The sequence below is a fragment of the Ochotona curzoniae genome, unplaced genomic scaffold (genome assembly GCF_017591425.1).
Source record: "Ochotona curzoniae isolate NIBS_2020 unplaced genomic scaffold, NIBS_Ocur_1.0 contig_430, whole genome shotgun sequence".
NCBI lineage: Eukaryota > Metazoa > Chordata > Mammalia > Lagomorpha > Ochotonidae > Ochotona > Ochotona curzoniae.
Window position 1 is genome coordinate 13,498,854 of NW_024466219.1, and position 68,685 is coordinate 13,567,538.

General features: G+C 55.5%; 2 protein-coding genes and 1 pseudogene across 12 annotated transcripts; 1 reads left to right on the forward strand and 2 right to left on the reverse strand.

The window, feature by feature from the left end:
- The first annotated feature begins 9,572 nt into the window (after positions 1-9,572).
- Positions 9,573-41,393, forward strand: PPFIA4 (PTPRF interacting protein alpha 4). 11 transcript variants are annotated; one of them, XM_040985228.1, is made up of 29 exons: positions 9,573-9,903; positions 13,470-13,571; positions 13,909-14,073; positions 14,265-14,339; positions 14,557-14,646; positions 15,110-15,301; positions 15,516-15,662; positions 15,915-16,049; positions 17,678-17,761; positions 17,972-18,103; positions 18,250-18,312; positions 18,812-18,903; positions 20,717-20,828; positions 22,300-22,508; positions 23,776-24,016; positions 24,367-24,402; positions 24,588-24,721; positions 24,886-25,052; positions 26,761-26,854; positions 27,165-27,246; positions 27,709-27,909; positions 28,567-28,629; positions 29,080-29,106; positions 30,595-30,770; positions 34,299-34,396; positions 34,793-34,968; positions 37,182-37,250; positions 40,628-40,802; positions 41,273-41,393. In XM_040985228.1, exons 1-29 carry the CDS (start codon positions 9,670-9,672, stop codon positions 41,320-41,322), a joined length of 3,621 nt encoding a protein of 1,206 aa, XP_040841162.1. In that variant the 5' UTR covers positions 9,573-9,669; the 3' UTR covers positions 41,323-41,393. The 11 variants fall into 11 exon arrangements, with proteins under 11 accessions (XP_040841162.1, XP_040841164.1, XP_040841167.1 ...); XM_040985230.1 differs by having other exon boundaries at positions 15,927-16,049; XM_040985233.1 differs by lacking the exon at positions 37,182-37,250.
- Positions 41,394-47,195: 5,802 nt separating this feature from the next.
- Positions 47,196-48,930, reverse strand: MYOG (myogenin). The gene is made up of 3 exons (XM_040985240.1): positions 48,389-48,930; positions 47,758-47,839; positions 47,196-47,317 (listed from the first exon to the last, which is right to left on the reverse strand). Exons 1-3 carry the CDS (start codon positions 48,857-48,859, stop codon positions 47,196-47,198), a joined length of 675 nt encoding a protein of 224 aa, XP_040841174.1. The 5' UTR covers positions 48,860-48,930.
- A 13,013-nt stretch (positions 48,931-61,943) lies between these two features.
- On the reverse strand, positions 61,944-62,258 carry LOC121159833 (annotated as a pseudogene).
- Between the last annotated feature and the right edge of the window lie 6,427 nt (positions 62,259-68,685).

Below are 68,685 nucleotides of genomic sequence, written 5' to 3' on the forward strand. Positions count from 1 at the left end.
TCCAGGGAAGCGGCCTCAGTGACCAGGACAGCGGGGTCATTTCTCTTGGGCATGTCTTGAGGCCTGAGGACGCTTCCTGGTGTACATGGCATCAGCAAAGAGTAAGATGGTGAGTGGCAACACGTGACCATGCCTGGGAGCTGAGTGCTCTGGGCGGTGCACAGTGGGAAGAGGGGGTGGGAAGGTGGGTGCTGCTGAGGCCTGGCAGTGTGGCTGGAGGGGCAGAGCTGTGTGTGTATGTGTGTGTGCGTGCACGCGTGTGCCTTCTCTGAGTGGGGAAGAGTTTTTGGGGATTGTTGGGGGCCTTTTCTCAGCTGAGGACAATGGACTGGAGAGAGGGGTGAGGATAGAGTTGGGCAGCCATGGCAGAGGCAGGCCCAGGAAGTGCAGGGAACTGGCTGGCAGGGTGGCTTTGAGATGTGGATGAGCTGGCCTAGGTTTGCTGGCCTCTGCTCTGGGCTTTGGGCTCTGTTGCACACAGTTGGCAGTTTGGTGGTGTGGGGTTGTGTGCGTGTGTGCACCTGTGCATGCGAGCGTGCCTGTGCATGTTCTAGGGAGGAGTTGGTGAGGTGCAGAGAGGATACAGAGAGTGCAAGTCTGGATCGCAGGCCAGGAGGGGAGGGAGTGGGGTCAGAAGGATGGCAAGTGTGTATGGCAGCCACATGAAGTCACCATCTGTCCCCCCTCTGGCCTGCTAGCTCACTGACCTATAATTAGCTCCGGAGGGCACACGGGCTGGCTTGCAGGAGCCTGGCATTTTGGGTGGTGTCTTCCCAAGAGGGGCTGCTTCCAGGGAACTTGCTCTGCTGGGGTTAGTCTGAGGGAACTGAGATGGTTTGTGCGGTGGGGGGCAGGGCTGAAAGGGTAACAGCAATGGGGGACGGAGCTCTGAGTGACAACTTGGCGTCCGGCAGAGCCTAGGACTCTTCTGGCCCTCACCTGGCTGCCCACTGGGAGTACAGAGTTGCTGTGGCTGCAGGGAGCTGTGAGTGCTGTGGCCTCAGGACCTCCCTCAGTGTCTGCCTGTTCCCCCAGCAGTCAGCCCCAGTCTGGAGCACGCATATGTGCACATGGACACGGACACACGGGAAAGCAGGAAAGCAGGGCCTGTTGGGGCGGAGAGGCCTTGGCTGCGGCCATCTCCCTCTGAGGTAAACTGGAGGAGAAACCGCCACCGAGTACTTCTGGTCTTGGCTCTGAGTGTCACTGAGTGCTGACCCCAGGCTGTGCCAGGCTGGGGGTTTGGTCCCGGGCTGCTTGGTATTGCTCCCTGGAGCTTCAGTGCAGAGCTATGTCGGATTCTTGGAAAGTTATGACAACTTCTTGGATGGACACAATTGTCCCTTGGGTGTGATGAGGCACGACCTCGTTGCAACTAGAACTGCTTAACCTGGGACAGAGAAACTGTCCCTGCCACAGCAACACCCACATCTCTGCCCCTGGAGCAGCCACATGAAAATCCTCCAACTCTCCTGAAACCTGGTGTCTGGCTTCAAGTTTATAACCCCAGAGTAGAGGGTATGTTAGATGCCTTCTTTATTCATGGTACAGGTATAAAATGTACATGCTTTTTTTGCAATGAGTTAAAGAAGAGCATGTGATGTACCTGTCAGGTGAAGCAGCTGGTGCCCTTTTAGGGCCTTTTGTGGTATCATTGGCCTAGCCAGCAGGGCTAAATTCTTGCAAATGTAATGCATATTAGATGTGCCTTCAGACACATTTCCGAGGGGAGGCAGGTTTCTGTTTAATTGAAGGAAAGGTGTCCTTGGGCTAGTGGATGAACCCGTAGCTTTCTCCTCTGCCTGGCAGTGAGCTCCTGGGTCTTGAAGGCCAACCCAGGAGAAGCTGGACTGGCAGGGGTGCTATAGGTGGCTGGGTGCTAGGAGCCCTTGGCAGCTGCTTCAGACAGGAAGGCCTGGTACATGGGGCTGGCTCAGAGTCTGGCCTGGCTCTGGGCTGTTCCCTGAAGCCTGGCCGTTCTGGGCAATATCTCTCAAGGGCTTGGGAGAGCCTGCAGTGAACTGAATGGTGGCGCAAGTTGAGGATGGGCTGAACCCAGTCCATGACCTCAGCCTTCACTGCAGGCTGCAGGACCTGATGTTTGGGGTCCAGTTGGGGGTTGAGTACCCGGAACAAAGGTTTCATTCCGCCACTGTCATCCCTGCCACTCCTCTCTCATGCACACGCAGCCAAGTTCAAGACCATATTTGCACATACATTCTTCCATGTAACTTTTATTTTATTATTATTGTTTTTTGAGAGGCAGGGAGAGCCAGAGAGTGATCCCATCTCCTGGGTCATTCTTCAAGCCCCCAACCCACTCCTACCTCATCCAGCGGCTGGGGCCAGAGCCAGCAGGTGGGAACTCAGTTCCAACCCCCATGTGGACAGCAGAAACCCAGTTCCTGGAGCCATCACTGCTGCCTCTCTGGGTTTGTCTTGGCTAGAAGCTGCAGTCAGGGGTCAGAGTCAGGAACCGAGCCCAGACACTTGGATGTGGGGTGTGGGCATCTCAGTGGCTGGGGTAACCTCCCACTCCCATACGCTCTCATGATCACACTGTGCAGGCACATACACTCCTGGCCTCCCAGTGTTCCTGGGAACACACATGATTTCATGACTCCCACATGTATGTGCTTGTAGGGCCACACACCAATCATCATGATGCCCATATACTCACATATTGTCAAGACAACAATCACATACTGTTACGAGTCCAACAGGTGCTTACAACTACACACAACTATACATTCTCACAACAGTACACACCCACTCATTCTCACATTCCCAAGGCTTCATTTTTTTTTTAGATTTATTTGTTTATTTATTTGAAAGTCACAATGAAGAAAAGAGAGAGAAATCTATTTACTGGTTTATCCCCCAAGTGGCTGTAACAGCTGGGGCTGGACCAGGCTGAAGCCAGGAACCTGGAACTCCACCCCAGTTTCCCACATGGGCAGTAGGGACCCAAGCAGTGAGGCCGTCTCTCCCTGTTTTCCCAGGTGCATTAGCAGGGAGCTGGTTTGGAAGCAAAGAAGCCAGCCAGGACTTGAATCAGGCTCTGATATGGGATACTCACATCACAAATGGCAGCTCAATGTGCTGTGCCAGTGTTGGCTCCCGGCCTCCGTTCTTAGAACTACGCTTGCACTCATCTCCCCACTCCCCTTCATGACCACACATGTGTGTTCTCATGACCACATTCTTACATGTGTACAGCATGGTGGCAGTGTCCTCTCCCCCACACACTCTTTTTCATAACCACTCCCACCCCTCAAAAGCTTAGTGACCTCACACACATGCATCCTTCTTGTGATGCCTGCCTGTCTCTGGACATTCCTGTGCCTTGTGCCCTTCTTGGTCCTGTCCATCCTCTACCCCCAAGGATGGACAGCTATGACGTTATGAGCAGTTCTGGCTTCTGCTGTGTGACGTGCTCCTCATGAGGAAGGCTGATCTCCAATTGCAGGGATTCTGAGAAGAATTATTTTTCAAGGCCAGAGGACCTGGTTTAATCTTTTTGTCCCACATGGACAAATATTAAATAAATAAGATGTGTCACACTAACTTTGTTTCTTCTTTTGCATATGTAACTTGAGGATGTTTGTATGAGCAGAAGGTGGCTAAGGTATTTTTAAAAAAGATTTATTTGTTCTTATTGGAAAGGCAGATTTACAAAGAGAAGGAGAGACAGAGATCTTCCATCTGCTGGTTCATTCCCCAAGTGGCCGCAATGGCTGGAGCTGAGCCAATCCAAAGCCAGGAACCAGGAAGGAACTTCTTCCACGTCTCCCATGAGGGTGCAGTGTCCTAGGACTTTGAACCATCTTCTACTGCTTGCCCAGGCCACAGGCAGGGAGCTGGTTGGGAAGTGGAGCAGCTGGGACTTGAACTGACAACCATATGGGATCCCGGCATGTTTAAGGTGAGATTTAGCCAGTGAGCTATTGCGCCAGGCCTGCCAGGGGCACTTTTTCTGCTGAGGTCAGGGCAACAAGAGCTGTGTGTTGAGCAGTAGGGCCTGGAGTCGTGAAGTGGTGACTAGAGGATCGCCTATGGGTGCCAGTGACGGCTCCTGGCTCAGCCTTTCTGGTCACTGCTCACTGGCTGGTGTCGGCTTCTCTGTGCAGACACGAGTTGATTTCAGCAGAGGTCCTTTCGCGGCAACTCTTCAGCCTCTGGTTTTCTAACCTTATTTGTAGCCCTGAAACCCTTTCTTACAAGTGAGACCTTAATCAGATGCCTTGTAACATGGGCAGATCCAGAGTTGATAGCATTCAAGTAACAGAGTTCAGAGCCCTTGAAATATATCGCACCCCTTCACCCCTCTCACCCAACTTCCCCCAAGGCACTGTCGCAAAGCCCAGAGGATGTGGCTCCAGAATTGTGGCACAGTTAATAAGGCCACCACCTGTGGCACCTACATTCCATATGGGCATCAGTTCAATTCCTGGCTGTTCCACTTCTGTTCTAGCTCCCTGGTAATTCACCTAGGAAAGCAGCAGAAGGTGGCCCAAGTGCTTAGGCCCCTGCATCCATGTGGGAGATCCAAAAGAAGCTCCAGCCTCCTAGCTTCAGCCTGGCCCACCTCTGGCTGTTGCAGCCATCTGGGTAGTGAGCCAACAGATTAAAGATCTCTCTGTCTCTCTCTGTAGCTCTGACTTTCAATGAAATAAATATGTTCCAAGAAGAGGTAGCTGTGGGAGTGCAGTTTGGGTGCTGTAGAAGCAGAATGATTTGGGGGTATACAGGGCTTTTCCTTCCCCAATTCTCCTCTTTCCTGACACTCCTGGTCTTTGATGGCAGCCTGCTGGGTGACGACAGGGAGGGTGACCTGTTGGCCAGGTGTGTCTGTGACAACCCCAGAGGGGTTAGTTTTGGTGTCCGCCCTTACTCTCAGAAGGTCCTAGATCAAACAGTAAGCTGCTCACCCCAGTGCAGGCCATCTCTGGGGAGGTGCAAGGGGATCTGCAACTCCTGGGTAGTGGCGGGAGAGAAGGCTCCCAGACTCCGTGCTGAGGAACCAGTGGGATGAAGTGCCAGGCAGCATCTGCCACTGCTCAGAACTCGTTTTTGTCTGTTAGCTCCCTGGGAGGGGCTGGCACACGTGTACATGTGTGTCTGATTGTCCTGGTATGTACATGTATGTCCGTGTGTGCCCGTGTATGTGTGTACACGTGTGTGCACATGTGTATCTGTGCCTGTGTATGTGTGTACCAGTGTATGTGTATGTGTGTCTGTACATGTATGTATCTTTGTGTGCACATGTGTGCTTGTGTATAAGTGTGTGCACACACGTCTCTGCGTGTGTGTGTCTGTGTGTGCCGGTGTATATGTGTGTGCGTGTGTGTGTGTGTATATATGTGTGTGGTGATCTTCATCTCCAAGGTTTAGGAGCCAGCTCTTGGAGGTCATATCTCCCTGTGCCTCTTACAGGGGGTCCCAGAGAACTGGGTGCTGTGGAAGGGACCTGAGGCTGGCACAAGCAGCTCTGCGTGGAGCCGTCCCTTCGCCTTCTCTCTGGGAATGTCTCTGTTTTCCTGTTGTGTGGAGTGGGCCCTGCCTGGAGGCACTGTTGGAGCCCAGGGGGCTGAGTATGAGGTTCTGCTGATTGTACAGCCCTTGGTGTGGATGTCCCTTGCTCATCCTCCTGTCAGATGTCTCTGTGGAGACCGCCGTCCCCCCATTTCGCAGAGGGACAGCTGAGGCTCAGGGGAGCCCAGGTGAGCAGTCAGTGTACACAGCCATTGGCCCACTCCACGGTCTGCCTGGCAGGGCAGTGTGGGCCCTGTTCTACCTTCCATAGGCTCTAGTTTCTTCCTTTCTCCTTCTTCCTCCTTGTTTCTCTTTGTTTTTAGGATTTACTTATTTATTTGAAAGACAGGGTTACACACACAGAGAAAGAAAAACAGATCTTCCCTCCACTGTAACAGCCAAGGGTGAGCCAGGCTGAAGCCAGGAGCTAGGAGTTCCCTCCAGGTCCTCTGTGCGAGTGACAGGTGCCCAAGCACTTGGCCCATCTTCTGCTGCTTTCCTGGGTGCATTAGAAGGGAGCTGGACTTGAAATGGAGCAGCTGAGACTGGAGTTGGTGTCCATAGGAGCTGTAACCCTCTGTGCCACAGCCCCGGGCCCAGGAGCCATTGTTTCCAGAAGGTGAGGTAAGGAGGCTGTCCCCAGCTCTTCCTGTCTTGGAGGCTCTGCCCTTTTGCAGCTCATCAGTTGGGGATGGGCCTTTTTGAAGCCACTTGGTCACTTGCTCAGGTCTGTTTATGATGGGACCTTGTGTTAGGGCTTCTAGTAGTGTTCTACCTGCCTGGGGCTGGGGATGCAGAGTAAAGGGAGTGCCAGGAAATGAAGTACAGGTAAGGGGCAGCGCCCAGTCAACTGATGGACACATTTCACGGAGAAGGAGAGGTTCAAGATGAGTGCAGCAGGTGGGCTTGGGCCAGCCAGGGAGGAGGAGGGCCAGGCTTCTTAGGGTGGTTAGCTGGACAGGAGAGGGAAGGTGAGGTGGGCACTGCAGGCCGCAGAGGGTGCGGGCAGCTGCAGCATGAGCAGCGGTGACCTGGAAAGATGTCCGTTTCTGCACGTGAGAGCTGGGTGGTTGGTGTGGACAGTACAGAGACCTAAGGGATCAGCAGGGCTTGGGGCAGGAATGAGGCTGGGCAGTGGATGGGGCCTTGGAGGCAGGTCAGAGCTGGTGCGACAGGGGCTGCCTGGTGATGCTAGTGGCTGCTACAGAGCTCATCTCGCAGACATGGGAAGGAGTGGAGGAGGGAGTCCCAGGCAGGAGTCCTCGGGCCACAGAACCTGCTCGCTGGGGTTCCGGCCGGTCACCCTTGGGGTCAAACTGCTTGGAATCCCAGGTGTCTCAGCAGTGACGTGGAAAGGGTGACAGTTTCCTTGTGAGATGACAGTGAGGGCTGATCTGTCACTGACAGCATGGTGCCCTGCCACGGGGGAACCCACACATACCACACTGCTCTTGTTTTCCTGGATGGCCACCTCAGGTGTGACCTTGGCCCTTCTCTTTGGCCTCTTAGCTCTGCAGGGATGCCCTCCCCCCAGCACCCTCTTTGCCAGACTCATGGCCCCTCGGACTTGAGCATGGTTCCTGGCAGCCTTGCCGCGCCATCTCATGGTGGTGCCATCTGTCCGGGCAGAAGGAAGCCAGGCTGGGGCGTCAGACCTGAGTACCAGCCCCTGCTGTTTGCTAGGAAACCATGGGGGTGACTTTGGGCCGCCTCCCAGTTGGCCTCTGGTGTCTCCAGGCCCAGCCCCTTGTCACACGCCCACTCTCCTCCTGCCACAGCCTGCTATGGGGGCTGGCAGCTTTTGCTTGTGAGTCAGGACCTGCGAGTGCTAGAATGGTGCTTAGAGCTCGGGCAGCAGTCGGCAGCTACTGCGAAGCTGAGATGATAATGACACTATTTAAAGACTGCTTGGAGCCAGGAGGAGCCAGGGGTGGTGGCCACCAACAGCACGGCTCCCTGCACTCTCCGGGCTGTGTAGTGGCCAGGGACACACCAGGAGCCCAGGGCTGTCCTGGAGCTGCTCCCTAGTCGTCCCTCCTTTGGCTCCTCTTGGCCAGAGGGAGCTGCCTGGTACCCTGGGAAGAGGCTGAAGCCAGCTTATGTCCCTGTTGCCAGAATGATCAGCAATATTGGGGGAGACCACGTTGGACCCAGTAGCTAGTACCTCCCAGCAGGCAGCCTGGGGTCCGCTCACTGGCATCTTTCCCATTGGGGCTTTCAAAGCCAGCCGAGGCCTGCCGCCTTTGCCCGCACGCAGGTCTTGGTATTCCCCTGCTGTCCCACGGCACTTTCAGCTTCCCAGATCTCTGCTCAACCATAATCTCACCCCTGTAAGGTAGGGGAGATAGGGCTTCCTCTAGGCCTCTTGGGCTATCACAAGGTCAGCCAGCCAGCCTGTGGCAGAATCATAACCCAGATGCCCCAGATGGCCCACGGCCCAGCCCTGGACTGCCTCCTGGTACTGCCCTGCAAGCAACCTGGGCGTCTTAGGGGCTGGGGCCCTTCTCGGGCTGCCTGAGCTCCTGAGCAAACCAGACTCTTCTGTGAGGGCAGGCCTGTTCCCGGGGGCTCCCCAGTCAGCCTCTCCCCCTTTTCTCTGTACATGTATGGACAATTGCCACTGGGAGGTAATACGGGTCCAGCAGTAGGTGAGCTTAGAGAGCTGTGGTGGGGCCATGCTGCCCAGTGGGGGCGTGGGGAAGAGGTGGAGGGAGGCCCCCCATCCACTGCCCCAGCCCCTGAAGCCCAGGGAAGTAGAGCACAGGCCCTTAGGTGTCTGCTTCCCACTGCAGTGGTCGCTCAGGGCCCTGCCCTCCACAGTACGTGTCCAACGTGGAGGATCCCCTTTGGCCAGGGTTTGTGTCAGGGGATGTGTGATTGGCCACACACATGTCCATCCCAGGTCCACCCCAGGCCATCACATTCCTGAGTCTGCCCTTGTGCATGTGCTTGAATCTGAACTCCCCTGGTCTCCAGCAGTGGCTTCTGGAATTTTCCAGCTGGTGCACTCTCACCTGATCCTCAGCACCCCCTTCCAGCCTACATCATTTGTGCTCTAGAGGTGGGGTAAGAAAGGGTCAGACAGGGGCCTGGCCTTCTCTGGGTTCAGCCCTGTCGCAAGCCATCCGTATCTGGCCTGTCACCTCAGCTCCTGGGCCTGAGGCCTCCCATGTGTCCACCACAGTAGGACGTGTCCATTGTGCCTGGCTGTGTGCGGGACACTTCATGCCCCCTCCATGACTGGCCGCTGGGAAGTGACGGGCCAGGGCTGCCTCCCTGGGTTGTAGTAGCAGGTCAGGGCCTTTGGTCTGTCGCTGTGCCCAGCCTGTGCCTCTCCCAGGGCCGGGCCAGTTACCTTGGTCCTGCATTTCCCAGGACAAGGGACTCATCCCTCCTCCCTTCCTTGCTTCTGCCCCCACCCCTAAAGCACCGGCCTTGAGTGTGGGGGAGAAGCAGAGACCCTGAGGCCTCCCATTGCACCCCCAGGTCCCCCGAGGGCTCGGTGCTGCTGACTGAATCATTTCTATATTTGGCCGCTGAGCCACGTGGGCGGGGGAACCGCGGCGGCGGGCCGTGCGCTGGCAGCTGCCGGGGCGGCAGGGGCCGGTGGCGCCCCGGGACGCGCCCATCGGGAAGGGCCCTGAGCCAACGCCGCCGGCTGCCCTTGCCGGCGATCTCTCTCTCTCTGTGCCGGGTGGGTCCCGCTTTCCCTCTGCACGTTTCTACCTCAGCCCCGCCGGTCCTCACCGCCGTCTCTCCTCCGCCAGGCCGCAACGCCTTCCAGAAGCCATGGAGGTCGCTAGACCCGACGTCCGGGGCTCGTTCTGAGAGAAGAGGGGTCTTCCAGCGCTGCTGCCCCTGTCTGTCATGGCCACACTGCGCTGCTGCCCGCTGGTCCAGGGATACCGGGCACCCAGCCCCAACCCTGAGAGGAGAGGTCAGGCTTTCCAGCTCCGGTCCCCAGGGGCGCTCCCGCTCCCAGGTCCCGCTCAGAGCTGGAGCAACTGATTGCCATGGCCGAAGCCCCTGCCCAGCTGCCCACTCGTCTGGCGCTGCCCGCTCTGAGCCTCGGGCCCTGGGTCCTCCCAGAAGCGCCCCTCTAAGCCCCTTCCCCGTCCACTGTCCGCCCTCACCATGTGTGAGGTGATGCCCACAATCAACGAGGGGGACCCCCTGGGCCCCCCACACGGCGCCGAGGCGGACGCCAACTTCGAGCAGCTGATGGTGAACATGCTGGACGAGCGGGAGCGGCTGCTGGAGTCCCTGCGGGAGAGCCAGGAGACCCTGGCCGCCACGCAGGGCCGGCTGCAGGACGCACTGCACGAGCGGGACCAGCTGCAGCGCCACCTGAACTCCGCGCTGCCCCAGGTAAGGCCTGAGGGGTCTGCATCCGCCCTTGGCCGGGCTCTGGGCTCCTCTGCATCCGTTTGCATATCAGCCGTGAGAATTCACGCTCCAGTTTCCTTTGCCCTCACTCCAACCCTTGATTTCCCAAGCTCCTCAGTCTGGAAGTGGCCTTTCCCGGCAGGATCGGCTGGGATTTTGGTGCGGGAGGGAAAACTCAGCCCTAATTGTCAGCTGTAGTGAGCCCGGGACGCCAGTAGGTGGCACCCTAGACCGGAAAGAAACAGCCCTTGTTTGCTGTTCATTGCTTCCCCATTGGAGGTGGCTTTGGGGAGCATGGCGAGGGGAGGCAGCCCTAGTTAGCATGGGGTCCAGCTTCCTTATTGCACAGATGGAAAAAGGAAGAGACCTCACATAGAGAGTTGGCAGGCAGAGCTGGGCCTCTAAGCCAGAAATCCTGATTCCCCTCTATTTTTCAAGGTTTACTTATTTGAAAGGCAGAGTTACAGGGAGAGGAGAAACAGAGAGAGAGATCTTCCACCTGCTGGGTCACTCCACTGATGGCCACAAAGAGCCAGTGCTGGACCAGGACGAAGCTAGGAGCCAGGAACTGTATCCAGGTTGTCTGTGGAGATGGCAGGGGCCCAAGCTCTTGGATCATCTTCCTTTGGTTTTCCCAGCCACATTAGCAGGGAGCTAGATGGGAAGTGGAGCAGCTGGGATACGTATGTGCCCGCATGGGATGCCAGCGTCACAGGCAGTGGCTTTATGGGCTACGCTGCAGAACCAGCCCTGAATTATCTTTGTCAAGTTCTATAAAACCCTTGCCCCTACCGCAAGGCAGCCACCCCTGTTTGTGTGCTTTTTGTGTACTTAATGCTTTGGATGGTCTTGCCAGCTTCGCACAACCCAGATGTGGGTGCTGTCTCCACCATCATTCCATTTCACAGAAGAGCGCTCCTGGTTGAGTCATCCAGGTAGCAGGTGGCAGAGGTCTGAAGATGGGAAGCCAAGCTCCCTTCCCCTGTGTCCTGTGTCCCCTCCCCACACTGGCCCTGGAGTTCTGGCTGCCTCCTGCCCACTGCCCCCCTCGGCTTCCCCTGTTGAGATGTGTGCTCTTAGCGGGTCCTGGACCATGTGTCTGCTGCTAGTCGGAAAGGCTGTGAGCTCAGCCTGGTAGCCAGGCCCTAGGTGCACTGAGACTCCCATGTTGAGCCCAGGGCATTTCAGTGCCCGTGTGCCTATGCTGCCCTCTGCATCTCAGGGGAAACAGAGAGATAAATATTGAAACCTGGTGCTGCATGCATGGCATAAGTTGCCCTGAGCCCGTGGGGAGGGTTCCAGGGTTGCAGGAGGGAAGGAGACATAGCTGCAGGCCTGCGCCTAGCATCCCACCCTGCTAAGAGTGATGGCAGTCGGCACTGCACTGTATTACGGGTGAGGATGGGAAGCCCCTGGGGTGGGTGTGGTGGTGCAGAGGGCTAGCTCACTGCTTGTATCACCAGCTTGGTTTGAGTTCCAGCTGTTCTACTTCCACTCCAGCTTTCTGCTCCTGTGTCCTGAGTGGTGGGGAGGGTAGCAGATGATGGCTCAAGGACCTGGGCCAAGGCCGTCCATGCTGAAAACCTTGAGTGCAGTTCTGAGTTCCTGAACTGGGCTGCCCCAGCCCAGGATGTTGCTGGCATTTGGGGAGTGAACCAACAGGTGGAAGATCTCTCTCTCTCTCTATTGCTGTACCTTTCATGTGGAGAAATAAACAAATAAATAAGCATTTAAGATAAAAAGTGAGTCATGTGGTATCCTGGTGAGGAGCAGGGGTGGGTTGGGGCTCCACCTGCCTCACCCTGCCCAAGGTCACGTGGGGACAGGCACAGCTGAGTTGTACTCTGGCCTACCTGACTTCAAGCCCTGCTGAGGGCATCACATGACAGTTGGACCCTTCCTATCTCTGTGTCCCCAGCCCAGGACCTGGTTCCCTCCCACATTTGTGGCTGAGCAATAGTTCCCAAGCTGCTGCTTTTAACCCCGGCTTCAAACATTTAACCCAGGGAGGCCACTGGCTTTGAGACGGGCTTGGAAAGATGAACCTTTCCTTGGTGGCCACGGAGGGTGGGTGGGTGGGAGGACTGTCAGGTGAAGGAACCCGGCTGAGTATGGACCAGCATTAGGAGAGGATCCAAGACCCCTGGGCCTGGGGTGGGCAGAAGGGCTCTGTGAAGGAGGAATGTGTAGCATTATGCTCTGGGAGATTGTCCTGGTGGCCGTGCGTCAGAGAGGGAACAGAGGAGACAGCTGATTTTGTGTGAGGAGAGCACCAGATCTGTGGTATGGATCACATGTGTGTAAGTGCAAGCATACCTGCACGTGTGTTTATGTGTGTCCATCATACACACGCATGAGCATACACATGTACACCTGTGTCCATGGGTGTATAGGTGCATGTACATTTGTGTTCCAGAGCATAGGTGTGTGTTTGTGTCTATAATACATGTGTGTTTATACATATGTTTATTTGTGTATGTATCCATGAGTGCATGCCTGTCTGTGTGTGCATGCATGTGTTCCTGAGTGGGTGTGTGTTGCTGTACACCTGCCTGTGTGTGGCCAGGAAGGGAAGCAGCATCAAGTCCAGGAGGTGTGCAATGCTGGACCCTGAGTTCCCTGGCTGTGGCCTAGGATAACCAGGAGTAGGATCAGGGCTGCGGCACCCTGGCCCATTTTCCCTCCTCACTCTTGTCTCCCTGCCCCCTTGCCTGTCCTGGAGCTGTGAGCAGGAGCTGCTCTGGGGCATCTTGTTGTGGTGCTTGGTCCTTGGTGTACAAGGGAGGCTACGGTGTGGGGTGGCCTCACTGACAACTGTTCACTTGCTCCTGAGACAGCCACAAAGGGTGGACCAAGCACCTGAAGCCTTTTCTGGAGGGCACTGATGTCTGGGAAATGGGATTCCTTGGGCCTGGGACTGTGGGGCCAGTCGCTTCCCTTCTGTTCCACCTCCAAGGGCCTCACATGCAGCAGAGGGTACCCTGTGAGGGTACCCTGAGATGTGTGGGGTGCAGCCAGGGCAGGGCAATTGTCTTGGCCTCAGGTGCCTGAGAGGCAGCTCTGGCTTGAGTGGACAGGGCCTCCCGGAAGCCAGAGCTGAAGCACGGGGTGGACTTGTGGGGCAGTTGTCCTCAATGCCTCTTCTTTCACCGCCCACCTGCAGCTTGCAGAGCCCTAGGACATCCAGCTCCAATGCCATCTTCAAAATTCCCTTCTCTTCTGGCCCCAACACCCAGTAACTTCTGTTTAGATCTCATTCCCCTAAGCCAGAGGGAAGAACTATCCTTGGTCACTTACTTCAGTGAAGTGTCATTGAGCTGAAGGAGAAAGGGGAAGGCCACTCTAAGCATGCCCAGTGCCTCTCTCACCCTTGTGCTTGACAGTGCTTAGACTGCACGGAAGACTCAGACGCACAGCCCTCTGGGGACACTTATGCTGGCGTTACAATGCCCTGTAGGGGAGAAATAGTTGAGAGAGGTGGGTGGGAGGAGCTCTGACCCTGCACAGGAGCCACATCCCCAGGCACTGAGGGGCCTTGATGTTTGCAGGAATTTGCCACCCTGACCCGGGAGCTGAGCATGTGTAGGGAGCAGCTTCTGGAGCGGGAGGAAGAGATCTCAGAGCTGAAAGCAGAGAGGAATAACACCAGGGTGAGTGGGCGTGGCCCGGGATGAGTGGGCGTGGCTAGTGTAAATATGGGAGGGCTGAGGCATGACCAAAGGGCAGGCAAGAAGAGCACCTGGGGGTGGTCATCAGTCCATTTATCCACAGTGCTGGTTTCCTTGGGGAGAGGCCAGGGCAGCTGGGTGGGGGTGGGTGCATCACTGGAGCCATAGCTCTTGTGCGGTCCAAAAGACGTCTATATTGCAGTGGTGCCTGGTTGACCATCGTGTGCACTGGGTGAGCAGGTGGGCCCTGAGTACAACCCCCAGGGCCCAGGCTCCCAACACTCACTCCTCTCCCTCACTCACTCTTGCTCCTTGCCAGCTGCTTCTGGAGCACCTGGAGTGCCTGGTGTCCCGCCACGAGCGGTCCCTGAGGATGACGGTGGTGAAGCGCCAGGCACAGTCGCCCTCGGGCGTGTCCAGCGAGGTGGAGGTGCTCAAGGCCCTCAAGTCTCTGTTTGAGCACCACAAGGCCTTGGATGAGAAGGTACCATCTCCATGGCCACTCCAGCTGGGGTCCCCTGCAGAGGCTTCAGAGCCTGTTCCTTCCCACCTCTGGCCCAAGCTCAAGGTTGTTTGTGAGGTTCCCTCTAGGCAATTGGAGGCCCCTGATCTTCCTGCCTGATGGCCATAGAACAGGCCCCCATCTCTTCCTCCATTTCCTCTTTCCTTGAGCAGGTGCGAGAGCGGCTCCGGGCAGCGCTGGAGCGGGTTACTACCCTGGAAGAGCAACTAGCAGGAGCCCACCAGCAGGTAGGTGGCACGGGGCCCCGGGCCAGCCTGTGCCCTGCAGTTCCCAGAAGCCCAGGCTGCCCTGATCCTTGCCTCTGGTCCGCCTCAGACTCTCCATGCAGTGTCTGAGGACAAATGGCCCAGGCTCGGACTGGCAGCTCTTTTTAGGAGCTGGGGCACACAGAAAGATTTGGAATATGTGAAAAGGGTCTCATGTCTTCTACTCATGTGCCCACAGGTGTCCGCCTTGCAGCAGGGGTCCGGGGTCCGGGATGGAGCAGCAGAAGAGGAGGGGACGACGGACATGGGGCCAAAACGCCTGTGGAAGGTGGGTGCTGGAAAATGCCCCAAAGGTACCCACTCACCCCAAGAATGCAGAGCACAGGCCATGTGCTGCCTGGGTTGAAGCAAACTTGAGGCTTTCTGCAATAGTCCCACTTCTTTATTCCTCCCACTTCATCTACAAAGGAATCTGGAGTTTTGTTCAGGCACCCACCTGCTGGGCTTATACCGTTGTCTTTCCTCACTGTGAGAGGCCAGCTCCCTTGAGCTGGCAGAAGGCGAGGTCCCCTCTTGTTCTGAGACTTTGCTCCGCCTTTACAGGTGACAGGAAGTAAATGAGATAGCGGGCAAGACTGGAAACTGGAGAGCAAGGGTGTTGGGTCATGGCCCATGAGCTCTAGTGCTGGGGAGGGGTGAGGAGGAGGCTTGGGCAGATCTCTGATCTGATCCAGGGCAGGAGCATAGGGGTCCCTGGCTCCTCAGAGACTGATAGCTCCCTGTGCCCGGAGGATGGCGCGGGCCGGGCAGAAGAGCTGCAGGAACTCCTGGAGAAGCAGAACTTTGAGTTGAGCCAGGCCCGGGAGCGACTGGTCACCCTGACAGCAGCTGTAGCTGAACTGGAAGAGGACCTGGGCACAGCCCGCCGGGACCTCATCAAGTCGGAGGAGCTTAGTAGCAAGCACCAGCGGGACCTGCGGGAGGTGAGCGTGGGGCTCGTGTCACTGCAGGTTTTATGGGGAGGGGAGGGTGTGGCAGGAGGGCCAGGCAAGGGCTAGGGTGGGTTCAGCATCAGGAGGAAGGACAGGAAGGCGGTCACAGTCAGGCCAGCTGCTATTGATGGGCAGTCAGGCCAGCTGCTATTGATGGGCAGGTGCCAGCCAGGGCCTTCTCCTTGTCCCCCTTGCTTCCACCCAGGCTCTGGCCCAGAAAGAGGACATGGAGGAGCGAATCACCACGTTGGAGAAACGCTACTTGGCTGCTCAGCGGGAGGCCACATCCATCCACGACCTCAATGACAAATTGGAGAACGAGCTGGCTAACAAGGAGTCGCTGCACCGCCAGGTTACTCCTTCGCAGGGGGCGGGAGTGGGCATTGGACTTGACCCTCAAGCCCCTGGGGGGTCTGTCTAGACCCTTCCTTTGGTGGCCCAGGAGCCCCTGAGATCCAATAGGTGACCTCAGAGTCTGGGAAGTCAGGCATCAGGGCAGCTAAGAACCAGTAGTGTCCCTTGTTGCTTCTGACCTGTCCCGTGCTCGCTGCTGGGGCTGGTAGGGCCTGGTGCTCCCTTTTGAATCATACCCCCACCCTGCCAGTGTGAGGAGAAGGCCCGGCACCTGCAAGAGCTGCTGGAGGTGGCCGAGCAGAAGCTTCAGCAGACGATGCGCAAGGCAGAGACGCTGCCCGAGGTGGAGGCTGAACTGGCCCAAAGGATCGCAGCCCTCACCAAGGCAAGTGAGCCTGAAGCTGGGTGTCCCAAATGGGCAGGGAAGGAGGGAGATGGAGGCGCCTTGGGTCGGGATCTCGACACCCACTTGCCACGCTGCCTGCATCTGGCAGTGGGAAGAGTAATCCTATCCTTGTCACCCCACAGTGATGCAACTGACCCCAAGAAGGAGTGCCAAAGCACTGTGAGGAGAAAGGATGGAGCCATTGTAGTCCCCCTGCTGTGGCCAGGTCCTCCTTTGGTGTGGGGCTGCAGGGAACAGAGGAAGACTCCTGTCTCTGGAAAGATGAATGACTCCCCATCCATGGAGAGGGGGGGCGGTTGGGGTACAGGGTGAGCACATTCACTCAACTGAAGCCTTGTAAGCTACAGACCATCCTGGTGGCGCCAGGGCTCCAGCTGCAGGAGGACTGAAAGCCAGCAGGATTTTAGTGAATGGGGAGCCAGCTTTCCCTGCTAAGAATTCTACAAAGTGAGCAGGCTGCAAAGACATGGGCACCAAGAACGCGAGGAAAGCCCTGGGCATAGTCAGGCCCATGTTCATCAGAACTTGGCAGTGTCTTTCAGCAGGTTGGGTTCTGATGCAGGGTCGCTATACCCTGAGCCCTGGACAGAAGGAAGCACTGGGCCTGGAGGCTGTGCAGGATGAAGGCTGGCCCGAATGCCCTGTGGCAGTTCAGGGGCTCTGCAGCCCAGGGTCTGCTGCGTCTCGGTCTCAGCAGGACTGAGTACTCCTGCCCTTGACTGGCTTCATGGCCTGGTGGGGGGGGGGGGTGTCACCATTCCCTAACTACACTCAGTGTCTTCTTCTTGGGAATGCTGGTCTTGGTCTAGGTGGGGGGCGCTGCTGAGGTCTTTGCAGCCCCTGGAAGGGAGGGCTGCAGGGGCTCTGTGTGTGTGTATGTGTGTGTGTGTTTGCACATTCCCAAAGACTGTCAGCAGAGGATGGGCTGAGGGGGTCGTCTGTCCTGGGGTCCTGGTGGGGTTTGCTGACCATGAAACTGTGTGACCTTTTAGGACATCTTGTGAGCAGAGGCAGTGGGCACCCTGCCTCAGCAGCCAAGAGGAAACAAAGGGAGGCGCCTCTGTCTGGGCTGTTAGTGACCATGGCCATGGCTGCAGTGGCTCTGCTCCAAGCACCTGCCCTGGGTTGTCTCTCATTGCCCTTGCAGTGGCCCAAGTGGGCACAGAGGTTGCTTTTCCCTGTTTTGTAGCTGAGGAAGCTAAAGTCATGTGTGCAGCTGGCAAGGGTTTGGACCAGGGCCAGCCATCCCCCGTCCCTGTTCATAATTGCTTCTGAGAAGCAGTAAGAAGGTTGTGGTCCCTTGTGCTACCAGCTGGAGCTGTTTCTAGAAGCCTAGGGAAGTCTTGCAGCTTCTTGAGCTGCTGGCTCCAGGAGTGTTTTAAGGCTGGTTGTCAGTGGGAAAATGGTGGGGATGGGGGAAGTTGGCAGGCATCTGTGTGTGGGGGAAGAGAGGCAGTGGTGAGGGCAGGTTGCTCTGGGCTGGCTGGTGGTGGAATGAGCTTCACTGAGACCTGGATGCTCAGGCCACCTGGCAACAGCTGCTTGAGAGATGGGACTGAGGGGGCCAGAGAGGACTCCAGCATTTGGTGACCTGTCCCTGCCCCTAGGCTGAAGAACGGCATGGCAACATTGAGGAGCACCTGCGGCAACTCGAAGGGCAGCTGGAGGAGAAGAACCAGGAGCTGGCTCGGGTGAGGGCCCTGGGCTGGGCTCTAAGCCCCGCCCATTCCTCTCCAGGTCTCCTCCCCTCCCCACAATTGTGGTGGTCTGTACAAGGGCCAGGGAGGAAGGGCCTGGCCAGGAATGTGTCATAGAGAGTGGTCAGGAGCGTTGGAGTGGTGGGCCCCCCGGGAGGGCTGTGGGGCTTCCGGGTGGCTGGTGCAGATGTGTTGGCTATACAGGTGCGCCAGAGGGAGAAGATGAATGAGGACCACAATAAGCGACTGTCGGACACCGTGGACCGGCTGCTGAGCGAGTCCAACGAGCGCCTGCAGCTGCACCTCAAGGAGCGCATGGCAGCCTTGGAAGAGAAGGTGCCTTAGACCCAGGGGCCTGGGTGGGCATGGCCGTCGGGAGGAAGGGGGCAGATGAGGGTGTGGGTGGAATCTGAGGGCGTGGAGTCCACACAGGCTCAGCTCTGGGCCTGGGGAGTCCTTGGCTCACAGTTGCTCTCCACCAGAACACGCTGATCCAGGAGTTGGAGAGCTCCCAGCGGCAGATCGAGGAGCAGCACCACCACAAGGTAGCCGTTGGTGGCTGGCCCAACACACACTGTATTAGTGTGCATGTCAGCCCCAGTACACACCTTGCTGTGTTATTCTGCATCATAGCGCATGGCAGGGGACACACCACTCTTCACAGGTACAGGACTGAGGGCAGAAGCACAGACATAGGGCAGGCAGACAGACCCCAGGGTTTGGTGGGGCTTCCCACTCCCAGCTTAAGGGCAGGAGTCAGCAATGGCCATGCAGTCTGGGGTGGGGGCAACTGGCAGCCCCTTGCTGCCCCAGGAGAGAGTTTCTACAGACAGACTCTGCCAGTCCCGGTCCCCTGCCCAGCACTCTGCTCACTTTGCAGCCCCACTTCTCTTTGGTGTTGTCCCTGGGCCTAGTCTGAGGGCCCTGGCCTTGACCTTGGCAGTGCATCCTTCTGCTTCTTTCCAACTCTGCTGTTCTCTGTCCCTGACTCTCCCCTGTCTTTCCCTCTGCGGCCCACCCCCTCTCTGGTTGTGCCTGGCACAGGGCCGCCTGTCTGAAGAGATTGAGAAGCTGCGCCAAGAGGTGGACCAGCTGAAGGGTCGAGGGGGGCCATTTGTGGATGGCATCCATTCCAGGTACTGGAGCGTGGGAAGCTGGATATGTGTTGTCAGGGGTCCCAGATGGGCCCCACCCCTACCCTTCCACCAAAGGACCGCATAGAACCTCAGAGTCCTGGGCACTGGGGTGGGTGCTGAGGCTTAGGGGACTCGATCATGTGGGCAGGTTAGAGGAGGGAGGCCTGGCCAGGGGTCATGTGATGCCCCTTCCCCATGGCCTTGGCACCTGCACACTGGCTCTTGGCACAGGCTCTGCAGAGCGCTGGGTGCTATGTTCCACCAGGTCACTGCAGGGAGTGCTGCTGCAGCTGTGTTTGCGCTGTCTTCACAGTTGCTGGTTGAGCATTGAGGACCGGCTAGGTTCAGGTGGCTGACAGGTGTTAGGTGGCAGCTGGGAGTGCTGAAGGTTGAGTTGCCTTGTTGCTCAGCTGCTCACAGTTCCCTGTTCCTGAGAGCACCGTGAAATACCGTGGAGCCTTCTACCTCATGTCTGAATCCAGCCCACGTGTTGGGGCACTAGATTTTCCTCCCCATTTTGTGGAATGGTTGGCACTGAGCTCGGACCTCAAGCCTGCTCTCCGTTCTCTACCTGTGGCAGCAGGTGAAGTCTGTGAGAAGGATGCCATTCCAGGTTCACACCTCTGGGCTGAGTTCTCAGCATGCTAGTCTGTAGACAGATCCCTGTGGTCTTGGGCGGTGGGACCAGCTTCCAGGAGGGAAGCCCTATCCGTGAATAAGGCATGGCCTGGAGTACAGCAAGCCACGTGCTTTCCTAATGCTGGGTTCTTGGCTTTAGTTGTAGACTCACCGGACCCATCGTGGAGCTGCATCTGAACTCCCCTCCCCTTGCAGCTGCCTCACCCTGCTCTACTGCTCTGGGTCTCTCCAGTGAAGAAATATTGCCAGAGCGGCTTCCAGTGTGTTATTATGCAGATCCTGCAGTCTCAGGGTTGGGATAGACCCTGGGGCAGGCAAAGGGTCTTTAAGATTTGTATTTGTCTTTAATAGTGATTTATTTGCAAGGGAGAGAGAGATGAAAGAGAAAGATCTTCCATCTGCTGGTTTGCTCTCCAAATGGCTACAACAGTTAGAGTTGGACCAGGCCAAAGCCAGAGGCTGGGAGCTTCTTCCAGGTCTCCCATGTAGCCGTAGGGACTCAAGCACTTGGGCTATCTCCGACTGCTTTCCCAGGCCCATTAGCAGAGGGTTGGATTGGAAGTGGGCAGCTGGGACGCAAACCAGTGATCCTATGGGGTGTCAGCGTGGCAGGCTGTGGCTTCACCCACTGAGTCACAATGGTGATCCCTATCCTGTACCTTGGAATAGCACCAGGAGCCTCCCACTGCTTCCTGGGGAAGGGGGGTGCCTGGTGGGAATTTGAGCCAAAGACTCTGTTCCAATTATGGGGAGCCCTGAGGGAAGTTGCTGGGGGAAGGATCAAGAAGCAAAGACCCCCAGAGTTATAGGAACTTTTAGGTGTCCTCCCTTCCAACCTGCCCCAGAACCCTTGTCCTCCTCCTAACTGTCCCGGTCAGGTGGCCTGGAAGCCTATGTGTTGGGGGCTCAGCTTCGTGAAGCCACCAGTGGCATCATGAGCCAACTGTTGCTGTTAGAAACGCCTTCTTGAGGGCCAGCCGGGAAGCTGTGCCTAAGAGCCTTCTCCCCTGGTTGTTTCTGACCCCCAGAACACCAAAAATGAACCTGATCTCCCACTCTCCCAGCACTTTCTGTAGCTCAGGGTCCTGCCAAAGCTTCTCCTGCCTGAGCCGAGGATCCCTTGGGGCCCTCAGTCCTCATGGCTGTCTTTCTCTGTCTGTTGTGGCTGCTCAAGGTCGCACGTGGGCAGTGCAGCGGACGTGCGGTTCTCCCTGACCACAGCCCCCCATGCACCCCCGGGGCTGCATCGCCGCTACAAATCATCAATGAGGGAGGAGTCGGCCAAGGTGAGGGGGTGAACAGGGCAGTGGGGGGAGTCTCCCTGGGGAGTGTGGGGGTCAGTCCTGCCGCGTGCCTGGCTCTAGTTACACAGATGGCTGGCGTGTGCTGCAGAGGCCCCCCGCCCCCACTGGTCACGACAGCTGCAGCCCTGGGGTTGGGCCATCGTCAGCTGCAACAGCTGTGTCCAGCCGCCCCACCTCGGCCTCCTGGTGGGCCAGAGTAGGGTTTGGCAGGCATCCAGTCAGTCCCAGAGGCCCCAGCAAAGCGTGTGTGCGTGTGCCTGGGTGTGCAAGGCGTGTGTTTCTCGTGGCCACGGTGGAGTGGGGGTGGGCAGAAGAAATTGGCAAGGCTTCTGGAACAAAAGCTGCAGTTTCTGGGAGCAAGGAGGGAGGGATGAGGAGGGAAGTGGGCCTGGGGATGGCCCCTGGGGTGTTCTGAGTTGTGACTGGGGGCTCTTGCTGTCTGCAGGGGCAGCAGGGAAGCTACGCCAGGGAGGGCTGACTTCCATGGGTGGTCTGAGACACGCCTGGTCCTGTAACTAGTAGCTGTGCTCTGTCCTGAGCCCCAGGGCACTGGAAGACAGACTGAGCATGAGGGAGCTAAGTCTTTGTGTGATGGGGGCAGACTCGCTTGCTCTTTGAAACCCCCAGTCTGATGATCCAGTCCAGTCTGAAGGCAGCTCTTGTTTTTTCTTTATTTCTTTTTTTCCCCCTCTTCCCTTTGCTGCTTTCCTCCTGTTTGTCAGAAGCCAGTGGCCGCCCAGGAGGTGAGCCAGCCGCCAGCAGCAGCTGGGACAGAGCCTGAGGGGGAAGTGAGGGCCTGAGGTGAGGCAGAGCAAGGCTGGCAGAGCCCCTCTCTGGCCCTAGCCTCTGTGCCCCATGTGCCGCTTTCTGGCTTTCCCAGCCCAGACTCATGCCCGCTCCTCTGCTGGTGCTGCTGCATAGCTCCATGGCAGAGGTTTAGAGGATGGATTCTGAGAAGTGTTCCCCTGACCCCAGGGGCCTTCCCTTGCTCTCTGGTCTGGTTGTCCTCGGGAAGTCTGGGTAAAGAGATCCAGAGAGCCTGTGCAGTACTTTTGTCAGGCTGTGCCAAGGGAGTCTGTGTAGCATCTTGTGCCAGGCTGTGCCAAGGACTTTTCTCACTTGGTCCTTGTGGGGACCTGAGCAGGAGGTACTCCTCCCACTCCCATTTCACAGATTAGGAAACTGAGGCCCAGAGGGCTATAGAGTTGAGATTCAAACCCTTGCTGGCTCCCCGGTTTCTTTGGGGACAGCAGAAATATTTTAGCTGTAAGTGTGCCAAAAGCAAAGCAAACAAACAAAACAACTCCACCCATCCGGAAGTCTTGCTGAGATGTAGGCTATGAATTCCTAGGTCTGGGGTTTGGGGGTGGGGCGGGGTCCAAGCTGTGGTGGGGGCCGCACCTCCTCTACCTGGGGTGTCTCATTGCGACTCCTTTACTCTTCCCTTGCTAAGGACTGGGAGCCGTCTTCACTGCCTGGGGTGCTGGCCCCCACGGCCACTCCTGCCTTTGACAGTGACCCTGAGATCTCTGACGTGGATGAGGAGGAGCCAGGGGGTCTGGTGGGCTCCATGGACGTTGTCTCTCCCAGCGGCCACTCAGACGCCCAGACTTTGGCCATGATGCTGCAAGAGCAGCTGGACGCCATCAACGCGGAAATCAGGTGAGGGCAGGGCTGCGCCTGGCGGGTGCCTGGGGGCACAGGGGCCTGTGCTACCTGCTACCACTCTGGGGGCCTCAGGCAGGGTTCTGGCCCAGTTCTGGCCTGAGAAGGGTAGGCCCCAGGTAGACTCTTGGGCTTCTTGCTCTTCCCAGGCTGGCCAAGTGGCTGGGCTGGCAGAGAGGCACTCCTGCTAGGAACCCTTCACTCATTATGTAGCTCCTGTCCACAGAGGTGCACCCAGAGCTGTGTGAATGTCACTGTCATGCTGAGGTTGTCCCACCATGCTGAGGTTGGCAGTTCTGTAAGGGAACAGGACTTCAGGTTAAGTGACTTGCCCCATGTCACACAGAAAGTGGCAGAGCCACAATCCAACCAATTATACTGTGCTGCATCTGCTGTCCCAGCGAGACAGGCAACAGTGGCAAGGGGAGTTGGCCAACCTTTGCTTTCTCTTGCCTTTTTAGTGAGTTCATGGGTGCTAATTACAAGCAGCAGGGATAAATCTAGACTGTGCTGGAGGTTTCTGGCTATGGAGCTTGTCTGGGTCAATGATTTGCAGACTGGGATTTCACAAATCAGTTCTGAAAAACATAGCACACGTGCACACATCCACACCCAAGGCACATACATGCGAGTGTACACCCATAAACACATAATGCACACACGTACACACCACATGGCGCACCTGCTGCACGCACATGTACACAAACAGATACTGGTGTAAGACTCCCAGCGTTTCGTATTTAAACTAACTTGGATTAAGAATACATAAATAAACAAACTAACTTGGATTTGCTCTCATGATTAACATTGCTGGAGCACAGGTGAGCTCCCAGGGTAGGGGCAGGTCGTCCCCGGGCCTCTTGGCATCATGTAAATGCTCTTTGCTGAGGACTGCCTGTGCCCACACCCTCCTCCCAACACACACCCCGGTCCTCCCCACCCCCCGACACACACCCCAGCTAGCATTCTCTTTCTCATTTTCCTGGGACCCAATGAACTCTCAGTGTTCCAGTTATCAGTCCTGCACTTGGAACCTGCCAACTTAGACCCCTGCCATCATTTCATGGCTCAGAGAACAATGTGCTTAGCTCAAGGCCACTTTTAGGTTGGGGTAGCTCAGGAATTCTGACTCCAGGGCAGTTTGTTTTACATTGTCCAGATTGCTGTCTTGTCACTGCACACACCCTCAGTGTGTGGTCCTAGGGTACTGCTTCCAGTGGGACGTGCTGGGCAGGGGGTGAGGGCCATATTGCTCTCCTCGTAGGATGATCCAGGAGGAGAAGGAGTCCACAGAACTCCGAGCCGAGGAGATTGAGACACGTGTGACCAGCGGCAGCATGGAGGCCCTGAATCTGACGCAGCTGCGCAAGCGTGGTTCCATCCCCACCTCTCTGACTGCCCTGTCCCTGGCCAGCGCATCCCCGCCACTCAGTGGCCGCTCCACACCCAAGCTCACTTCCCGCAGCACCGCTCAGGACCTGGACCGCATGGGGGTCATGACCCTGGTGAGAGCTGCCATGGGCTGTGACCAGTGGGGGTGTGACCGGTGGGGGGCAGGACACAGGACTCCCTTTACTTCTGCTGGGCCTTGGCATCTCTCTCCTGTGACAATGTGCTGGCCCTGGTGTGGCCGGCCATCCAATGTGTCTGTGCCTTCTCTGCTGGGCTCTCGTCCAGCCTGCAAGGTCCTCTTCTGGGGGCTCTCAGGCTTGTGGGTCCCCGAGCCTCTTCTTGCTCTCCAGGACTGTGGAAGACACTGGACCCTGTCTTAATCCCAAGACTACAGGGCTGCCCTGGGCTGGGCATAAGGGCAGCCAGAGCATGCATCTGAGTGTACCTTGCCTCTCTCTTGCAGCCCAGTGACTTAAGAAAGCATAGGAGGAAGCTGCTGGTGAGTGCTGCCTAAGGACCCAGGTACTAGTGGGTGACCCGCTCCCAGGCCTGGCCCTTTGGGCTTCTCCACTACGGAGGCCCTGGGGTCTGAGCTCAGGCCTCCCCGCTTCTGCCTCATCTGGGCTGGGTAGGCAGGTCCCGCATCACTCCCTCTGCCCCCTGACGGCCCCACTGTCTGTTCAGTCGCCAGTGTCTCGGGAAGAGAACCGAGAGGATAAAGCCACCATAAAATGTGAGACTTCTCCTCCTTCCTCACCCAGGACGCTGCGGCTGGAGAAGCTGGGCTACCCCGCCCTGAGCCAGGAAGAAGGCAAGAGGTAGGTGGGACCAGCCTTGGCTGGGCCTGGCTCACCATTCACCTGCTCTGACCCCAGCACCAACTCAATCTTGGTTCTCCCTGCAGTGTCACTCCCCTGCCCCTACTGTGATGTAAGCCTATGTCTTCTTGTCTTCCCTCTCACCTCCGGTTGTAACCCCACAGCGCCTTGGAGGACCAGGGCAGCAACCCCAGCAGCAGCAACAGCAGCCAGGACTCCTTGCACAAGGGTGCCAAGCGCAAGGGCATCAAGTCATCCATTGGCCGCCTGTTTGGGAAGAAGGAGAAGGGCAGGCTGATTCAGCTGAGCCGGGATGGAGCCACAGGCCATGGTCTCTGCCCCCCTCCTGGCAGCGCGGAGTCTGGGTGGGCATGGGAGAGGTAGAGCCAGGGTGCATAGCTGATCTGGCTTGTGGGAGGAAGCTTCCGGGCAGACGAGCCTCAGGCCTGAAAGGGTTGAGGTTCTGTTTACACTGTGGCCTGGTGGTCTGCGTTGGCACCACCAGGTGGGGAGTCCTGGCCTCTGCTCCCTCCAGGCCCTGTCTGGGTGGCCGTTTATTTCCCCTGCTGGTTCCTGTAGAAGGTGAGACTCCACACCCAAAGGAGAGTTGGTTCTTGATGCGAGCTGATTTCTGCTGCATCTGGCCCCCCAGGACTCAAAATGTTACAACACCTGCTGGTGGCTATATGCATCTGAAATGCAGGAAAGTGCTTGGGCCAAGGCTCGCATTATTGTCAGCTCCGTGAGAATAGCCAGGTCGAGGGGTGGTAGGGATTGGGGTGACATTCGCTTTCTTCCTCCTTCCGCTCCTCCTCTTCCCATCATTGGCTTGGTCAGCCAAGGAGTCAGCTGTTGAGTGCTCCAGTACGGTGTTGGAGTGGGAGTACCTGCTTCCCAGCAGCTCCAAGTGTGAAGAGAGGGACAAAGGAGGGACTCAGTCATCAGACCATGGGATGCCCAAGATGGGTGCTTTGGAGCCAGGACTTCAGAGTGGGGTGGTGGTGGGTTGGGGTTGGGAGACAGGAATGGCTTCCTCTACTCCCAGGCCCCGGGCTGAGTGGGAGGCAAGTGGGGGCCCAATGAGAGAGGAGGAGGCAGAGGAAGCAGGGAGCTGTGAGGCCATTTTGATGGCTCGAGGGTAGGAGGAATAGGGGCTGGGCCCAGCCAGCTCACCCCTGCAGACTACGAGGTGACATGGAGGTCCCCTGAACCCGTTGGAGCACGGTTTCTTGGATGGAGAGGGGGGTGTGGGGACTGATCAACAAGAAAGGAACCTTTGAACCCCAGCACACGATCAGACCTTCCCACACCTCAGAGAGGTGTGAATCAGAGCATAGCTCTTGGCAGATGAGGAGGAGGAGGGAGAGGAAGGAGCAGGGGGAGCAGGCCCTCTGCACAGGATGGGGGAGCTACAGCCAAGAATAAGATGGAGGACCCCCATTGCCAGCTCACAGGGTGGGGAAGCCGAGGGGTTTGACAGGTGGGAGAAATGACTGGCGTGAAGCCTTAGGGCTTCTGTGTGCCCTGCCTTGTGTTGCTTGGCTACCAATCTTACAGTTTGAGGCAATTGATGGTGAAAGGATGAGCCACACACCTCCCCTCTCCTGCAAGTGCAAGTGAGAGGCTGAGAGGACCTTTCTCTGCCCATTGCCGGCCCCCACACCCCCAAGTCAGGCTGTCGGAGTCCCTGAGGTTGCCCATGCCTGGTTCTGAGGTTTTCTTTTGCTCTGTGGCTTGGAAGAGAGTTTCTGTCTAACAGCTAGGGTGGCACAGATGTGGCTGGAACATGCCACCAGGGCTGAAACTGTGAGCAGGGGGTACCCAATGCCACTTGGGGCTGCTTGGATGCAGGGATGCATGCAGGGGTGTAGCGTGGTTCCATCCCCACCTCTCTGACAGCCCTGTCCCTGGCTAGCACCTCCCCACAGCTCAGCAGCTGAGGGAAGGCTCCTGCAGTGTTGGGGGGCCCTCGGACCTTTTTGACTGTTTCTCGTTGTGCAGCTGTCTAATGACTCGCCTCCTCCTCCTCTCACCCACAGTGCTGCTCACAGACTCCGAGCTCAGCATGCAGGAGCCCCTGGTGCCTGCCAAGCTGGGCACCCAGGCAGAGAAGGATCGACGGCTGAAGAAAAAGTAAGAGCCCCACAGGCTCTGCCTGGGTCTCAGCCCTCACTTGATCTCCTTTTCATGGGCCACCTGACAGCAGGGACTGAGAGGGGGAGGACCTGGGGCTCCCTGGTGGGGCAGGCTGGTCAGGGTGAGGCAGTGCAGAGGCTACACAGCCTGGAGGTTGCCCACCCCACTTCTGGGCATGACGTTGCCCAAGGTAGGAGCAGGGACTGTGGGAGTCCTAGCCTTGGCACCAGCCCTGGCCTCTGGCAGAGGTGTGATTGTGAGAGAAGGAGAGGAAGAGCCAGTGAGTGTGTTGTTCTTCTGCCACAAGGCACCAGCTGCTTGAAGATGCCCGCAGAAAAGGAATGCCCTTTGCCCAGTGGGATGGCCCCACCGTGGTCTCCTGGCTAGAGGTGAGCCTGGGCACAAGGTCCAGTCGTGTCTGGAAGGAGGGCTGTGAGGGAGGCAGGGGACATGTCCTAGAACTTCCCCACTGTGTTGCTCACTTGACAAGCACATGTGTGACCTCCCTTGGTGACAGCCCTGGTGCTCCTTACCAGTGCACTGCAGGTTGGGGGAGCGGCCTGGACTTTCCCAGGCCACTGGATCCTGCTTATGCATGCCCCCCAGGGGGTAGCCCACCATGCAATGCCAAGACAGTCCTGTCCCCTTCCCAGGCTGAGGTTCTAGTCTGTAAGGTGGGAAGAGGATTCGGTGAGGCCAGCTCCATACCTCCCAGTTCCTGGGCTCTGTGTGCCCCATGGAAGTTGTGGGTGAAGTCGGGTCCTGACCCATGATGTGTTGGGGACTCAGGTCTTGGGGGAAGGAGCTGAGCCCCGATCCCTCTTCCCCCACCTCATGTCCTGTGTCTGCAGCTCTGGGTGGGAATGCCTGCCTGGTATGTGGCAGCCTGCCGGGCCAACGTCAAGAGTGGTGCCATCATGTCAGCCTTGTCGGACACGGAGATCCAGCGGGAGATCGGGATCAGCAATGCCCTGCACCGGCTCAAGCTCCGGTTGGCCATCCAGGAGATGGTGTCCCTGACCAGCCCCTCTGCGCCGCCCACCTCCAGGACGGTGAGCAGCCTCCCCCTTGGCCAGGACTTCCCAGAGGGCCTGGCACAGCGTCTGGTACCTCTGCTCCCTACATTGGTGTTGGGGGGCTGAGAGCTCTGAACCCTCCTCCTGTGTCCCCATCCCACTGGGCATTCAGGTCCTGCCTCTTCAAGGAGCATGACCTGCCTTCTAGAGGCCTGGGTGCCGTGTTGTCCTCATCCCTTGGGGCACCCACCAGCCTGGGCTCCGTGTCTTCCTCTACCCCACCGTGTGAGATCCATACAGTTTCCAGGATGGAGATTTGGGCATACTGTGTGTTCTCCCAGGTTGGGGAAAACAGAAGGAGTAGGGCACCTGTGGGCTCTGTCCTAGTCCGGGACGCAGGACAGCAGGCTGCTCTGAAAACCCCAGGGTCAATCCATGGGCCCTGAGCTCTGAGAATTGGGTCAGCTGCAGGTCCCAATAAGTGCCCTGTGTTCACCTTCAGCCATGCAGTTTTATTTCCTGAGTTCTGCTGTGTGTGGGGCACTTCCCTAGGCCAAGGGAGTCTAGTATGAGTCTCCTACTGTCAGGCCTCCTGGGGCTGGACCAAGGGAGCACGTGGGAGGGGCTTTATCCTTGTCCCTCTGGGCTGCTGGCCTGATGTGGAGACCAGCTGGATTTGCTCTCTACCTGCAGTCTTCCGGGAATGTCTGGGTCACCCATGAAGAGATGGAAACTCTGGCAACATCCCCTAAAACAGTGAGTCTAGCCCCAGGCCCTGGGCCTAGGATTTGGACAGTGGCTCCTGTGAGGAGGAGGGGAGCTATGGGTGATGGGGGTGCCAAGGCCATCCTGCCTGTAGTGGGTCTCCTGCTGTGTGGGGACGGAGCTGCCATTGGGAGCTGCTGGGATGGGAGTGGGAGTTCCTGGGCCGGTTCTGCTTGCAGGGAGTGGGAGGTGGCGGCCAGTCCCTGACCTTGGGCTTGATCCGAGGTGGAGGATCATGGAGCATGGAGGAGTGCCTGCCTGGGCCTGGCGCCTGTGGAGCCTGGCAGGCGCGGATCTGTGCTTTTGCCCCACACACATGCTTGTAAACATCCGTGATCCAAGTCAGCTGCACCCTGGCAGCTGCGGCGCGGTCCCCTCCCTCTTCTCGGTGGGTTTCCTGACTTTATCTGTTTTCCCCAATGCTGCGTTGATTCCTGCTAGGACAGTGAGGAGGGCAGCTGGGCCCAGGTAAGGCTCAGGCTCACCACGGGCTGCTTCCCTTGGGGTCGTTCCTCTGGGACCCCGGGTGCTGTGTGCATTTGTCCCCTGCACACAGCCGGACGTCAGGACACAGCTTCTCTCCTCCCACCTGCTCGACCCCCAGTACCCTGGGGCCCCTTGCTCCAGCTCCTGGTTTCTCAGGGTGTCAGGAAGGAGCCCCCTTACGTTTGTCTCTCCTTGTAGGAATCATGAGATTTAGGTGGGTGTTTGTCTTCTTCTCCCTGCCTGTGCTTGGGAGCTTGTGGTGCAGGACAATGGACGCTTTCAGCATTCCTTCAGTGAGCGTGTTTGCACAGAGACGCGAAGCAGCCAAGCTGTCTGGTGGTGGTCCCGAAATCCAGGGGTGCTCTCCGTCACGAGGGGCACATGAGGCCAAGTGCAGCATGGAGTACACTCTGATTACAGGGGATGATGCAGGCCCGTCACAGGAGCCTTCCAATCATTCGTGAAAATGGAGTTTAGAAATGTTTTATCATGTGTTTCCTTATTTTTTGCCTGGCACACACCTGCCATGAACTTTTTACACAGTGGAATACTACTGAGAGGAGAAAGCGTAGGGGTTTGAGAAACAGGAAATGGAAGAGAAAAATTCCCCAGGAGTCTTAGAATCTGATACTAAAACTCACAAGCAAGCAAAATGAGTAAATTTGCTGTGGAGAACAATGCACAGTGAGAAAACTGTGAGACACTTTTTCGAAGCAAGGGCATGGTGCAGCTCAACCTAGTGTTCACCTCTTGGAGCTGGGAGCTGGGTGGGCAAGGAGGAGGGAAGGGTGGATGTGGCCAAGTGGACAGTGATAGGGTTCTGAACTTGAGCGGCATCCACAGAGGTTAGCAGCGTTTGTTTGCTTGCTAAGGAACTTGGGTTACATGTACTTGTGTGTGTACCAACTGTTTGATTTGGAAAGATAGCAGGACAGAGTTTAATCTTAAAAACATCATAAAGAAGGAGTGATGCAGGGTGCCTATTAAGCTGCAGCACTGGGTGGACAGGAAGCACCTGCTCTGGGAAGGAGGCCTCTCAGAAGTGGGCAGGGGTGCCTGGGGAAGGCTGCAGGAGGGGCCAGGCCTCAGTGCATGGAGTGTGGCCTGTCCACTGCCATTGGCCAGCCTTGCCCTTCCTTGAGGGTCTCTCAGAGCAGAGCTTCTCTCGGGTTCTCCTCTGGGCATGGTGGGGAGTGGCGCTGGCTGAGAACCAGGAGGTCAGGGCTGCTTGCAGAGCGCACATATGCTTCACTACAGGAAAGGTTTCACATGGTTGCTTCTGCTCATTAGTGTAGATGGCCAATCTGGATGGTCAGACTCTCTTTGGCAATGTCCCGACTGGTGGCCCTTGCAGGGAGAGAAGACCTGACATTGTATTGAGTTCATGAATCTGGGAGGTTCTTTTCTTCTAACTAGAAAAATCATCTGAGCCTTTTGCTCACTCAGAGACTTTTCTTCCTATTCCCCTAGACCCTGGCTTACGGAGACATGAACCATGAGTGGATTGGGAATGAATGGCTGCCAAGCCTGGGGCTCCCCCAGTACCGCAGCTACTTCATGGAGTGCCTGGTGGATGCCCGCATGCTGGACCACCTCACCAAGAAGGACCTGCGGGTCCACCTGAAGATGGTGGACAGTTTCCACCGGTGAGCCAGGCTCGTGCTGGGCCCCGCCTTGTGGGGCTCCCTCAGTGCTCCGGATCTTACCCAGACCAGAGGCGTCTCCTGTGCTCTCCTCCCCTCCCCTCCTTTTCTATCTCCTTGCCTTTGCATCTTCCCTCCCTTCCTCTCCTCTCACCTCTTTTCCCCCTCCCCTCCCCTTCCCTCCCCTTCCCTCCCCTCCCCTCCGCTCCCCTCCTCTCCTCTCCCCTCCTCTCCTCTCCTCTCCTCTCCTCTCCTCTCCTCTCCTCTCCTCTCCTCTCCTCTCCTCTCCTCTCCTCTCCTCTCCTCTCCTCTCCTCTCCTCTCTCTTCATGAGGTGGACGCTGTGGGTCTGGTGGTGAACATTGGTTCGGGTCCTTCCCACCATCAGGGTCCAATGCAAAGGCCACCTTGTGAACCCAAAGTGAACCCTTGTGAACCCAGCTTCTGGGACCCCCATAAGAGGCTGAGCTGCAAGGATGGCCTGAGTCCCCCCCCTCCCCTGACACCCTGCCTCCCCAGGGAGGCTGAGGGAGATGGCCATATTCCCTTTCTAGAGGCTGCCAGGCCCAGCTGCACCTGTCCCTGCTCAGTGATAGATGGCGGGGAATGGCTCTTCCCTGCCCAGTGGGATGTGCATGGCTTTTAGAGGATTTGTCTGTGGAAATCCTTCCCAAGACCCTTCTGCCTGGGCCCGGGAGAGTGCCGGCCTGCCTGCAAGGCCAGAGGTTGTCAGAGCACTGGACATTTCCATGGCCTCAGCCACAGAGCCGCTGCTTGGAGCCATGTTGCTCCTCGTAAGCGTGTTCTGTGTTTTTGAAATGTCTTTCAATCATGATTTTTTTTAAGATTTGTTTATTTTTATTGGATAGGCGGATATACAGAGAGGAGGAGAGACAGAGAGAAGATCTTCGTCCAATGGTTCACTTCCCAAGCAGCCACAACTGCCGGAGCTGAGCCAATCTGAAGCCAGGAGCTCTTCCGGGTCTTTCACGCAAGTGCAGGGTCCCAAGGCCTTGGGCCATCCTCGACTGCTTTCCCAGGCCACAAGCAGGGAGCTGGATGGGAAGTGGGGCTGCCAGGATTAGAACCAGTGCCCACATGGGAAACTGGCACGTTCAAGGCGAGGACTTTAACCACAACACTATTGCCCTGGGCCCCAATCACGATTTTTTTTTTAAAGATTTATTTTATTTTTATTGGAAAGGCGGATATACAGAGAGGAGAGACAGAGAGGAAGATCTTCGTCCAATGGTTCACTTCCCAAGTGAGTGCAACAGCCGATGCTATGCCAATCCGAAGCCAGGAGCCTCTTCAGGGTCTCCCACGCGGGTGCAGGGTCCCAAAGCTTTGGGCCGTCCTCGACTGCTTTCCTGGGCCACAGGCAGGGAGCTGGAAGGGAAGCGGGGCTGCCGGGATTAGAACCAGCGCCCATATGGGATCCTGGGCGTGCAAGGCAGGACCTTTAACCAGTGTGCCATCATGCCAGGCCCCCGGTCATGATTTTTAAACAAGATTTATTTATTTACTTGAAAGACCGTGTGTGTGTGTGTGTGTGTGAGTGTGTGTGTGAGTGTGTGTGTGTGTGTGAGAAAGAGAGAGAGGACACACACAACAGAGATCTTCCTTGACTGTTTCATTCCCCAGATGGCCACAGTGACCAGGCTGAGCCAGTCCAAAGCCAGGAGCCAGGAGCTTCTTCCATGTGGACGCAGGCACTCAAGTGCTTCAGCCATCCTCCAGTATTTTCCTAGGCCATTAGCAGGGAACTGTATCAGAGCTGGAGCAGCCAGGACTCTAACCAGTGCTCTTACATGCTGCTGGCACCTCAGGTGGAGGCCTTAGTTGCTATGCCACAGCACTGACCCCTCCAAAATTATGATTTTCATGACAAGAAAGCAGCACTCTAGATGGAGGCAAGTGGTCAGCAGGTGCTTGTGGAATGGGCTGACCTTCCTTTGGCACCCGAGGCAGAGCTGATTTACCTTGGAGCGCAGTGTTCTAAGCAGGGGGTGGAGCAAACACGCACATTGGTGAGAGCTGCCAGTCTAATGGGGGGTGCCATCCCGGGAGGCCGAGGCTGCTTCGTACTACCTTTAGTCTTTGATTTCACCTGAAGAGTCTTGCCTCTTTGCCACAAGCCACAGCTTTGGAAGTCACAGAAAGTGCAGTGAGAATGACGGCAAGGTTGAAAGTTGACAGAAGGCATCTGCAGTCATATTCCCTGCTGAGGCGAGGGATGGAGGGTGGGGGCAGGGACTGGGCCCAGAAGAGGCTGTTCCAGGCCCAAGGGCTTTCTCAGTAAGATGGAGGAGGGCCATCTGTGTGACACAGTCTCCCAAAGCAGTGGCCTCAATCACGGAGCCAGAAGCAGGGGTGAGGGAGGGCCCTTCTGCTCTGTGTCCATAGACGGAGAAGGCTGGCAAAGCCCAAGCACAGACATGGTGTGCTGCTACTATGCACCTGATGAGTCTCTGTCCCCTGGCGCTGGCCACCAGCTCTGAGGGAGCCTGGGGAAGTGACTCCTGCCTCAGGCGAGAACTTGGACCAGTGGCAGCGGACTCTGTCAGCCTTAGGCTGCCTCAGTTAATCATTACTTATTCATTTCTATTTAAAGATTTTTTTATTTTATTTGAAGGGCAGATTTACAGAGAGAGAGAGATCTTCTGTCCACTGGTTCACTCCCCAAATGGCCATAATGACTGGAGCTGGGCTCGTCCAAAAAAGGGAGCTTTTTCTGGGTTTCCCATGTGGGTGCAGGGGCCTAAAGTCTTGGGTCATCTTCTACTGCCATCTTTAGGCCATAAGCAGAGCTGGATGGGAAGTGGAGCAACCAGGACTTGAACTGGTGCCCATATGAGATGCCAGCACTTCAGGCAGAGGCTTAACTTACTATGCCATGACACTAACCCCAGTTACTATTTGTTAAGTGTTTACTGAGCACCTGGGATAGGCTGAGTGCTCTGAGCCACATCTTGCGTGATGCACTAAGGGCTTTGTGCAGGCCTTTGAGCACAAGGTCCCCTGTGTTTGTGGTCCTTATGTGGCAATTGGGACAGGTAGGCAGCAGTGACAATGTGGTTGTGTCAATAGATTAAAATATGTTAGGGGAAAAAAAATAAACCTTGGCAGGTGGACGAGGAGACATGGGCGGGGCGGTGGCAGGTGTTGCAGATTTCAGCCTGATGAACCGGGAGCCCCAGGAATTGTATTGAGAAGGTGGCATTGGAAGTGGTGATTTTTGCAGAGACCGGGGGGGGGGGGGTTCGGGGGGTGTTCTAGGCTGAGAGAGAAGCCAGTGCAAAGGTCTGAGAGATGTGGGCCTGGTGCACCTGCTATGTTGGGGGAATGGTGGGGTGCTCAGATGGCTAAGGACACAGGTCCTGTGGCTTCCTGGAGCCCAACCCAAGAAGGACTCCGAGTGAATGGGGAGGCTAAGGAGCAGTGAGTCCCGGGGCTAGGGAGGCTGTGGACTTGGACTTGTGGGACTCAGGGCATCAAGATCCCCTAGCTCAGCGGGGCTGTGTACCTGCAGAACCAGTCTTCAGTACGGCATCATGTGTCTCAAGAGGCTCAACTATGACCGCAAGGAGTTGGAGAGGAGAAGGGAGGAAAGCCAGCACGAAATCAAGGGTACGTTCTGAGAGGTGTGAGAGCCTGTGTGGTGAGGGAGGATGCAGTCCAGCCCCGGGTGCTCCCAGGCTGCGGAAGGAGACTTGGCCCGGGTACAGTCACCACAAGCCCCCTACCCCACACACAGGACAAATGCAAGGGACCCCTCAGGACAGTGCTCCTGGAGCTGGGTGAGCTAGGCAGGGTTGGGCTGGCAGCAGAGGCAGCATCCAAAGCCTGGGCCAGGGCTTAGGGGATTAAGCTGGGGATCTGTGGACCTGCCGACTGGCAGGGCTAAAATGAAAGGGGCCTGCTCCCCCATGAGCCTAGAGGATGTACAAGGGCAGGAGTGGGAGCCAGAGAGAAGAGGCTAGCCCTGCTGGACCACACCTCTCTCCTTGTGCCCTTGTCCTCCAGACGTGCTGGTCTGGACCAATGACCAGGTGCTCCACTGGGTCCAGTCCATCGGCCTGCGGGACTACGCGGGGAACCTGCACGAGAGTGGCGTACACGGCGCGCTGCTGGCCCTGGACGAGAACTTCGACCACAACACGCTGGCCCTGGTCCTCCAGATCCCCACGCAGAACACTCAGGTGGGCGCCGTGCAGTCAGTCACTCTGTCTCTTCCTACCTGCTTGCATTCACTCTGCTTGTCTTGCACACAGAACACAGGCCTGTGTGTATGTGCACACGCGCACGTGCTTAAAGGTTTGTTTAATTATTTGAAAGGTAGAGTAATAGAAGGAGGGAGAGACTAAGAAAAAGAAAGTTTGGTTTACTCCCCAAATGACTGCAACAGCTGGGGCTGGGCCAGGCTGAAGCCAGGAGCCAGGAACTCTATCCAGGTCTCCCATGTGCGTGGCAGGGACCACAGCACTTGCACCATCTTCCGCTGCCTTCCCAGGTGCGTTAACAGAGAGCTGGGTTGGGGCAGAGCAGCCAGGACTTGAACTGGTTCTCTGATAGTTGATGTCACAAAGAGTAGTTTAACCCACGATGCCACAATGCCAGCTACTGCACAGGCTTTCTGTCTCTCTGTTTTCCTCTCACTTGTACACAGGCTTAGGCATCTGTGGGTGGCTTTCCTGGGGCTTGTCCCAGGTGAGACTGCAATGTCATCAGATCTCCAGGTTCCCTGCCCCAGGCCTGCATGCCTGGCACAGCCCTGGAGTGGGGTGCACCCAGCTTGTGCCCATGCCCACTGCTGCAGGTCCCCTTCTCCTCCCAATCAGCCTGCTCCTCTAGCCCAACTGGCAGGGAACTAGCCCCAGGGAAGTTAGATGGCAAATAGCCCAACACAGAGCCTCTCCACGCCAGGCCCTGGCTGCTGGCACCAGCTCCAGAGATGGTACTGCTCCTTCAGGGATGTTCTGCACCTTAGGGCGCTGTCATCCAGGGTGTCTAAGCTCTCTGGAACCTGTCTGGTGGGGGCATGAATATCTGCTGTCACTCTCTGTCTTCAGCCTGCCCCGTCAGCTGCTGAGCTTTGTAGTGGAGCAGTTCTCACCTCTCCTGTGACTCTCATAAGCCCTGATTGAATTGCTTCCGGGCCACAGCCCCTGTCCCTTGCAGACAGAATGGTCCTAATTCTTTTAGACTCGCCTCTGCACCCTGATCATGTTAGCTGCTGTTGTCTGGATGGTTTGCAGCTGTCGGGTGCTGTGAAATGCAGCCCCCAGGGCTATTCCAGGAACAGACACGTTTTGGCTTGAGTGAGGGTGGGGCTGTGTGGCTCCGTGACTCTGAGTGGTGCTGGCCTTCTGGGGGTGTCGGCTGCAGCAAGTGCCCTTTCAAGCTGGTCACCCCAGGATGTACAGAGAGCTTCATGCTGCCCCCTGGGCAGTGAGAGCCCAGGGCTGCAGTCATTTGGTCTGCAGGCTCATTGTTAGGGTGATGATCTTGCCCACCACAGAGCGATCTTCCTAGCATGGCTTTCAGATGCGGACCCTCGTCACACGTGTGGATTTAACCCACACACTGCCCCACTCCTCCTAGAGGGCAGGCAGATGCTAGTGAGTGTGTGTGTGTTTTCTAGTATTGAACACAGCAATCCTACTCCTAAAATCAATTACATTATCCTGTTATTAGCATAAAAAACTGATTTTGTGCATTTTATAGGTGCGGTTCTGAGAAGACAACCCCACTTCCCTCACTCCTCTAACTCCCTGCCAAGGCCTGTTCCCTTCTTCCCCTTTCTTTATCCCTTCTTGCCAAAAAACAATTTTAATCCATTCTGTTCACAGGCTTAATTTGCTATATATCTTTGAATAAGTAGAAAGTAGGAAGACCGAAGTCCTATGGGATTATAACCAAGGGCTAATCATGACACTATATCCTCAAATGACAATTTCATCCCTATCCATTTTTGGTGTTCTGTCTTAACTGCCAGAGCAAACATGGATATTGGTGTTTTTGAGACTAGATTATTTCCTAAGTATCATGGTTTCCATTGTACAAAATGTGGAATGTGTCCCTTGCTGGCAAGTCATCCTCACACAGGGTCATGCAGGTCATCTTTGCGCTGCTCCAGTGTTAGTGCACGTTGCTGCAGCAAGCTCACACTGCAGCTTTCTGATTTGCACCACTTCAAGGAATCCCAATGTGTGCAGTTCTGTTACTGAGAAGACACTGAGGTTAGCTTGAAGGAGCATCCTCAGAAGACTGGTGGGGTGTGCTGGGGCTCTGATGGGTTGAGAGCACTGAACCACCCGTCTCTGCCCTTGAACCCCAAGCAAAGGTGAAAGGTGACAGAAAAGTCATTTGCTATCCCCCCTCACCTTTCTGTCTCTTGCTTCATGAACTCCAGGCTCGCCAGGTGATGGAGAGGGAATTCAACAACCTGCTGGCCTTGGGAACAGACCGGAAGCTGGATGAAGTGAGTGCTTGGCCATGGGTTAGGGTCCCTGGGGATTTGGTTGGAAGCTGGTGTGTGGACTGAAGTTTGTGGATCCTGATGATGGGTGGGCTGGAGATGACATCAGGATTGGGGGATAGGCCAGCCACGGCAAGACTTGTATTTGAACTCTGAGATCCTTTGTAGAAAGGTTGAAAGTGTAGGTATGTTACACCTGTAGCATCTTCTGACTAGCTGTGTGCCCGAGTCCTGAGCACAGAAGACAAGGGTCTGCCCCAAGTTCATATTTTCGGGGTTATACCCTTCTCCTCCCCTCTCAGCCCCTTCTGTCCAGTGTGGTCCATCCTGCCTGTTGTGGGGTGAGTGCTGGGAGCTGTTAGGTGACAGGACAGGCTTGTATTGCCTTGCCTCCACATACTGACAGCTAGACGGGTGACCCAGGCTGTGACAGCTAGACGGGTGACCCAGGCTGTGATCCTCCCAGATGTCACTTGAGCCTCACTCTTGAGTCTGCTTCCCGTGGCCAGTCACTGAAGGAACAGTCCCTCTCACTACATGTTTAGGGTGGACTGTGACATCTTCACCCATCAGGCACCCCTCCCGTGGGCACCCCAGCTCCTGAGGACACAGCCCTGCTGCCTCCTCCTCCACACTGTGCACTCTCCTTTCCCCAGTCCACCTGCCCTTGCCTGTCAGGTCGGCCTTAGTTGATTTGGCCCCAAGCAACTTAAAGTGGTGTCTAGACGCTGTTTATTTTTAACTTCCATCAGATTGTTGTCTCTTGGTTGGGTTTAACGGACTGAAACCCACTTTTATAGACCAGTTGCTCTGCTTCAGTGGAGGGGCACACCTGGGAATTGCCAGAGTTTGGGGAGGTTAGACTTTCTGCGCAGAAAGCTCAGAGAGAGAGGTACCTTGAACTTGGGGGCTATATATATATACATACATACATACATACATATGTATACATATATCACACATACATATGTATGTGTAAACACATATACACAACACAGATATGCTTACACACATATAATTTACCTCTCTATATGTATCAAAATATTGATGGAAAGTGTGTATTACAAAACTTCAAAGATTTTTTTGCACCAGAAGTCTTATCTTTTAATTATATTTTCCCAGGGATGTTTTTAGATGTTTTTAGAAAGATTTATTTGGAAGGCAGAGGAACAGAGAAAGAAGGAGATAGAGAGGGAGAGAGAGCTTCTCCATCTGCTGGTTCACTCCCCAGATGCCAAAGAGCCAGGGCTGGGCCAGCGGAAGCCAGGAATTCCATCCCGGTCTCCCATGTGAGTGGCAGGGGCCCAGGTACTCGCCCAGCATTGGCGTCTTGCCAGGTGCCTAAGCAGGGAGTCTGATGGGGAGCACAGAGTAGCCTGGACTAGAGGTAGCACTCCGCTGTGGGGTGAGGGTGTTCCCACCCCTCTGTATATCTCAGACTAGGAGAGAAGCTTCCAGACCTTCCTCCCTACTGTGCCAACCACAGAGAGCATACCTTCTCAGTGCCCCTGTGTCAGCACCCCACCTATACAGTCCCCAGACACCTAGGGTCTCAGCTTTCCTTGTTGCTGTCTGGAATAATATTTTTCTCACTCACTAACTCACTCACTCACTAACTCACACATCTATGCTAATTCAGAAGTTGTTTAGTCCTTATAAAGCACTCTTTGCTTCCTCTCTGGCAGCCAGAGGGGTCACCCTCTGCAAACAGGTCAGGGAGTTGAAGCTCAAAACATGTAACATCCCTGTGGTCAGAGCTGGTGGGGTGCTAGACAGGATATGAGCAGATGTCCTGTCCCTGTGTCCTTTCTCCCCTCTCTGACCCCTGGGGGCTTGGAACACAGGGGTGTGGGGCCAGCATTACTGAGCCAGCAGTGTCCTTGGGCAGCACTGCAGCATCCCTGGGCCTGGAGATCCCTGGCTCTGGCAGGGAGCTTAAAGCAAGTAGCTAGGTCCTGGAGTGAATGGGAGAGTTGGTGAGCAGTGGGATGAAGGATAGCCCCAGGTGCAAGGGACAAGAAGGGGAGAGGAGCAAAAAGAAGCGGGGCTCTGATGGGGCCCGAAGCAGTACAGAAGTGAGGCCTGGGGGAGGCAGCGGAAGGTGAAGGTGAGAAAGGTGAGGACCATGTGATGAGAAAGGGCTGAGAAGCAATCAGGAGCCAAGGCAGGAGTGGTCCCAGGGGTCACTCCGGGCAGGGCAGGCATTGGTTGGAACAAGGAAGATCATGGCTTCCACCCCCACAGGGCACTGAATGTGGGGGAGGTGAGGGAGAATGGGAGAGGGTAGGGGAAGCATTTGGCCTACATGAGGCCCTAGCAGCCGATCTGAAGGGGTACAGCTTGGTGGGTTCAGGTGAGAACAGGTCTCCCACAGCTGTGAGAACTTGGGGGTGGAGGGGGACTGGCCCTGGCCCTGAAGCAGTGCCAGGTGGACTCTGCAGGTGGGTGTAGGGAGGGCCTGTGCTGGGGTGTCCTCTGGCAGAGATGGTTCCTCTTTTAAGATTCATTTTATTTACCTGAAAGGTAAAATTACAAAGATGGATAAAGAAAGAGTGAGTGATCCAGGCTGAAGCCAGGAGCTTCTTCTGGGTCTCCCGAGTAGATGCAAGGTCTCAAATACTTGGGCCATCTCCACAGCTTTCCGAGGCCATAAGTAGGGAGCTGAATCAAGAGTGGAGGAGCCAGTACTCTAACTGGTGCCCATGCAGGATGCCAGGCTCACAGGCAGTGAGTGGCTTGACTTACCACACCATGGTACCAGTCCCACAGATGGTTCCTTACGAGGCTGGGCTGAGGGGGCAGGTGGTGGAGCTGTTCCAGGTCCTCAGTGACATGTACCCTACCCGTGGCATCACAGGGCTCTGACATCTGACTCCAGTGGATGGTTGGCTGAGCAGCACGGTGGCTAGATGTGCTGTTTCCATTGTTCAGATGGAGTCTGTTGCTCAGGGAGGCCTCCAACTTGATCCACTAAAATGCCAGAGTGGGGGTGGGGGCGAGGGCGGCCAGGCAGGTCTTGACCTTGCCGCGGTGTTCTCCCAATCATCCCATGGTCTGGCAAGAGCGTGAGGTCACAGGAGAGGGGGGGCCTTGAATGGCCCTGGGGGGGGGGTGCGGGGAGAGGTGAGGGGCACCCAGGCCGGTCGCACAATATTGGAGAGGAAGAGGGTGTTGCACAGGGTCAGCTGAAGGGCCGCACTGTCCTCGCTGGAGCCGCTCAGTGGGGGGCAGCCAGAGTCTCTACAAGGCATCCTCCACAGCCCCATCCTTCAGGGCTGGGAAGAGCTGAGGCGTGCCTTTGCCCTGCCTCTCCAAAAGGTTGAGCGTGGGGCCCCCAGAAAGCGCCACCCCGGCCTCACTGTGTGTGCCTCGCGGTACAGGGGGACGACAAAGTGTTCCGCCGCGCACCCTCCTGGAGGAAACGCTTCAGGCCGCGGGACCACCACGGCGGCGTGCTCAGCGCCTCGGCCGAGACCCTCCCAGCGGGTTTCCGCGTGTCCACGCTGGGGCCCTTGCAGCCCCCACCGGCGCCACCGAAGAAAATCATGCCGGAAGGTGAGTGGCCGGCCGGTTTGAGGCGTGCGCGCTGCGTGCGCCCCGCCCCGGCCTGGCGGTAGGGCCGGCAGGTGCAGAGGGGCTGGCAGCCCCAAGCTCCAGGCTGACGCTGCACTCCAGGTGTGCGCACTAACCCGCCGCTCTGTTCTCCCGCTGCCGCGACTCCTGCCAGCCGGGACCGCGGGGGCGCAGAGACTGGAGACCTCCACCGTACGGACCTACTCCTGCTGACCCCAAGCCTCCTGCCCCGGGTCTGACGGGGGTGTTCCCGTGGCTCGGGGTAAGTGGGCCAGGCCCCACGCGACGCGCCCGCCTTTTGGCTGCGGCCCGCTGGCTCACCCGCCCTCCGGCTTGCTCCTTCCTGCTTTCCGCTTGGGCTGGCCCGGCTGTGCGCTTGGAAGGTGGCTGCAGAGCCTCCGCTCCGCTCCGACTGAGCATAGCGCCTCTCTCTCTTTCTCTCTCTCTCTCAGCTCACTCCCACTATCTTTATGGACACATGCTCTCCGCCTTCCGGGACTAGCGGCCTGCTTCTGCGTGTCATGGACTGAGTGGGCTGTCCTCATCCCTCCTGCTCGTGCCCTGACCTCCACAGCTCCCAGTCTGGTCCATGGTGTTCTGGGATCTCAGAATATACTTTCCACACCCTTGGCGTCCGTCACCCTTTTTCCCCCCTCTCATGACCTTTGTGAGTGTCTGGGGGATGAGGCTGGGCCCTGGGTGTCTCTGCTTGGGATGCTGGGGCAGGCAAGGAAGGGCGCCCACACCCATCTTCTGCACCCAGCTGGATCTGCAAGACCTCTTGTCCTTGGGGTTCCTGGGTCCTTGGGCTGTGTGTCAGAACCCTGTTTAGGGCACCCTCATCTTTACCTCTCAACACCCCTCACCACCAGAACCTGCCTAGTGCTGGTAGGGGAAAGCCAGAGGCCTCGGCAGCAGAATTTGGAATGTGGTTTTGGGATGAGTCAGAGAAGAGTGGCTCCCTGAGCCTTGGGCTGAGAGTAGGGATGGGGAACTCACAGCCCACTCGCTGCCTCTTGGCAGGTAGGCAGGCCAGCCAGAGGGAGAGCAGTGGCCCAAGGGGCAGTGGCAGGGCCACCTGTCCCAGCTGTGGGTGGGGCTCCTGGAGAGGTAGGTTGTGGATCCTGGCTACGGAGCTTGCTGGCTCTCTCTCGTCTCATTTCTCTAGTAATCCCAGCCCTTAGGGGTGAGCCTGGTGAGTGGTTCACTGTACACTGACCCTGAAATCAGATTTGGAAAAAAGACAACCTGAGGTTTCCTTCCTTTGCCCCGCTTCAGTGTCCCAGGCCCAGGAAACCTCAAGTTCGGGAGAGCAGTCACTCTCCTGCTTGTTGCAACATAGCTGGGGCTGTTGGTGTGTTCAGACATGGCTGGGTTTTGCCCAACTTGCACTGTCTTTGTGACTTTCCCAGGCAGCACGGGGGAACCCGGGGACATGAGGGATGAGGCTGAGCAGGGCTGCCGCTGCCCCATAGCCCCCTTGTCTCATCCGCTCCCCATCCTTCCCGGGTGCCAGAGCATGTTTGAGATCCAGGTTCAGGGCCAGGTGGTGGGACCCAGGCTTCCTCAAAGCGAAGGAGGAGAACCTCCCAGCCTCTCTCTTGGAAAGGGGCGGGAACGTCTGGCTGTGCTCTGAGCAGGGGCTGGGCTGGCAGAAAAGATGGAGCACCATGTGCAGGTGGAACCAGAGCCCGAGGCCTTGCCAGAGCACCCAGACCTCTGCCATGTCTCTGCTGGGAACAGGTTGATTTTGTGCCTTTTCCTTTGGCTTGGGCCAGGCAGCCACCTGCCCTTGCCGTTCCCTAGTGTGCCCTGCCCTGGCTGACCATCAGACTGCAAGGCAGGGAGAAGGGGGAAGCTGCTAAGAGTGAATGGACTGAAGAGAAAGGGCCTGTGTTACAGGCATAGGGTATCAGGTGATGGTGAATCCTCAGGTCCCTAAGAGCGGAAGAGGGGATCGCTAGCCGCCAGCTGACTCCTGCCGACACGCAGCCACAGCCTGTTGCTCCCTGCAGCTCAGCCTGTCACCAGCTGGGGGCAGCCGGCTCTGTTCAAGGCCCCTTGGGAAAGACTGCTGGGAGGTGACAGGAAGGAAATCGGTGCACCCACAGGTGGAGGGCTGGTGACTCACAAGCCCCTTACTTCGTAGCCCAGTGAAACATTTCTCTGGAGAGTTGCCTGGACCCCAAGCCCCGCCCACCAACTTCCCTTGCCCTGTCAGGTTCTTTCTCGGTACTGTATCAGCTCTGTGCATCAGGAATGGACGTGGGGGTGAGTGGGGGTGTGTACTACCAATAAACAAAGCTTGGTTTTAAAACTGTGTACAAACAGCTTCTTTTTCTTTTCCTCCCCTACCCCCCATATAACAGCTGCTTTTCCAATGTGAATTGCTGCTGTTCTCTGGGAAGGAAATATCGGAATTTTAGGAAACCCAGTTCACACACTGTGTGTGTGCTTGCTTGTGCTGGGGTGTAGAGGATGAGGTGACAGAGGGGACAGCCTTGCTGTGGGTCTGGACACTTGGCTCTTTTCCCTCTGCCATGCTGCCCCAGAGCTGGCACACTTCACGCCTCTGCCCATATTGCTCTGCTGCCCACACTTTCAGCAGCTCACACCACCTTGAGGGAGGTGCTAGCCTCGCGCCTTAGGACGCCCTGGCTGCTGGGGCCTTATCTCCTCCCCTTTGTCCAGTTGGCCTAACTCAGAAGCATTGACGCCAGCCGCCCTGCGGCTTCCAGCTGCTGGCAGAATGAGATGGTGCCCAATCCCTGAGCCCCCTAGGCATGCCATGCTTGCTGCCCAGCGGTGGTAATGCTCTCCTTGTTGCCACGTGATGGACTGCTAGGATGTTCCCTTAGGCCAGTCCCATTGTGCCCTGTGTTCCCAGTAGGTAGCCATGCTTCAGTGTATCAGTGCAGCTGACTCATCTCGGAGGGTTATCTGAGAACGAACACGAGTCAGAGTGTTCCTGGGGCAGGCATGGAGGCTGAGCTGTCCTGAGTTTTCTTGCTGCTGCACAAAACACCTTAGGCAGGGTTGCTAACAAGCAGTAGAGACTTTTCTCTCGCTTGTAATGACTGAGGAATGCAAACAGCCTGCTGTCTGGTGAAGGCCTGTGCCTTCTGGCTTTTGCCTTCTGGGGCAAAAGGGAGAAAAAGGACCAGCAGGCTTCCTTCTCATGCTACCCCAGGGCACCGAACCCGTCTGCGAGGGCCTGGTCGGTCACTGGAGGCCTTGCTTCTGAAGTCTACGCATTCAAGGCACAGCCCAGGCTGGACACTTTGTTCAATCCTTGTGTAATCCAGCCATTTCCTGGAGCAGCAAATCATAAGGCAAAATGGCACAGCTTGGGAAAGGGGCCTTGCCTTCCGCCACAGTTCTGACCACTGCTCAGTGTTCTTCACCGCCGCAGCCCACCTTCCCGAGCCGCTCTTGCTCCCTTTGTCTGGTCTACTCCTGGGGTCCCCCATGGCTGGGTGTCTTCACTGTGCTGTGTTTCTTTGCTCACCTAAAAGAATCCCCATCCGGGCAGCTCAGTGCACTGTGTGTCCCTGTGTACGATCAGAGGACAACCATGGCCCGAATACTTTAGAACAGGGATGGCAGGGCCCATGGGTATGGACGACAGAAGGAACACAGGCTGGCAGAGGCAAACAGGCAAGGCTCTGGCCTGGCAACTAGCCACCATCAAGGGTGGCACCGGAGCCTTGGCGCCCACTGGCTGTGGAGAGGCGATCCAGAGGGAACACCTTCCTTGCGCTGCTGTCCACTGACAATGGGAATCTGGACATGCCAAGCCGGAGCCGAGACCCCAGCGTCACACTGTTGTCGACATTTGTGGAAAACACTGGAAATCCGGGATTCTTCCTTCCTTTTGCCCCCTTTGGTGATGATCCTGGCAGAGTAAGAGAGCCATGCCTGTGGGAGAACAGCGTCACAGAAGGGCATACCTGCCCCGGCCGGGGGCATCATGTGGGAGTATGCCAGGTTCCTCTAATCCAGTGTGAAGCCCAGACAGCAGCAGTGTAAAGAAGTCCCAGGCATGAAGCAGGTTGGGAATGGCGTCTGTCTGTGAGATACCCCTGGGTTGAGGGGTTCCTCTCCTCTCCACTTGTCTGTCTGCCTCCCTCTCCCTTTGGTTTAGCCACCTGTTCCACCTGAAGCCCTAACAAGGATTGTCCAGCCTGTCAAGGCGTGGGTTGGAACCGTCAGCTGCTACCTGGGGCTGTTTGTTGACCTGTGCTTTAGGCCTTTTGCCAACCACGAATGATCTAAACACTGGCAGGTTCCAGCTCACACTGGCAGTTGGCAAGTCAGTGTCAAGGAATTCTTATCTTTTCATTCTAGCCGATTCCCTGAGGCCGGTTATCAGGCACTGGTTGATGAATCCAGTTTAATGTGTTGTAGGTGTTGCCTCTGAAAAAATGATTTCCGCTCACTTCCCTAGAGAGCACTGCTCATTACTCATTAACTGGAGCCTTATCTGTAATTGCACAGTGAAGGTGAAGAACTTGTTCATTGAAGGAAGCCCCAAGACTTTAGCAACAATTCTTTTTTTTTTTTCCTGTTACAGTAAGAAGCGCATCCGGACTCCTGCTAAGCAAGGTTCACGCCCATGCATTCCACAGCCACCACAGTTGTCTCTCCCTTGGGATTTGTAGATTGTGAGCAGGTCAGCAGGCAGCGGCTGAGCCTGACAATGCCGGGCGCGTTGACCCTGATGCCCTCACTTAGGGCAGCTTGTTGCTCCCAGAGTGAGTCCATGAACCTTGGCTTCCCAAGAGCAGATTGAGATGCAAGCCCAGTGCCCATCACCTCCACAGGAGCGGAGTGTCCTAGGCTGGCTCCTGGAAGGAGGAGGGCAAGGTGTGGGATGGTCACAGCAGGAGGCAGCAGGGCTGTACCCACGGGAGCTTAAGAGGTGTCAGAGGCCCTGGACCCGAGTGGGGAGGGAGAATGCATTGCTAGGTGTTCTGAAGTGGGTGATGGGGAACGGAAGTAGCCCTGAGAGCTGAGGCTTTACAGCCAGCCTGGGTACTGGCCTCTGGCACCTCAAGCTCCTAGTGTGGAGGCAGCCTTGCTTGCTGTCTCCTGCTGTGACCACCTGCCATGGAGCACAGCCGAGAAGCCCCCAACCTTTGGTCATGACTCAGAGTTAGAAGTCACAATCAACCGTGTACTCTCAGCTGAAAGCAGTTGGGATTAATGCTGACGTTTTTAGAAGGTGGCCCTTGTTAACTTCCTGGTTTCCTCTCAGCAGCCTCTTCTCCCCCAGCGCAGTCTCTATCATGTTCTGTGCCGTGGGCAGGGGCCAGAATCTACTTCTACCTGGGGGAATGGCAGAGGGTGGTAGGTGGTGTGTTCTTTGGCATGTAAGGGAAAGTGGCAGATTTATAAGGTTACCGCCTCTGGGCATGTCCATGGCCCTGGCACAGACAGTGCAGGGTGCAGGAGTGTGTAGCCAGTGGTGTTGTGGGCTGCACGGAGGAGGGTAGGCAGAAGCAGCTGCTGTGAATGAGGCTGCAGCCCAGGGCTCTGCAGGTTCCCTCCACCCAGCCTAGGCAGCAGCACCACCCGGCTATTGTCATGGCAAAAGAGCAGGGGGCCCCAGCAGCCAAGCAAAACCTTGAGGCAGCACCCCCTCCCCCAACATCACCGTAGACACCTTTGTAGCAACCAGTCTTTATTTCATTTTTTAAAAAAGGAAATCCAAAATAAGTTAGCAAAAAAAAAAAAAAATTAAAATGGCAAAACCACACGCTACTTAATTACAAACAAAATCACTGGCGAGCCCTGCCCCCGCCCCCTGAGCCAGGGAGGCCTTGGTCAGATGGCAGCTTTACAAACAACACACAACACAACAGAAAACATGAAGCTACTGGAAGGCTCCCCATGTTCCTTGCCAGAGTCTGGCTGGAGACCTGGCCACAGAAGGCTGTCCCTCCCCCGCTCTTCTCTCCGCCCAGGGTGGGCCCAGCCCAGCCCCTGGCATCAGGGAAAGAGGCCAGCACAGGGAGGGGGTGGTCAGGACACTGGCACTGGCTCTCAGGAGTGGGGTGGAGAGGTGGAATTAGTAGCAACGAGGAGGAGGTTCCCAAGTTGGCCCCGAGCCGGGGCACACCCAAGGTGGCACTCTGGTCCCAGGCTTGGTCTCCCTGGAGAAAGGGGACACACTGGAGAAAGGCCTCAGTGAGAGGAGGACCCCCCTTTCCTTGCTGGGCAGTGTCTGGACCTGACAGGGATGTGGAGGGGGAGGTCTGGCCCGTTGCAAGCCCAGGGCTGGCAGCCTGGCATCGGAACGGCCTGGCTTCTGAGGCCCCTGCTATAGAAACGGCGTTGGCATCTGGCACGGGCACCCGGCCCAGTAGGCCCGGTTCAGTTGGCCATGGTTTCATCTGGGAAGGCCACAGACACGTCCTCCACGGCAATGCTGTCCACAATGGAGGTGAGGGAGTGCAGGTTGTGGGCATCTGTGGGGTCAGCTGACAGCAGATGATCTGTGAGAAGGCAGGGCAGTGTTACTGGGGTGGGATCTTGAGGCCCGGAAGGGTTGTGCAGGGGTGTGTGTGTGTTCACACCCGAGTGCGCATGCGTCTCGTTGTGATTTGGAAGCAGCTACCCTGAGGTGGAGCCTGGATGCTTCCTCCCTGAGGACTGGAGCTGCCCTCTGCCTGGCCCAGCACTGACTCAGCACTTCCCAGAGACCCCTGGGGGCAGGGACCTTCTCTGCTGAGAAGGTCAGTACCAGGCCCCAGCGAGGTGGTGGACCCTCCCAGCCCACTGTTGGGGGTCTTGGTCCGCAGGCCTCTGGAGAAGCCATAGAAAGGAGCTGGAGCGAGGAATGCCTTTGTAGCAGGGGAGGGAGGGAGGGAGGGGGACCTGGCCTGGGGAAGGGATAAAGGGTGGAGCCCAGGTGACAAGGTCAGGCCTCACTTACCTCCTGGGTTGGAGCCGAACTCCAGCGCACTGCCCCACTCCGGACTGCAGGAGGCGCTGTGAGAACTGCATTCACTGGGCACCTGCATGATAGGGCAAGGGCCCAAGGTCAGGGCATGGCCACCGGCTCTCCGTGTGGGCTTTGGTGGGGATGGTGGGGGGTGAGAGAAGGTGGACCACAGGCTGGCCCTCCCGTGCCAACTGCCCCTGCCTCTGACTGCACAAGGGACCCAGCTGCCACCCACAGCGGTGATGCTGAGCTCCCAGGACACTCACTAGCAGCAGTCTTCGGCCCTGAGGATAAGGTTGAGGGTCTGGCTGCCCCTGCTGTGGGTCAGGGTGGAGTGGGAGGCTCTGTTGTCTTTCCTGAATTGCTTAGCCTGACCCTTTTAGGTTCTGCCTACAGCCCCGGAAGCAGTCCTTGCTCATCCCCGGGAGTGACGGTGGGGGAGGAATATGACCAGTGCAGTTGCACAGGCCTCCCCTCACCACGTTGTCTCCACCCCACCTCCTGAGAGCACAGGAGGTCAACTGGACAGATCAGATGAGATGGGAACCCCAGAAGCCCTGCCTGACACCTGTCTCAGCCCTCCCCAATCCCAGGGCTGTGGGATCCCGGGCTGGCCGCTTACCCCTGGCTGGGGCCCGGCACTGGCCCGGTAGCGCAGGTCGCGCTCCTCCTGGTTGAGTGAGCTGAGCAGCGCCTGCAGGCGTTCAATGTACTGGATGGCGCTGCGCAGGATCTCCACCTTGGGCAGCCGCTGGTTGGGGTTGAGCAGGGTGCTCCTCTTCAGGGCCTCGAAGGCCTCGTTCACCTTCTTGAGCCTGCGTTTCTCCCTGAGCGTGGCTGCCCGCCGCCGGTCCACTGACACGGACTTCCTCTTACACACCTTACACGCCCATGGCAGACACTGGCCAGGGCAGTGCTCGGGGGTCCCCAGCCCCTTATCTTCCAGGGGTCCCCGGGCTTCGGGACTCAGGCTGAGCTCAGTCCGCTCATAGCCTGGTGGTTCAAAGCCCTGAAGGTGGGCAGGCAGGTAGTTCTCCCCGTCGTAGAAGCGGGGCTCCTGGTAGAAGTAGGGGCACGTCTCGTAGAGCTCCATGGGGTCGGAAGAGACTGGTTCCTGCCACCGGCCCCCAGGCTCCTGCAGCCCCTCACGCCAACTGCTGGGTGCCATTTAAACCCTCCCGGCTGGCATGGGACCAGAGATAAATATAGCCCACGCCGTCGAAACCTGAGCCCCCGCTAAGCTGTTGCTGCGCATCGAGACGGTTCCAGGGGCTTACATGTGCGTCCCCTTCCCTCTCCCCCACAACCCCCACCCCGCCCCAGCCGCCTGCCCCTGACCGCCGGCTCCTGTGCACGGGTCGGGAGGCCGTCGGGTGTAATTTGATTAGTTTTCATTTCTCGGCAGCCCCTGTGGGGCAGGAGAGGTGGGGGGCATGTGCCCCTCTCATCTGCTGCTTTCAATTATTCCTGGCTGGGCAGCCGGCCTTCTTCTTGCTGGTTCCAGAGAAGCCCTTGGGTGCAGGAGGAGGAGGGGACAGGGCAGGTTAGTAAGGTGCAGTCTGCTCAGGGGGCTTGTGCGACCCTGAGCCCCCTCCCCACCCGCCAGCAGCGTGTGAGCTCCCTATGCAGGTAGAAGGGACCCTTGGAGAGAGATCATCTTGGAGCAAGAGGTGGCTGTGGATGGAGGGCGTGGCAGGCAACAGGGACTCGGGAAGGGGCCCCTGGGGGAACAAGAGGCTTGGTTTCTGGGGTTCCCCAGTGGCTTGGAAGACCTTGGTTGGCATGACTGCTGGTGGAGGCGACCAGGATCAAACTCGGCTGCCTCCCTGGCTGTATCTGCCAACTCAATGCCGTCCGCTGACCTCTTGCACACCAGACTTAGCTGACTCCTCACTGGGGGTGGGGTTGGAAAAGCAGGGGGCAGAGTCCGGGAACCCGTGGCAAACTCCCTTCCTCTCCCCTCCATCGCATGTGGCTGCTCCTCAGACCCCTCCCCTCGTGGGCTGTCAGTCTTCCTGGCATCACACAGGTCTCAAGTGTGTCAGAGGCTACTGAATGCCGGGGTGTCTCCACTCAAGGACTCCTCACAATAAGGCTTCCAGATGTGAGGGGATCCCATCCTCCTGGGGCAGCAGACAGCCCTTGGGTACCAGCACCGGAGAGATCCAGCCTCCGGGTTGGGGCTAGAGGCACCCCAAGCCCAGGCCACTGTCCCACCTCACCACCCAGTGGACCACGATGGTTACCACACTTGACCCAGCCCCAGGGCCCGAAGTCCCTGCACAGGTGGCAGACTCTTACCAATATTACAAGACAGTCATGTAGCTTCAGGGGTCCTGGGCTTGACCTGCAGTTGACTTTTCCAACCTCCCTCCCGACCCTGCCAACCCTGTGGACTAGACTGAGCAATGCCATCCCACACTCCTCTCCTGGGACAGGTGAGGCTTGGCATTTCAAGTTCAAAGTGGAGTGGAGGATAGAAGAGGAAGCTAGTGGTGCTGGGGGGGAGGTAGGATGTGGTAAGGGGCTTTGAGGCAGTTCCCCTCCCTCCTGTCATCCTTAGTGAGGAGCTGGCAGAATGCTGGTGTCCTCTTAGTTGGGGGGGGGGGGCAGAAATGGAGGCGAGGAAAGAACCAGTGGGTCCCATGAGGGGAAAGTGGGGCCCTTGGGCTTGCCATGAGACAGGAAATGGTATGTGGCTGCTGTGGCCACCAACCCTGCCTTAGACTAAAGAAGGAGCCTAAAGAAGGAGCCTGCCAGTCCACCCCCTCCATCAAAGCTGGGAACAAGGATGAGCCTTGCCTCAGTTTACCCAGCTGGGGGCTGAGTGGAGGGTGAGGGGAGGTAGGCAAGGACGGGTTGGGAAGGCCGATGTGTGTGGGCTCGGGGCTCATGTTGGGGTGACAGAACAGCCTGCATGTGGAGGCTGGGGAAACTGAGGCAGGGAGGCTGTGGCAAGCACCACCACAATGACCACGAGATGTGCCAGGCCCTAATGGCCCCCATCACTCACTCTGCCACCCAGCCAGGATGGATTCGCCTCGGAGAAGGCTCCAGGCTGACCAAGGGCAACATGTGTACCCTTGTTTGTGTGTTCCCACACAAGCACACACATGTGCATGCATGTACTCCCATGTGCTCACACATGCATGTGTTCATGTGTGCTTGTGTTGTGTGCTCCCCATGTGTGCCTGTGTATGCATGTTGGGGGTGCAGGGTGATGAGAACTGAACCTGGGCTTTCTCCCTCGGTCCTTTCTTTCTATCAAGACACAAGCATGGAGCCGTGTGCTGGCTGTCGGAGTCTCTGGGTTGGATGGTACGAGGTCTCGGCCTTCATCACTCTCATAGCTAAGGACAGGAGATGCATATGTGAAGCCATCTACTTGAGGGGGACAGTGTCCAGTGACAAAAGCTGGGACTAGCCCCCTCACTGCCTCCTCTGTGCACGCAGACTTTCTGTGTGAGAACCCCCTGAGTCTGTGTTGGGATGGAGCTGGCAGGGCAGGGGCAGTCATGGCCCTAGGCAGAGCCTATGCAGAGGGAAACAGGGTCGGCAGGGGCAGGGGGTTGGGGGTGAGAGGCCGGGAGCTTGGCTGGGGGCTTGGGGCCACCTCGTGTGCCTGGGTCTCCCAGATCCTGGTGTGTAGGTATGATGGCATAGGCCTGAGCAAGATGGTTTGGGGACCCCATCAAGACCCACTGTGGGGCACAGGACCTCCAAGGACACTCTACCCTCCCTAACACCAATGCAGTGAGGATCAGCCCCAGCCCACCTGATCCTGCTCTTGGGAGCTGAGCTGTAGGGGAACTGCCCCTAGTGCCCCTCCACCCCAGGAGCTGCCCTCTGATGGATGGGAACATATTGGTGCCCAGCACAGAGCCGCCTTTGTGCTCCGCCACCAGTGGCCATCCATCAGCAGTAACCTGACAGCAGGGCGTCCGGCCCTAATCCCCACCCCGGCTGGCCCGGCTGCAGCCACTTCTTCCCGCAGCAGTGCTTGCTCCCTCCCAGAGGAAGCCCCTCTCCTGATGAAGGGGGGAGGCCAGCAGGGGAGGCTTGTTCTGTATGCTAGGTTGATCTTATTTGCAGGGTATCACTGTTTTTCCAAATGCCCCCTGCTCCTTCCATCTCCTTCTGCCACCACTTCCAGGCATAGAGCACTGGCGTGTAGCATCCTCCTGTCCCTGCTGAGCTGGACTAAACTCAAAGCAAGCTTGCCCTTGCAGTATTTGCTCTGTGTGTATGTGTGTGTGTGTGTGTGTGTGTGTGTGTGTGTGTGTGTGTGTGTGTGTGTGCTCAGAGCAGTAAGAAGGGTTTGGAAGGGTGGGAGCCTGTGACTTCCCCACACAGCCCTGCTTTCTGTTTTCCTGAGTTTCGGGTGTCCTTGAGGCGGCCTGGCTGGGGTGGGGGTTGGAGTGAGGCACACACGCCTACACCTGCCAGGTGAGCCAGTGAGCAAGGCGGTGCTGACTGTGTGTATGTGCGGGGGGCCTGGCAGGTGAGAACAGATCTCAGAGTCACGGGCTGTCAGAGCTGTGAGGACTCAGGGCTGGCGTGCCCCTCTTCCTGTACCCTGCATGAAGGCAACAGAGGCCCAGACAAGGGAAATGACAGGGGACTGACTGGTGGTGGCCTGAACTTGGGCCTGGGGACTGGGGCAGGTGCTTGCTCACTCTCGTGCCCACTGGTCTCCCCACCCCCCACTGAGGTAGGTGCAGCCAGTGCTGCTCAGTGGTGTCGGGTCCCCCAGGCAGATAGACAGTGAGGGCATTGAAGAATTCAGGCCCATAATAGGAGACATGGTGATGGGGAGATCCAAGGGGCTGTGGAGGCCCCTGCAGGCCTCGCATTGTTTCCACTGAGGCCCCCGAGCTGGGCATCGGGTAACCACTGGGAAATCTCGGCTCTGCCTGGAATCCGGAGCTCAGAGCCAGGATCATCCTTCAGGCATCTCTGGCCTTGGGGTGGGGAAAGGTGTGGGCCTGGGGGTGACCGGGTCTGCGTGGGAGGAAAGATGAGGGCACACCCCCAGCCGGATGGGGTGCAGTGCACACTTGTGGTCTTCATTGCTGCTGGCTGCGGCTGAGCAGGAGACCGGAAGTCTGGGTGCAGACTCAACGCACGGCCGCCCTGTCTCCCCTCTGGTCCTTGGTTTCCCCATCAGTAAGTCCAAGCACTGGGTGAGAAGACCCTCAGCCTGGGGCCTGAGGAAGGGCTCCAGGGGACTGAGTGGAAAGGTTGGCCAGCAGGATGAGAGAGGGCAGACTCCTTCCCAGCCTACACTTTGCTCCTGGTTTCAGCCGCGTTGTAGGGGTGGGGGTGCCCATGCCAGCCACCTGGAACCCCTTGGCATGGTTTGTGATACTCGCCCTGGACGGAGGCTCCTGATCTTTGCTGGTTCTGCCCTTTCTGTGGGTCCAGGGGCCTGGGCATGCCACCTGCCCCTCCCCCTTCCCGGATGCTTCTATTTCTGCCTCTTTGACAAGTTGTGACATATTTGCCAGCAGCTGCTGCCTGGGTGGAGATGCCTTCGCTTTTCTCCCGACTCTGTCCTCTCCTCCCCAGCCCCTCTCCCGACAACCACCCCTTCCCAAAATGTGCCGCGAGGCCCTGCCCACATTCCCCACTCTGCCAGGACCCACACATCCAGCTCCTCTTGCTGATTCCAAGCGAGTTCTTAGTGGGAAGTGGGAAGGGCAGGCTGGGGCTCAAGGGCAGGGGGTAAGAGCTCTTGGGCCGAGTCCCACCCGTGTGGTTCGTTTGAGGCAAGGCTCTTCCCCATCGGTCTTCCTTTTTTTGTGTCTTTAAAATGAGTCCTTGGGTACTGGTGACTGTGCCTACTGCTCTCGTCTCCTGGGGCACTCACGCCTGTGGCCCTCTGCTGCCCTTCCTCCGAGCCCACACATGTGACCCCTCCCTCTGGCCCGGCTTCATCATCAGTGTCCCCCCTTTACACCCTCAGCCTAGAATGAGGAGCAGACACTCTTGTCCCCCACATCACCGGCTTCTGCTGCTCCCAATCCTTCCAACAATTCCCTCTCAGATCCGCCAAACCTCTCCCCTGGGTAGGCTCAGTCTGGGCCCTCTCCCCTGATGGATCTGTGTCCTGTGGCTGCACTGGCCGTGCCCACCTGGAGTTCCTGCTCTCAGCTTCTGTGTTCCAGGCCCCAGCTTCATCTCTGATTTTTCTCAGCATTTCTCCTCCTCTCTCTGTCCTACTCTCCTCCCTTGAGCTCCACCTCTGCCCAGCCTTGAAGAATTTCCTAGTCTGTCTTTTTCACTACAGTCTCTCAATTTCTATTCTTCCTTGCCCCTTGGATTTCAAGTATCTTGTGAATAGATGCTTGGTGGTCACCAGCTGCTCTGAGCTGCTACACGTAGTTCTCTCACTATAGTCTTGATAGTCTTATAGTCTACAGTCTCACAGAAGGAGAGGAAGATAGATAGATAGATAGCTCTTCCAACTGGTCATTCACTCCTCAGACGGCCAAAGCCAGGAGCAAGGAACTCCATCCAGGTCTCCCAGGTGAGTGGCAGGGCCCCCACAGACTTGGGCCATCTTCCACTGCTTTTCCAGGCTCATTATCAGGGAGCTGGAGCGGAAGCAGAGCAGCTGGGACTCAGACTGATGCTCATGTGATGCCAACATTGTGAACGGCGACTTAACCTGCTTGACCACACTACTGACCCCCTAGTCGTGATCTCTCCCCAAAGGCGCAGATCGCATGTCAGGCATATTTGTCTGGGAATAACACACCTGACACAGACTCACTATATGAAGAAAAGAGGTTGTTTTAGCTCAGAATCAGGCCAATGGCATGGTGCCCCCATCAGCTCAGCCAATAACATTATAAAGGTGGGTGCATATGTGGGAGGAAGCTGGGGAGACTGGGTTCCCCGGGTCCCTTCTAAGGGGACCCCATCTCTGAAAGGTCCCACTTTCCACCATCACCTCCCTGACAACTAAGCTGCTTCTTCTTCTTCTTCTTCTTCTTTTTAAAGATTTATTTGTTCTTATTGGAAAGTCAGATATACAGAGAGGAGGAGAGACAGAGGAAGGTCTTTCATCCATTGATTAATTCCCCAAGTGACCACAACGGCTGGAGCTGCGCCGATTCGAAGCCAGGAGCCAGGAACTTCCTCCAGGTCTCCCACATGGGTGCAGGATCCCAAGGCTTTGGGCCATCCTCAATTGCTTTCACAGGTCACAAGCAGGGAGCTGGATGGGAAGTGGAGCTGCCGGGAATAGAACCGGTGTCCATATGGGATCCCGGGGCGTTCAGGGCAAGGACTTTAGCTGCTAGGCCACTGCGCCAGCCCCCTCCCTTTTTTTAAAGGTTTATTTATTTTTACTGCAAAATCAGATATTCAGAGAGGAGGAGAGACAGAGAGGAGGAGAGACAACCAAGCTTCTAACATGTGAACTTTGGGGGATGTAGGTTAAGCTCTAGCCCAACTGTCACACCATGGTCTGAATAGCTCCACTGAACGTCCTGCAGGCTCCTAAAATTGAATGGATCTGATGTAGAATCCCTTAGTGCCTTCCCAGGTCAGTCTTCTCACTGGTGTCTGATGCCACCATCAACTCACCCAGTAATTTCTTCCTATACTTTCATTTTTCTGGTTTGTTTTAAAAGATTTTATTTATTCATTTGGAAAGGCAAAGTTATGGAGGGATAGGGAGAGAAATCTTCACCCGTTGATTCATTCCCCAGATGGCTGCCATAGCCAGGGCCAGGCTAAAGCCAGGAGCTTCATCTGAGTCTTCCCGTGTGGGTGCAAAAACCCAAACACTTGGGACATCTTCCACTGCATTAACACACACATTCACTGGGCGCTGGATCAGAAGTGGAGCAATAGGGACGCGACCTGGTGCCTGTATGAGAGGCCAGCATTGCAGGCAGTGGCTTTGCTTGCTATGCCACAGTGCTGACCCTTCTCCTCACCTCTTATCCTTCCACACTCAGTTGTTGAGCGAGTCCCACAGTCCCTGCTGCCATCCTTATCTCAAGGATCGCTCAGAGAGTGCCGGGAAGTGGTGCAGTTGCCACTGTGAGAAGCCTCAGCAAGCTGTGAAGCGTGAAACTGGTGTCACAGATGACTCTTTCTCTAACAAGAAAACAAATACGCCACATCTACCTTCTAGAAGTCCAAAAATAAACATCAAAGCCATCACACTAATCTAGCTCTTTACTACAACAAATCCTAGTCTTCAAATGACTGTAATAAAATCTTAACACTCAGTTGTATAGAATTCAAAATGCCATCAAAAAGGAGTAAACAATAAGAAAGCCGGGAATACTGTGATCCACAATGAGGAGAAAGGCAAATTAATTAGGGTAGATCCAGAAGTGGGGGAGACAGCAGCATTATCAGGCCACTAACAAAACTATTATAAAGTTCAGTATGCTCAAGGACTTAAATAAAAATGCGAACAAAATGAAGAGGAAAGTGAAGGATTCAAAAAGGTGCTCGGTGTCACGGAGCAGGGTTCGGTGTTTGCCTGCCCAGGTGGCATCGCAGACTTGCAGACTGGGTGGCTGAAGCGGTAGACACTGATTTTCCCATTCCTTAAATTCTGCAGGCTGGAGATGTGGGGTTAGTGACATTTGTGGCCTGAGGACTCTCTTCCCAGATTGCAAATGGATGGTTTCATAATAACATGGTATTCCATTAGTGTGTTTCGAGAAACAGAGAGAGAGAGAGAGAGAGAAATCTTTGCTGGTGTTTCCCTTTATGAAGTCACCAATTCCATTTTCATGACCTAACTAGTTCCCCTTGGGGACTGGGGATCCAACACGTGAATTTTGAGGTGAGAGAAGCACCCAGTTTCCAACAGATCAATGGCCACTAGACATTGCTAGAAAAGAATGCTCAAATCTGAAAACAAAACAATAGAAGCCATCCACAATGAAACACAGGGCAGAAAACCCAGCAAGGAACAGGGAGGTGGCATAGTGGATTAGTTTGTCACTCGAAGCACCTGTGTTCCATATTAGAGTACTGGCTACTTATTTTTTTAAACGTAATTATTATTATTATTATTTTAAAATTTGAAAGCATATTTTAAAAAGAGAAGGAGAAACAGAGTGAGGAAGTCTTTCATCTGTTGGCTCATTCCCTAAATTGCTACAATAGCTGAAGTTAAGCTGGTCTGAAGCCAGGAGCTTCTTCTGGATCTCTCATGTGGGTGTAAGGTCCCCAGGACTTGAGACATCATTTGCTGCTTTCCCAGACCATTAGCAGAAAGCTGTATGGGAAGTGGAACAGCTGGGACACAAACTGGTATCCATTTGGGATTCCAGTGCCACATGGTGAAAGATTAGTCTGTTGTGCCACCACAATGGCTTCTGGCCACTTATGATCCAACTTTCTGCTACTGAAGTTGGAAGGTAGTGGATGATGGCTCAAGAACTTGGGATCCTGTCACCCAATTGGGAGACCCAGATTGAATTCCTGCCTCTGGTTTTAACCCAGTCCAGCACTGGTTACTGTGGGCATTTGAGAAGATCTCTCTCCCTCTCCATTCACGCCTATGTCACTACCCTCCCAATACACAAAAATGAATACATGAACATTAAAAAGAAGGAACAAGCAAGATTTCAATGCCTCATGGAATCCTAGCATATCAGGAGGATTCTCATATGTGTAACTGAAGCCCCAAGAAGGGGCAGAAAAATGTTGCAATAACGGTCTCACAACTTCCGAGTCTGATGAAAATTAAATCCATAAAGCGAAATCACTCCTTAAGTCCCCAAAACCACACCAGGGCATGTCATTATTAAGTTGCTAAAACCCAGTGTTATAAAGAAACAAACTGCCAGAGAAAAAGATTGTAGCATAGGGGAATAAAGAGTAACTGCAGATGTCCTTTCAGATGCTCTGAAGGCAAGAAGACACTGGATGGCAGTGGAGAAGCATGAAGGGAGGGGCCCACCCCTGAAATCCACATAGAATCACGAGCTTTTCAGGAAGGAGACAGCACGTGCAGGGGTTACAATACCACTTGAAACACCCACATTGCCTCCAGAGTGCCTGGGCTCACTCATGTCTGCTCCCAAGACACACCTGGCGGCAGCACTGGGTCCCCACCACTCACAAAGGAGACATAGCCTAGATTGAATCCCAGGCTCGCAGCTTTGGCTTGGGTTAGCTCTGGCTGTTGTGGGCATCTGGGCAGTGAACCAGCAGATGGAAGATCTCTGTTTCTCTGCCTTTTCAGTAAAATAATATGTTAAAATGATTATTTCTTTAAAAGTAAAATATGTTGGTCAGGCACGATGATTCAATCGGCTAATCCTCCCCCTATGGATCATCCTATCCCATATGGGCACCAACTCTAGTATCAGCTGCTCCACTTCCCATCCAGTTCCCTGATTGTGAGCTGGAAAAGAGGTGGAGGATGGGCCCAGGGCCTCAGGACCCTGAATCCACATGAGAGACCTGGAAGAAGCTCCTGGCTGTGGATCAGCTCAGTTCCAGCTATTTTGGCCAGTTGGGGAGTGAACCAGTGGATGGAAGATCTTTCTGTAAGTCTGATCTGACTTTCCAATAAAAATAAGTACATCTTTTTAAAGGAAAGTTAAATCAAGGGTTTTTCAGGCAAAGGGAAACTGGCAGGATTCAACAGTGGTAGTTCTTCAGTATCAGAAATGTTAATGAATTTTTTTTAAGCAGGATGAAACTAACAAGAGATGGCCACTTAGATGTATACAAAGAAAGGCATAGCCCCAGAAGAAGCAAACACACAGCTAAGTATAAAAAGAATCTACTCATTTTAAATTTGTCTTTCAAGCAGATAGTTTTTTGAAAAGAGATAAACACAAGAGCCGACTCTAAGCCATCTGTAAGAAGCTAGCTTGACACGTAAAGACAGAGAAGAGACATTGGTTGTGACTAGGAGAGCACTCGTCAGACAAAACCTGGGATGTCTCCATGGATATCAGAGAAATGGGCTCAGGGATAAAACCCTGATGATAAAGGAGTCAGCTTATCAATAAGACAGCCTTCCTGCAGCCGTACACATCTAGTAACCAGCTTGCCTCATCCACAGAGCAAGAACAAATCCAACACCCTGATTAGACAGTTCAGGGTCCCTCTATCAGTAATTAACAGGACAAGCGGATGAAGTCTGTTTGGAGACAGGAGAATGCCCACTTGGTCTTTCTCCTTCACTCAGGACAGCCTAGTAACCAAGGGTGCTACTGCTAGCTCCTCTACATGAATCACTTCAGCTCTGTGAGTCCCCGTGTTTTCCGTGTCGTCTCACAGGATGGCTGTGTTGCTCCATCGGGTTCCGGTCTGAAGCATACCTTGGTCAGCATGAGCTTACCATTACTGCAGAGTCTGCATTTTCCTGTCCATGCCTCCCCCACCAGACTGGGAGCTTCCTCTCAGCCTAAGCCATGTTTCTGCCATCACTCTAGCATCCTAGGAGCTCTCTGGGAGGAAGGCTGTGTTGCCCTGAGTGGGTGGGGGCTGCCTGTGCTGGGGTGCAGGAATTTAAGCCACTTGCAGCATCAGCATCCCAAGTTTCAGCATGCTGATTCAATCCCAGCTGCTCCACTTCCAGTCCAACTCCCTGCTGATGTGCAGCCAAGATAGCCCAGGTGCTTGGGCACCTGCCACCCATGAAGGAGATCTGCAAGACTTCCAGGTTCCTCCTAGCTTCTGAGCCAGGCAGCTGCAGCCATTTGGGGAATGAATCAGCAGATGGAATATGTCTCTTTCTGGTCTTTGAATAAATAACTAAATCTTTTGGTGTGGGCGGGGGGAAGTGGAGGCTCTCTAAGGACCAGCACTGTGTATGAGCCTCAGGCTCCCTGTGCTCTGCTTACCTGACCCTCCATGTTCAGATAGAGGGGTGTGAATTCAGGGGGCCCAAGGAACCCCAGGATGGCAACTACCAAGAGGGCTGGGAAGCTGCACGATGGAGGTGCCAGATCAGTTGCCAGGAAGGGGCCAGCTGGACAGCTCTGCTAACACCCTCGTGCCCATGTCCCAGCTCTGCCTGCTTCTTTTCTCTCTGCTGCAAGACATGCCACTTTTGTTCACTTAACAACCCTCACACACGCATGGACAAAGTGTTCCACAAACACCCATTTCTCCAGGTGAACTGTGTGCTCCGTCAGTCAATATGGGTTTCTCTCCTTGCTTTGGGGTGTCAAGAGTTGGGTACTCAGCTCTGCCTCTGGCCATTGGAATGTTAACATCTGTGGGCTGGACGGGTCATCATGATGACATCCAATTCTTGCCCAGCTTTTAATCCATCCCAGGCACACACTTACAGAAGCACCCAAAATGGAGCCCTGGCTAATACATTCCTGAGCTTCCGTCATGGGAAATTCCCTCCCATGTGGCGCCCCTATGGCACAGCCCAGCGTGTCTTGTCTTGGACACAGCCAAGCCAGCTGGGTCAGAACCTGGGTTTTCTGGATTCTGGCTCTACAATTAATCCCATGTGGCCTGAGAATGCCCCCCACCCCATGTCTGTGGAAGCGCCACTGGATGCTGTTCATGGTGCATGGTGCTCTGGGTACCTCAGCCCACTTCTCACAATAGGTCAAGGGGCAGGTGGCAGACTTCCCATTTTATGAAGGGGAAATCCAAACCTTGGATAAGTTGAGAAACTGGCCCTGAGTCACATGGCTGGGCAGTGATGAGTTCCCAGACGAGGCCACGCTGTGTATCTACAGCTTGGTGGCTGCTCCATGGGGTCCTTCGAGTACCAGCTAGTAAACAAAGAAATGGATTCAAGTGTTCTAAAAGGGCCCTTCTGGTTGGCATTTGGTTGCCACCTGCCCGAGTCCCCTGGAAGTCTTTCAAGACCTTTCTGCTTAGCTCCTGGCATGCCATCCTCCACCCCGCCCTTCCCTGCCCTCCCCAATCTTTTCCACAGCCCTCCTCCCCCTGCTGTCCTGGAGTATCACTAAGTGCCTACGTGGAGTGAGGCGGTTCCATCTGCCACGTTCCCTGCATAGCTGCCCATGGGAACGCCGTGCCCCACCCTGCAGCTCCTGAGCCACATCATCTGCCTGCATCCCCCTGGCTGTGAGGACTGGCAGGGGTGGGTGGACATGTTTCCCAGGCCCTGGGACTTTCCTCAATCAGAACCAAGCTTGTGGCCTCAGACCCCATGGCTGGAGTTCCCCACAGCCAGCCAGTCCCTCAGCCCATGCTGCCCAGTCTCACTAATGCTAGCTCCCAATATGGTTCTGACTTCAGATCCAGTAGCCACTCCCCTCCACTGTTATGGAGGGAGGAGTTGAGAGCATGGTTTAGGGGCCAGTGAGAGGTAGGAACAGGAAGCCTGCCATTTCAAGGGCTCCAGACCCTTCACCCCCAACCCCCAGTCTTTGCCTGGGGCTGGTGTCACGGCACTCTTCAGCTTTGCAAAATCACCCCACTTGTCTTTGGCTGTAGGCAGACTTCTGGACGGACATGCCACCTGTCACTAGGCACTTGAACCTGTCAGTCCAAGTGCAGGAGGCGATGTGGTCTTAGATTCCCCAACCTAGAGCCAGCTGCTTTCTCCTGACAGGAACTGCGTGGTTAAGGACAGCACCTGGAGCCTTGTGTAGCATGGCCAGGGAGGAGGACACACATCATTTACCATCCCATGTTAGCACCAACATCCACATCATCATATGCGACCTTCCTGCTTTGTGGGCACTGTGCTGAGCGCTTCTGTCCCTCCAGGGACTTTCCAGGAGGTGGTTTACAATTTACCAATGTTCAACCTGGGAGCCATGGCTAAGAAATTTGTAGGAGAACCAGTGCGAGGTGGAAGTAGATTTGGAAGCTCGCAACTCACTCCAAGGCCAGTGGATAGTCTCCACTGAGATTCAGCACCAAGACCCAGGACTCGGATAGCCATGGCATCCAGCTCCTCTTCAGGATGTGTCTGCATCACAGGTACACAGCAGGTGCACCCTGCGGATGCTCAACAGGTACCTTGTGATCGTTGGAACGACCGGCAAAGTCCATGTCATGGAGCAGACCCTCCTGGAATGCAGAGGGAGACTACAGGGCCTCTGTCATCCTTGGGAGTGATCCGAGCGTTACAGTTCTTGCTCTGTGGCCTTGGCTGAATTCGCCCCCTGCCCCAGCCTTTGTTTTTGAGGGCCCAGGGAGGTTTATTGCGAAGGGAGTGGGACAGGGAAAGGAGGGGACACTCAGTCCCTCTTGGCAGCTGCCTTCCTCATGGCAGCCAGCTTGTTCAGTTGCTCGCGTTTCTCCTTGGCCTGGATGTGTGTACCCACTCTCTTCTTGATGAACTTGAGTGTGCACTTGTCTTTGGAGACCTCGGGCAGCTCCATGGCACAGCGCTTGTGGGGATGAAACTGCACACCCCTCGGATCTTGTTCCGCATGAACTTGGCATGCTTGGTTAGGCGCCCACAGTGGTGGCTATGCCTCAGTTTGCTCACGCTCTTGGTTACCTTGTAGCCCTTGTTCAGGCCCACAACCATGGGGGTAGCGCAGAGCCATGGCTACAGTTTTCTAACGGCTTCCTAAGCAGAAGGACTCTTGGCTGAATTCTTGGTGCATTGGGCCCTTGGTTGCACCTGTCTGGGGCTTAGCCTTGTACACCACCAGAGTCAGCGATGGATGCCTTGATTTCCAAGCGGCTGATGCATACTGGGGAGGAGAAAAAAGGGGAGGGGGCTGCTACCGAGTGCCTGGGCTTTGCACCTTCCAGGACAGACAGCCTTACTCTCAGAACCATGGATTCCTGACATCCCACCCACCCTCAGTGTTGGTGCCTAGGCCTGGGGAGGGGCATGGGCAAGGCCAGTCATGCTCAGGGGTGCCTCCCTTCCTGCCACACAAGCAGATAGGTGACTCGTTTTCTGGAGTGTGGTTGTTGCCACTGCCCTTGCCAGGGATTGGCTCTTGGCCTTGGAGGTTGGGAGGCAGCCTCTGACCTTTGACATCTGCAGGCGCTCTCTCCCACACCACTCTGTCCCAGTTGCCACCCAACAGTAAAATCATAGATGCAGACACAATCCGAGCTGGGAAGAATCCTAGACCAACTGTCTCGTCTTAAAGAGGAGAAACCGAGAAGCCGGGGGAGGAAGTGACTCGCCTGAGGTGACAGATGGCAGAGTGGAGTGAGCCATATTGGACTTAGCAGCCTGGTGCCTTGGCGGCCAGGGCCGGGAAGTTCTCATTTCACACACACTTACTGTCCTCTGCACACACTCACACCACCCGCATACCGTGCGTGTACATGAACGCATCATCCAAAGCCTCCCTCTGCACCTATCCTAACAGACCCTGTCTCTGTAAGTCAAAGCTCCTCTCACCAATTCTCTACCTCCCTCCTGTCCCGGGCTTCTGTAGCCCTGAGGCCTGAGGGCTCACACACCTTCACCAAGCCTCTGTGTTCTCACTGTGCAAATGAAGGTGAGAAAGCATACTGCGTGGTGCCTGGCAAGGGCATGCTAACAAAATGCTGGATGTTATTCATGACTATTAATGGGTTTTAACGGGCCTGGGGTTATTTTTGACAACCGTGGCTCTCGGGAGGCATGCCCATCCAGTTTGCTCCCTAGCTTTTCCATGGTGAGTGCCCCTGCACGACCTGTCCACCCACACAGCAGCTCCCTGCCTTCTAGGAGCTGTTGCAGGTCTCGGTGCCCGCCTTGGCCCTCAGCATGCCACCCGAGCCGCTTGCATTTCACAGATCCCGGCTCTGCCTGTTATGAGTTCTAAATAAACCCCAGCCATCTGTTCCAAGACCGAGCCCCGAGATCCCTGCCTCCATCCGTGCCTGGCTCCCTCTGCTGCTGGCAGGCTTCGGGCTTTCTCAGCATTAGAATCTGCAGCTCATCCTTCGTGGGCTGCCTCCGCCAGCCCCCAGCCTGCGTCTGGATCCTCCATCACTGCAGATGTCGAGGAAATCTCCGGCAAGGAAGTGCCCGGATATGGACATTGCACAGAACTGGTGTGCTTCCTGCTCAGCCCTTGGCCAGGCAGGACAGGCAGCTGCCAAGCAGTGGGAGTGTGCCCAGCAGACACGGGGGTCGGGCGGGGGCTGTGAGGAAGCACCCCTCCAGGCACAGGGGTTGGGCGGAGTCTCTGGAGCCAAGCACATCCCTGGCTGTGTGAGGGGGTGAGGGGGACTCTTCGGCTCTGTTTTCATTCTCTTTCCGAGCTGAGGGAACAGGCATTTCGCCTGATGGCTAAGATGTCCACATCTCATGTCAGAACACCTTGGTTCAAGCCCGGCTTTCTGCCAGTGTGGACACTGGGAGACAGTGGCGACAGTGCAAGGGATCGGGTGCTGCACCCACCTGGGAGACCTGGGTTGAGTTCCCAGCTTCTTGCTCTGGCCCCAGCCCAGCCCTAGCCATTGTAGTCATTTGGGAAGTGAACCAGCAGAGGGAAGTTCTCTCTTTCTAATAAATAACTATAAAATTAGAAACCAAAACCAAGACCATATTGTTGAAAAGATCTGTGTGCCTCAGCTGCTCCTGACCTGCCAAGGTGACAATTAGGTAATCTTGGTGGCTGGATGCTATGCACCAAGTGATCGTGTCTCCTCATAATACCTGTCCCAGATGAGGGCGATCATGATGGTACTTAGGGTTGAGGTCCTGAGAGAGGGATCCCCAGCTGGGACTAATGCCCTGAGGGGGAGAGACACCAACACACGAAAGAAAGGCCACATGAGCAAGGAAGGAGGTGGCCACCTGCCAGCCAGGAGGGAAGCCCTCGGGACAGCCTGGCCTTACCCTGCCCTTAGGTAGCACCCAGCTCCAGATCAGGTGGTTGGGACACTAGCGTCCCCCAGGGGCTTTGCAGAGTGAGCTGGCACCATGAAGCTGCATTTCTCCACCTTGATCAGAAACCAACAAATGCCTCCCCCCCTCCCCGCCTCCCCGGTTATCCTAAGCAGAAAGGGATGTTTATGAATGAGAACACACAGAGAAAATCTCAGCAGCACACATCCCTGCCACCCAGTTCAAGACAGTGAGTGCGGAGTGGGTCTCAACGCCTCTGTGTGACCTCACCTCCTTGTCCCCAAGCTGAGGCGCTGTCATCGTCAGTACTGCACTTACAGCTCCCTGGCTGGTTGACCCCGTCCCCCCGCCCCCGGTGTATCACGTCTCTAGCCCCATGTGACATATGGGTTGGCCTGAGATGTTTTTGAAGATCTTATAAATGGCATTGCCTTGCAGTGTGTCACCTTGCAGTACTCACCTCTTTCGCCTGTGCTGTGGGTGCGCGACGTATTTTCTTTTTATTAGAGAACAGAATGGCGTTGTGTGACTAGATCACAGCCATTCTCCGCCCTGCAGCAGAAGGGAAAGCAGCACTTCCTGGTTTGGGAGTGTAGGACACCACATGACTGCACTCCTCTGTGTCCCTTCAGCTTTGGACTGAAGGCTGGGTTTTGCTTCCAATCATCATGTTAACATCCTCCAGAGGAGGTTGTGATTGTCACCAGGTAGGTAGCTTATGATCACATCGGTCCACCTGATGCTTGTCTGCCTCCCTGTCACCTTTACAAAAACTTGGAACCACAGCCACAATTTCTTTGAGCCGTAGCTGTTGTCCAGACTTCCACTTGGTATCTCGCAGCATTGTCTCCTGTAAGCACAACTGGGGCAAATGCCTTGATGGAAAATTATATCAGCAAGTTTGAGCTCAATTCAGCCGTCAGTGTATTTTGTTACAAAAACATTTTAAAACCATGCTTATGAAAGTTTCTCAAACGTTCATGGAAAATGTAAATCCTGGAAAATCATGGATGGATCCCCAAATTCCTTGCAGCTGTATGAACTCTTCTTGATTCTATTTTTCATAAAGAATTGGGGTCCCCTCCTGTTGTGGGGGACGTAAGGGACAGTTGACGTCTGGCTTCCCATGTGAGCCACTGCACGGCAAGTTAGCCTCACAACCCAGAGAGATGTCGCACTGGAACCTGCGGTGGATCTGTGGTTCAAACTGCAGACTAATTTTGGAGAGAATTGATGTTCTTATAACTTCACGTATTCCAACCTCTCTCCATCTATTGGACTCTTTAGGAAAGAGCGTCTGATCAGGGGGCAGTCTGTATTTTGTAATCACATCTCCTGGTGCCTGGTTCCGAGAGACAGGTGGCCGTGAGGAAGCGTAGGTTTCTTCATCCGTAGATGGGATGATTATGCTAACAGCTCCCTTCTCCTAGGGCTAGTGACATAGGTTGACTTGCAGCCTTTAGAACCACTTTGCAAGGAGTGGGATCTACACAAATGTTTGCTGCACCAACTGATTCTTCTTCAATGCTTTTCAATACAGTTTTAGATAATTCTCCACCCAAATCTTATGTAACTTTCATAAGTGCTACTTCTAGTTGCCTTAGACTTTTATGTTGTTCTGAATGACCTGGCTTTAAAAGTTACATCTCTTGTTTGTTTTCACTGGTTCATGGAGATGAAATTGACTCAGTAAAATTGACACTTGGTTCTGATTTTGTGTCTAACAGCCTTGCCCAATGCTTCTATTCATCCTCTATCTGTGGGTTAGGTAGGATGTGCCGTGTAGATAATCGTTCATCTACAGGGAACAACAATTTTGGTTCCTTCTTAATCATTCCTTTTTTTTTTTAATTGATTAGAGAGAGGGAAAGGCAGATCTTTCATCTTGTGGTTCCCTCTCTAGATGACCTCAACGGTCAGATCCAAGTCAGGAGCTTTATCTATGCAAATTATGGAGAGATGCGGGGAAGAGAGAGACAGAGAGAGCTTCCATCCACTGGGTCACTCTCCAGATGGCTGTAGTGATCAGAACTGGATCAGAATGAAGCCAGGAGTCAGGGGCTTCTTCTGGGTCTCCCACATGGGTGCAGAGTCATCCTCCATTGCCATCCCAGTGCATCAGCAGGATGCTGGACCTAAAATGGTTCAGTCAAGACTAGAACCATCACCCATATGGCTTGTTGACACCCAGACATAGGATTAAGCTGCCAGGCTACTGCACCAGATGCTGGAATGGATAATTATTCAGGTCTTCATTAACAAAATATATGAGTTTTCTCTTTTGTTAATGTGGTGAAGTACATTAATTGATTTTAAAAAATGATAATGGAACTCTCATTCCAAAAATAAGCCCATCTTAGTTAAGATGAAATACATTTCTATATGTTGCTGAATTTAGTTTGAAGATATTTTGCTTAAATTTATGCATAGACTGACCTGTAAAATTTTGTTCCTCTTTTTGATCTGGTTTTGGTATCAGGGCTATGCTAGGTTTATTAAATTAATTGGAGGGCCTTTGAAATTGTATTTCTGGAAGAGTACAAATAATTGGAATTATTTGTTTCTTGAATTTTTTTTGCAACTATGGATTTAATTTCTCTTTTCACAGCTCTTTCCTTCTAAGGTTAGTTTTGGTAAGTTATATTTTCCTGGAGGTTTTCCTAAATATTCAGATTTGTTTGGCACTAAAGTTTTTCTTGATATGATCTTTTAAAAATCCTTGTTAAGCTCTGTGTGGTAGCGTAGTAGCTGAAGTCCTCACCTTACACATACTGGAATCCCATATGGATGCTGCTCCAATTCCCATCGAACAACTTGCTAGTGCCCTGGGAAGGCAGTTGATGATGACCCAAAGCCTCGGGACCATTTGGGAGACCCAGAAAAAGCTCCTGGCTACTGGCATTGGATCAGAGCAGGGGACTGGGTCAGGCTGAAGACAGGAACCCAGAACTCCACTGGAGTCTCTCACGTGAATGACAGGGGCCCAAGCACGGGTGCAGCCCCCTGCTGCTCCGAGGGTGCCTCAGCAGGACGCTGGAGCTCGGAGCAGCCCCCCACCCCAGCCATATCTTGGTGCCTGTCCCCAGATCTTCCTGATGACATTCTCCCCCACCCCCACCCCGCACAGCAATTCCAGAGTGATTTACTGCTTTCTATTTTCAGCCCCGTTAAGTCATTGTTCCCTGCCTTTCAACAATTGATGAAGAAATCTGGTAGGATAATTGGCTTTTGCATTTCTGACTGCTTTTGTTGCTTTTTCTTTGTTAGAACTCGGCTTTTTGCAGGCTCCAAGGTACTCAGGTCTGGGTTCTGTGGTCAGTGTGCTGCGGGCGGCTGGCCGGGCTTTCTGGTGCCCTCGCCCTGCCAGGCTGGCTCTCCCTCCTCCATGCTGAGGCTTGTTTCTCTCTCTCCTGAACTCCAATTTGATCTTTGGTTCACACTCCCCTCTCTCAGGTCTCTTTGGCTAGCTTTGCAGAGTTCCTTCAAATCCATCTTCCAGTACACGGATCCTCACTTCAGTGTTAGTTGGGAAAAGAACAGAATTCAGAAAGGGGCAGACACACAGTGCAGAAGCCATAGCTCCAAGACCCCCGTGGGTCCTTTGCTGTCCCCAAGAGGCAGTTGCCACCCAGCCCTGCATGGGAACTCTCCCCTGCTGCTCTTCATTGCTTTGCCAGCTGTGTCCACTCTTGTTCTCTCTCTCTTTTTTTTTCATTTTATTATTATTATTATCATTATCATTTTAAGATATGGTTCCATAGGCCCTGAGATTTCCTCTTCCCTCCCTGAATCCCCATCCCACTTTGTTCCCCCATATCGTTACAACAGCATAGTTCATCATAAAAAGTCATAAGAGCATCACTTCAGGCATGGACAGTGGCAGAGTCCAGCATCCCATTGTCAAGACACATCCAACAGTTTCCCTGGGAGTCCATCCTCAGTCCGGAAGTAGAGATGCACACTGTGCTGTATCCTCACATCTGGACATGTCGTCTCCACTACAAAGTTACTATAAATCCCTCCAAGTGAAAAGTCACAACAAATCAACAACAGGAAGAAAAACAGAAATTTACAATGCGATGAAGTTAAAACATGCCACTGGATATGATAGTCTCCATTACACAGTTACTATACATCCCTTTAAATGAAAAGCCACAAAACAAAATTAG

Coding starts and splice junctions, on each gene's coding strand:
- PPFIA4 (XM_040985228.1), top strand. CDS start 9,670: ATGTGTGAGGTGATGCCCACAATCAACGAGGGGGACCCCCTGGGCCCC. Junction 9,904..13,469: donor TGAACTCCGCGCTGCCCCAG/GTAAGGCCTGAG, acceptor TGATGTTTGCAG/GAATTTGCCACCCTGACCCG. Junction 24,403..24,587: donor AGCATAGGAGGAAGCTGCTG/GTGAGTGCTGCC, acceptor CTGTCTGTTCAG/TCGCCAGTGTCTCGGGAAGA.
- MYOG (XM_040985240.1), bottom strand. CDS start 48,859: ATGGAGCTCTACGAGACGTGCCCCTACTTCTACCAGGAGCCCCGCTTC. Junction 47,840..48,388: donor GTGCCGGGCCCCAGCCAGGG/GTAAGCGGCCAG, acceptor CCTATCATGCAG/GTGCCCAGTGAATGCAGTTC. Junction 47,318..47,757: donor GTTCGGCTCCAACCCAGGAG/GTAAGTGAGGCC, acceptor GCCTTCTCACAG/ATCATCTGCTGTCAGCTGAC.